The 72,089-nt window shown below is 37.6% G+C and overlaps 1 protein-coding gene and 1 long non-coding RNA gene across 3 annotated transcripts; both read left to right on the forward strand.

Annotated features, from left to right (window-relative positions):
* The first annotated feature begins 12,355 nt into the window (after positions 1–12,355).
* On the forward strand, positions 12,356–50,862 carry CRISPLD1 (cysteine rich secretory protein LCCL domain containing 1). Of its 2 annotated transcripts, none has more exons than XM_065053833.1 (15): positions 12,356–12,508; positions 13,522–13,844; positions 30,780–30,898; positions 31,026–31,158; positions 32,448–32,563; positions 33,158–33,258; positions 34,322–34,501; positions 34,594–34,654; positions 34,781–34,847; positions 35,401–35,531; positions 39,038–39,081; positions 39,174–39,246; positions 41,347–41,422; positions 47,278–47,408; positions 49,279–50,862. In XM_065053833.1, exons 2-15 carry the CDS (start codon positions 13,587–13,589, stop codon positions 49,328–49,330), a joined length of 1,542 nt encoding a protein of 513 aa, XP_064909905.1. In that variant the 5' UTR covers positions 12,356–12,508; positions 13,522–13,586; the 3' UTR covers positions 49,331–50,862. The 2 variants fall into 2 exon arrangements, with proteins under 2 accessions (XP_064909905.1, XP_064909906.1); XM_065053834.1 differs by having other exon boundaries at positions 12,455–12,508; positions 13,522–13,716.
* Positions 26,578–29,363, forward strand: LOC110363792 (uncharacterized). Its single transcript, XR_002422121.2, has 2 exons — positions 26,578–26,707; positions 27,630–29,363. It is a non-coding gene; the product is annotated as an uncharacterized LOC110363792 (long non-coding RNA).
* Positions 50,863–72,089: the final 21,227 nt, after the last annotated feature.

The raw sequence follows: 72,089 nt of genomic DNA on the forward strand, positions 1-72,089 counted from the left end.
CCCCACATTCTGTAAGCAATTAATTATGTTTTATAACATAAGCATTCAGAGAACAGGTCAGTGTTTTGATGTGTATAACCTGAACTCCTTTAAAGGTGCTATTCCCTCAAAGCAGCAACTCAAATCCTCACATACCCTCCTGTAGCTGTAGCTGTGTGGCTTTGCGATCCACTGCAGCAGCTGTGAATGCAGCATAGTCCCCAGTCCTTGGCAACAGTGCCCTATTTTAACTGTGGATCAGAGGAAAGAGAGAATTGGGATTACTGAATACAGAACAGCTGGATATGGAAGACTGATGAAATGGGAGACTCTGAGGAAAAGGGAGTTCTCTAATAAACATCCCTTTATATTTTTTAGCCACCTGTACACCCATGACCCTACTGCTGCCAAATGTAGTATTTGTTAATGCATAACCCATGTTACACAAGCAAAAGGGTGTTAAATAAATGGTTTATCTACTCAGAAATATGTGCCCAGTCATTCTGAGAGAGGTGAGGTAGTAAGTTTGGGAATGGCAAAGAGCTTGCTCCTAAGTAGGAGTAAGAGGTGCCAATATGAGGCAGGTAAATAAATGCAATAACAAGGTTGCAGAGGCAAAAAAGAAAGGGCCGAGTCTCTTGAGAGAGAGGGAGTGTGGGGACTGCTTGCTTTTTGGTGGAAGGACACAGCAGAAGTATGGAAGAATGGGGGGAAGTGTGAGACTGGGACAGAGGAAGCGGAGAGGAGGATCTGGTGCTTTACTGATCTCATTCAAACAACATTCAATACCTTAAATTTTAACAAAGAAATGAGGCAAGAATGGTTTTTCCTGCATCGCCTGCACAGCAGGCGCAAAGCTGGAAGGTGCTGCTGCTAGTGAAGGTGGCAGCCCATCATGTCACGTTATCCCTGCGATAGTCCTACTCTTATACGATCACATCCAGCTCTCCCTCATATAACCAACTGTGCCACATAGATCAATTCCCAAAACCATTATTGCATCAGAAAAAGATACTGGGTCACAGTCCTTTTCCTGATACTGGAAAATAATTTACCCAGTGTGAGGAATGAGTATTTAGAGGTGCTAACAGTCAAGGCTACACACTGAATAGTAAATGACTGGCAAATAAGCTATTAATTAAAATAGAAATTGATTCCATCTTGTGGGATTTAAGGGGAAATAAGATTCTCACAAGGTCTCTTCTGAGTGTTCTTTTAGTACAGCTAAAGGCAGTATTTTAATTTTCAAATAATCCAACCCTATAATTAAAGTTACATTTTTGCCACAAATTTTAAAATATTAATGAAACTTGAATAAGTCTGGACAAAGTGCTCTGGGCAAAATATAGAAATATGCTAATGAGCACCTTCTTCAAAGATCTATTTATAAAAGAGCCATATTCCAACTGACAAAGTTCATTGCTTTCATTGTCCTTTGTAATTCTAATTAAATCTTCCTTTATGAATCAATTTTTAAACCATTTCTTCCTCTCATGTGCTTGTGGAATCATATATTTTATTACATTTATATGGAAATTTACAGGAAATATAATAAAATAAAAACTAATAATCTTAACATCTTTGTTTTAAACATTGTGTTGATTTTTGCCATCTAGAATGAGGTGCTATTGAAAACTGAGGTGATATGTAGAATGACATAAATTAATTCTTAATAAGTGGATCATAACTGTCCATGCTGGTATAATTTGTAAAGACCCTGTTTTGCACAGCAGGGTATGAGTAATTTATATAGAGGAAAGAAGCATTACCAACAACCTATAATAGAAGAATTAGCATGCTTAGTCATGCTAACATAAAATGAGAATTAAATGTTCTTAGCGATCCTTGAACAGCCCTGTTTCAGAGTGTTCCAGCTGCACTATCGGGATGTGGATAAAAGTAATTTCACCTGACCTTTAGGCTGCAGTATCATGAGATAATAAAGGACTCCCAGCACCAACTCTGAATTGTAATATCTAAATAATATAATCTTCCTGTCTGATCTACACATGTACTAGCTGAGATTTGCTCAAGAGAAAAAAAAAAAAAGTGGGTTAATGGTGCAAGAAGTTATTCTGTGCTATCTAAAACAATCTTGTGCTCTAGATGTACTAGCTGCACTACAGGCATTATCCCCAGTACCTCCTTTGTTCCTTTGACTTCTGGTTTTCCTGGGGGCTTCTTCACCCAGAATCCCTTAAAAGCATAAATCCTTTCTCTAGGGGAATGCCACCTATCATCAGTGGAATTATGATGCCTCTGTCTGATTTTGCCCACATTAAGAAGACGTGATTCAGCTGAAGCAAGGCCTGAGACTTGTATAATAAATCGTTCTGTATTTCACTGCAGGATCTAATATTGAACATTTGTACCTAGGTTGGATGTACCAGATCTGTAGGAGAAAGGTTACTGCCAAGAAGCCACTTACTAGAGTGGACGGTGTGAGATGTTACAGATATTGATGCAGATGATTCTATATTGGCACCTGAACATGTTTCTTAGATGAAGATGCTTTACCAGTGCTACTGTCAGCCTTGTTGTTTTCTTCAAGTCATAATAAACTTGACTGTAAGTCAGTGCAAACTTGGTGTAAGTCAGTAGACCTGTTCTTCTCCTCCACCTCTCATCCTCAGCATGGCACGCAGCTTTTAAGACGCAGGATGATGTGGGAAGCAGAAGCAGAGTCCAAGACAGGGGCACAATCATGGCAGAGGCTGTCCCAGGGTGAAAATGGGTTTCTTAGAGATAGATTGCTCCAGGCCAGTCAAGGCATCTGAAGTCCTTTCATTATGCTGCAGGGTACTGTGAGTAAAGAAGAGTGATCTGTGTAGAAGCAGTTTCACAGGTCCTTTTTCATATGTGTTTGATTTAAAATAGAAATACCTACTTAACAGGGACAAAGCAGACCCAAGCATTTCTGTCAGCAAGCAAGTCAAATATTTCTGCCTTGCACCATTTCTAGCTCTGGGGTCAGGGCAGTGCTACTTCTTATACTTCTTATCCCCCTAACCAGCCCTGCATATTTCCCAGGTCACTTACAAAAGCTCTGAACCTGCAGGATTTGAAGCACTGCATTGCCATTAGTTTGAGGCATATCATAGCACTGGTCATACCAGTACTATAACTTAAAGCAGTCCTCAGAGACAGGACCTTCTAATTTTGCAGCGTGATAGTGCTGCTGAAATCTGATGATTTCACTTGAATTTACAGTTTGTCACCACCTGCCTTACTGCACCTGTGAAGGATAAAGCCGACAAACATGAATAGGACATCAAATCTGATGTATCTCTGACTTCCTTCCAGTAAGCAAAATGCATATTTCCTATACAGTCATACAATAAAGACAAGTCTGGAATTTTATGGTAATACAATACCTGGAATCAAAAGTTGGTGGCTTCTAGGCACCCACAGTATCTTCTTCACTGTCAGTGAGACTCCTAGTTTGTTCAGTGGCCAAGATGGCTCATCACAGATGCCTGTGTCATTTTTCACACCCCGAAATTCTTTCTTCCTCTTTGTAGAGTGATGTACTGTTCCCAGGCATTGCTGCTCTTAGGTGTCCCAACACTTTCAATAGGAAGTAGAGCTGAGTCCCTGCAGATTTCATCACTGGTAAAACACATGAGGCTGATACTTGCAGACTGTGTGTGTCACAAGTGTGTATACTTTAAGCTGCACAGGTCATGATGGAAACTTATAAATTCTACAAAACTCTCACCATCAACTTTGCTGTTAATATATCCCAGTGGGCCTGGTGATATAGCAGATGACCAGCATGGCCTGGGTAACTTGCAGAGGTAGGTCTGGAGGGAAAAAGATTGCCGGTCTGCCAGAGAAGTCTTCAGAAGAGGCAGAACCAGGCTCTGCTCCTCCACTGCAGCCAAGTTTGGCTGCAGGTTATGGGCATGGAAACCTTGGTACCTATGTTGCTAAAATAGCACAGGGGTTGGAGAATTAGGGGTCGCGATGGTGGGGCCCCATGCGGGAACCACACTCAGGTACTGTCATGACCTCTATGGTGTAGCAGAAGATGGGACAGTGGAAAGATAGAGGCCCACTGAAAAGAGTTGTCATTGCTCTCTATCTTTTACAAGAGCTCCAGCCTCCCCAAAGAGGCCATGTCTTTCCCGACAGATGAGAGAATGCGTAGTAGCTGGTGGGTCAGAGCCTCAGTGGCGAGTGGAGGTGCTGGTGACACCATGGTGAGGGAATCACCTCTGAGGCTGCCCCAGCCAAGAGCTCCACAACTGAAGGAAGAAGAGAGGAGTTGTTCTCTGTGCCTCTGTAGCCAGTTCTACCTCCCAGACCATCTCTGGGCCATACCCACAGGCCCACAGATATGTTATCAGATGTTTTGAGACTTTTCCCACTTTAGTGAAGAATGTTCTCAGTCCATGATTTAAACTTGCTGGTTTTGTCCCTCTCCCTGAGATAACTGGCTGGGGATCTGGACTGAGGACCACTTGGCAATGTAAAAAAAAAAAAGAGTCGGAAGGCAAGGGAAGGAAGGAAACAGTATACCCTCTGGAAATAACTGTCTTCCATGCCATGCCAGACACATTATTTCCTCCAGTTTACTGTTCAAGGGTCCTGTGTGGCTTTGTCATCTCCTGTTTGCTTTACTGGGTGCAATGGGAAGAATGTAGGTGGTTGATTCTGCACCTGGGTGAGCTCTTTGGGTAGTGCTACAAAGGGAGGGTGATGTTGACCAGAAGTGAGTTAACAGCAATGATGTAGTCAGTGCTATCCACTGTCAGGGCCACCGGAACTCCTTCTCGCTGCACCAAAGGGCTGCCCTTCCTGAGGTACTCCCACACCCAGCAGGAATAGCACCAAGTTGCTCATGCAGAACAGTTCACTGAGTAGAGGGATCTCTCCTTGATGAAGAAGGGTGACAAAGAACTTTTCTATTCCTCTCTATCACACTGTGTGCTGCCACTGGCATTTGGGCAATCTTTTGTCGGTAAAAGGAGAGCATGTGGTAGAAAGCAAGGTATTTGCAGCTCAGTGGGAGAAGGCTGGGGGTGGAAACTGGAAAGGGAAGGAGAAGGGCAACAGAAGGAAGGAAGGAAAGAAGGAATGAAGGAAGGAAGGAAGGAAGGGAGGGAGGGAGGAAGGAAGGAAGAAGAGGAAGGGCAGAAGGGGAATGAAAACTACTTAAAACCATAGAGACTCAAAGGGGGTGGTGATTCTATGCACTGAGATTTCCATCTCCACTGCTGTCAGGGTGTTATTCTCCAATACAAAGATGGTCATCTTCTTATATATCTTAGCAAATAATCATCACAGCAATGTCTGTGCGGGTGTCAGGTTGGGGCAAGACAACATGATCAGTAAGAGTAAAAATTTGCTTTATGCCCTCCCCTGCCCCCAACGAACAAAAAAGTTTACCTAGATGCTCAGAAGCAGCAAAGGAGAAAGGTGAAGCAAGAGGGGAATAGGACAAACGTCAACAAGAAGGGATTTTCTCTGTCCCCTTTCAAGGGGAGGTAAACTGAGGAGTCTAGGTGTAGCAGGAGATATCATTCCTGGCAATAGCGACAGTGTTTGCAGCAGTCCAGACGGTAAATGCTGGGTTCTTCTCCCCAGTCCCCAGGGAGGCAGTAGGGATTTCCATTTCTGTGCTGCTGTGGCCAGCAGGCCCTGCCATGAACACAGCCCATGAGACAGAACTTGTCCTTCTGCCTCGGCCTGCCTTGTCCTTCTGCCTGGACTGGCCTCTGTTGGGCTGCAGCTCAGGCTGCAAGGGGAAAATATGGCAGAAATTAGCCAGGCTCACCTATGCTTCCCAAGCAGCTTCCTCTCTGGTTGGCATTGGAGACAAGGCACTGGGCTAGATGAACCGTTGGTCTGATACAGCAGGGCACCCCTTATATCCTTCATTTATTCTTACTGTTCAAAGATTTCCTATGTTTAGATTTAGATGCTCAGAAGAAAAACAAAATCAAAACAAAACAAAGCAACAACAAAACCAACCAACCAAAAACCAAACTCAAATCCTTCTAATAGCCTGAACTTCATAGCATTTCTGTGATACTGTTTCTGTGCCAGTCAACTCAGACAAGCAGTAAGGATGCTTGGGAAAAGGGAATTTTCTCCATGGGGTGGAAAAAACAACAAACAACAAAAAACAAACAGCAACAAAGCAACAAAACAAAATAAACCCCAAACAAACAAACAAGCAAACCTTGAGCTTTTCATTGCAAGATTTTGGTGCAGAGAGAGACTTCTCCACAAATTCTCCTTTTCAAACTTTTTTCTCCCTTTTCATTTTGACTCCTTGCTGTAATTCATTTGGTGACAAAGATGCTACTTTAAACAATGATAGTGAAAATATGCTGACATTACCACCTAACTTTGGAAAGGCTGATATGTTGAAATCAAGCCATTTATTTTGCAGAGAGTAAACAAGGAATCAATGCCTCTCATGGGGTCAAACTGGACAGGACTGCACCATTAGGATTAAACTGTTAAACTGTTAAGCCACTGTGATATTAAATGTTTTAACTAGCAGGAAGAGATTCAAACTTTGGTTTGCGCCCTCATACATATATCTAAAGTGATTCATACATATACACTTAGAAATAAACTGTCAGCCACATTTAATATAAAAAGCGTAAGAAAAATATGTGCAGTTCAGTACTACTAAATCCACTTATCTTGGAGTAGAAGTTGTTTTGGGGCAAAATGCTCCCATTCTGTCTCTGCAGCAACACTGACCACAAAAGTAATTTTTAATTAAGTTAAACTACTTTATGGGGCAAATACTTGGAGACAATGAAAACCACCAACAAAATTCCCAGTCCTGTTACAAATCAATCAGCAGCAAAATGACTTGTAACAGTGTTTCTGTGCTTAAGGCCTGAATTTGTTGGAGCAGTCTGGGTCCATCTGTTCAGGCAGAAAAAACCCAGCACACTCATAAGTCCTCTATCCCCCAAAACCAAAAAAAACTGAGAGAAGTATATGGTTGTGAGCTTTAGAAAGAGCAGAATCAGGAGACTAAATCAACAAGAATATATATGGTACCATATACCTTCCCCAATTATTTATTTATTCCAAATACCTTAAATGCAAATATTGGTTTTCCATGTTATTTCATTTTGGTAGAAGTGTCCTCATCACTGGGTTACAAAAGCATTGCTACGTATCTTCCTGGCTCAAAGTATACTTGATTATTTTGTGAAGTAGAAGTGACAGAGAGAGTGTCATCCTAACTCACTGTAATGTAAAGGCTGCGGAAATTAATCAAGGACAATCAGTCTCAAATTCTTCTAGAGAGCCATGGCGATGGAAAACTACTCTTTCAGATACTGACTGAATATCTCTTGTGGTACTATGTAAAAGAAAAGGGAGTATGTACTTGTCTTTTGTCATATTTTATGAACAGTCATATTGAAACAATGAGTATATGTGCTAATATTTAAATGTCAGAGACCATTTATTTGAGAGTCTAATTGTTCTTCATTACAGGAGTTTTCTTGTTTGGTAAACAAAATGCTTTTTGATCTTTGTATGCTTAAGAGGGAAGAATAGCAATGTAACCAGTTTTATAATGGACGAAAGTCCAGAAATCAGAACTATTTCCTGTACTTTTATTTTAAAATGTATCTTCAAAGTAATTTAAATCATGACATTTTTATTTTTGGTGATAACCCACCTTCTATACATCTCTCAATTGGTTAAAATCTTTCTTGGATTTCATATTAGTTGCAGAATGTTAACTGCTGATAATTTTTGTTTGTTGTTGATCCTGGACAAAATTAAAGTGAAAAAATAAACTATTCTCAGTCTCAATTAGAAACAAAGTAGAAACTCCTCTTAGCAGAAATAATTGCTTCCAATCACTATAAATACACATGAATGACTTTTTCAAAGTAATACAATGATGATAAAACTGCAGATCTGTCCTTATGCAATCATCATATTCAAATTCTAAAATGAAAATTTTTAAACTAATTACATAAAAGCAAAATCTTTATGCTATCCATTCATACCTTAAGTATAAAAATTCGTGTTCAAATAATTGTTCTAAAAATCATTGTATGACTTTATTTCAAATATTTCTTGTATATTTATAACCCAATTTATATTTGACTATTTACTGTTAAAGACCTTTGTGATTATTTTTTCAGTCACTCGTGAGTGAGGAAAACATTTCTGCCAGTTTTGCTCTTTATCACAGTGGTGGATAATACAAAATACTAGGCTCATTTTTCCAAAGGCCAGAAACTGTGGAGTGTTGCGAGTATCTTAGTTAAGTCCCATTCTTTTAAATATTTTTTAAACTTCTGGGAAAGACAATGAGATGCCATGATTTTTGTGAATTCTGCTGATGAAATATCAAAAACAATGAATAGAAAACTTTCTCTATGATGCTCCGGTACCTAAAGCTGGCCAACCCTTGAATGAACAGCATGTTGCACAAACTCTGCTAGAGAATGCATAATTGATGCCTGCCAATAAAAGGAAGTGTTTGGAAATGTTACCTGGTACACACGAAGTGTCCAGGCACTAGAACAACTTCTGATAGATGATATAGGAAGTTTATGCATCTTTTTACCCTGATAAATCCGGCCATAGGAAAGCTATGTCCCATTGCTTTGTTTTGACTGAGTTGTGTCTCCAAATTACTGATATAGCTGTGCTCTATGAGAATAAAACAGTTCACAAGGTCCTTCACAATGGATGTGGCCAAGACATTTTCAGCTGAAGGAATCCATCTATCAAAAGATCTTGCAACACTGGAATAGTTTTGTTTTGGATAAAGGTTTCCCACCACACCCAGAATAGCACAAATACCAGCAGCCATCCTTTCTACTTGATTTGTTGGCCTTGCCAGAAGCCTTTTGTGACAGTTTTTTAAACCTGATCAGGCAGACAAACAAAACACTGTTTGGGAAAAATCTTAAAGCAAGGCTTTCAGCACAGTTCCTCCATTTTAACCACTAACTTACAGATGAATATATTTGTTTCTTCTAGCACTATGAATATTTGATTGAAAAATTGAATAGATTAAACAAGAGCCACTAAAAGCAAAATCAAATCAGACTGCTCAGCAACATGGCAGGCATATTAGGTCCCAGCAAACTGGCATTCAAGAGCCTGGTCCACATCAGGAAAAGATTAAATTTAAAAACTGGTCTCCTGGCTTACAGACCTGTATTCTCAAAAGTCTCCTGCTTAGCCATTTTTGTGGGAGCCTGGAGAAATTTGCCACATTGTTAGGACAAGTAGGCAGAGGGAAGCTTCGTTTGAGAGAGTCACTGGAGCTTACGTTTGTGGCAGCAGGTTTGTGTTATATGTAGTAAGATAAGCCTCTAGGGATTGAATTTTCGGTGCACAGTACATTTTTCTGGGAAAAAATGTTCCTATGACTACTAGTTGTCTACAAGAACAGGCTACAACAAAACACTGTTTTTATGGGTCTAATCCTTTAATGGATCAGACTTTTTAATAGTACTTTTTGTTTAATGCAGTGCTGTGATCCTGTAATGTAAAGTAGCAAACCAGAAGGTATATTAACTAAAGATGTTTAAAATCAACAGAAAGATGGACTGGACTTTTATTATTCCTTCTGTTTTCAATTAAAAACCAAGATCTTCTAATTTAACAGATTTGCTAAATGTGTGTTTGTATGTATCAGAGTCTTTCTCTCTTTCTTACTTGGTGGTGTCATTCTTTCTTAACCCAATTATACATACTTGGGGACCCTGCGTATTATTTCTAATAGGAAAATAAATTGATGATGAAGTAAAATATCTTTCATTCAGGCCCTTGTTTATTTACCGTGACTGCCAAAATTCTGTCTCCTTGAACCCAGGAAGAGTCAAACAGCAGAAGATACTCTTTCTGTTAAAGTTTAAATAATTTTTATTCATAGTTTAGGCTAAAAATCTTTCTTTGTGCCATATTCTCAGTGCTTGTCCAGCATGTACCTGGATTTCTCTTAAGTTTTTTGTTTGTTTGTTTGTTTGTTTGTTTTTTTCAGTTGCAAGTGTTGTTGTTGCTGCTACAGCTGTTCAGAAAACAGTTACTGAATCTGCCTGTCTGCACATGCCCTGTCTGCAAATGCCTTTGGGAAGGAAGGATAGTTAGTTTTAGTTTCAGGAGATGTAATGGTGCTTATTATTATATTATTATAACACTTTTAAATTATGAATGATAGTTATATCCTCAGTGTTGGAGGTTTAAAACAATCCAGAATAACAAAAAAGGAGAAAAGGGTCTCCCTCAAGCTGATCAAGACAACAGATCCAGGCAATTACATTTAATTACATACATAAAATTAGTGGATATGTCAAAATATGGTAACAACGTTTTATGTGGTCACAAGTCATACAGCCACAAACCAAATACAAGGGGCACAGTCACAGAGTGTAAAGGGTTTATTCACTTGCTGATAAATTAATTAACTAAAAATAAAATAAAATAAAATAAATCAATGGCACCTATCCCTTTTGTATTAGTATTTATTTTATTGAATCTAAAACCTACATGACAATAAAATATCATCTTAAATCTGACAAAGACCAACTATGATCAAGTGCTTTCTAAAAAGTATGACAAATACTCAAAATGAAAGATAGAAGGTGATATTTGATCTATATTCTCTTTGAAGCCCAGCAGATGTCCAGAGCTGATAGAAAGGGGTAGCTACTGGGCTTTCCAATGATTGATGAGAACCCCATAAATATATTCATTCCTTTAGAATTTTTCAGATTCTTGTATGCAGCCATTAATGTAAACCTTTTCTGATGCTTTCTAATGAAATAGTGCTTGTGACTGTACAAAGAATAAATGGCTTTTTATGACACATATTCTTTACTAGGTGACAATGGTGAAGCTGTGTCTTGATGGTATAAAGTCTACACTTTGGCCTCCAGCGGTCTAAAGAGGATGCAAGTCCATCTAGTGAGACAAACGGTGAGTATTTAAAAAAATGCAAATTTGACCTGTAGACTGTATTGAGTTATCTAATTTTTGGTTTCTTTCCCTTCTCTTCAAACTCTTTTTGTTGGCCAAACTATAAGTAAGGCTCATTCTTCCGTACCAAAAATGTCAGATGTTAAAGCATCTGGGTACATAAACCCTGAAAAAAATCGCATCTAGTCTGTGTATCCAGCTGCAAAGTGGCATTTTACCTCACACAATTTTGCTAGAAAAAAATTTTTGTGCCCAATACTTGGGTGCAGAAGTCGACTTCCCAGCACCGCAACGAAAAAATCATAAAGATCAACCAATACTGAGCATAACAATTTTCTTACATTGCAGTGCCTAACTAACACAGTACCTATTGCATCTTGTGAGACAGGTTAGTTTCAAAGTCTTCGGGGAAACTATAACTAAAGCTAAGAAAGAGGATACAATAAGAGGCGGTGTGTTACTTGCATGACATTGTTTCTCTTGGGCCCACGAAAACTGGAAGCACTTATAGAGTCAGTTTGAAGCCAGCTGGCTTCTGATGAATGTCAACCTTAGCCTCTCAGTTTCTGAAAAAATGAAAACACAGAAAACCTTTGCAAGCTAGTATAGAAGACCTGTAAACACTTGAAGCCGGTCAATCCTACTGTTAGCTCAATGTACCAAATCATACTAAATAAATGCAACTTTGTCGTAATCAGATTGCGTAAAAAAATCAGGTTAGAAGATTTTGATAGAAATACAACGAAGTATGTATTGGACTCCTAACCTTGTTGGAAAAAGAAATTAGTAGCTACTAGCTTTTGAATTCTACTTTGCAACAAGAAGTCTCATGTGGCTGGTGTGAATTCACAATGAAATTCCTGTCTTGATACCTCCAGACACATCCACTTGTTCTGGACTTTTGTGGAACTCCTGTGTGAACACCCAACGTTTTCTCTTTGCTGTGTGTCAGCAGGAGCAGGCTGGCTTAGCACCCTCTTGCCAGCAACAACGGATGAAGGTGGCTGGGAACGGCCCCTCCTGGACCTTTCAGGGTGATGGCTTTTGCAGGACGAGCCCAGCTTGTGGGAGAAGGCTGAGGTCCCGGCCAGGCCAGCGCTTGCTGCCAGCGGGACTCGAGGCAGCGCCCGGGTAGCTGGTGCGGGCTCCGCCGCCTGCGGCTGTTCCCGCTCGGGCGAGGACGGGCGGTGCGGGCGCGGGTACCGGTGCGGGCGCGGGTAGCGGTGCGGGTGCCGGGGCCGGCCGCGGTGCCTGGAGCGTGGCGCGTCCCGCCCCGCGGGTGCCGGGGAGGGGTGTTCGCCGCACGTCACCGCCGCCCGCGATAAATGCCCGGCGGGGCGGGAGCCGGGAGGAAAAGCTCGAAGTTCCTCGGGGCGGCGACGGCGACCCGGAGGCTGGCGGGGGAGGTGGCGGCGCGCTCAGCGGCAGCCCGTGGCCGCGGCTCCGCTGCTGTACACGTCCGCACCCGCCGCGCCGCTCCCACCGCGCCTGCCCGCCGCAGCGAGCGGGGCAAGGCCGTGCCGGCTCCGACGCGGGTCTGGCGAGGAGGTGGGCGGCGGAACGGAGCTGGCTGCGGAGGGAGAAGGCAGCCGCCGCCGGAGGGGTAAGGGCACTGATGAGGGGCGCCCGGCGGCTGCCCGCAGCATCCACCCTGCGGCGGGGGTTGGCTGGAGGGAGGCGGCATCCAGGCCCCTGCGGCCGCGGGGCGCTGCGGTGGGAGAGTGGCTCCTCGGGGCCCGCCGCTCGGTGCAGAGCGTGGCCGGGGCTGGGCTGCCGGCTGCTGGCAGCGGCGCTCCGGTGAAAGCCCGGTTCTGCCCCCTTCGCCTCTTTTTGTTTCCCTCCCGGGGGCTGGGTCCAGCGCGGTCGGTGTGGCGGGATTCACTCGTTTTCACCCAGGATGAGGGAGTGACCGTGGCTTTCCTAACTGAAGCACCGGGTCATGTAATAGGCAGTGTTGGAATATTGTAGTCTTGGAAGTGGTGCTACTTTTTCTGAGAGTTATCTATGCTTTCCTTTGTTTGGTGAAAAAAAAAATAACTCTATTTCCCCTCAGTTTCTTGGTCAACTTGAATACCTTTAGTTTTATTAGATTTTTAGAAATCATAAAACAAAAGCTGTAATCAAAGTCATATTTTGAAATGCATTGAGGGAATATTTACTATCAACTTTATTGTGTTTTTCAGTTGGGCAAGTCTTTTAACTTTTTTTTGTTTGTTTGTGGGTTTTTTTTTTGTTGTTTTTTTGTTCTTAAATTTCAATACTGGAAGACCTTATCTACAGCCTAATCTTTGTTGGTGTCTGGCTCCTTTTAAGTAGATATGAAAAGCATGCTTTCTGGCATGTGGGCAGTGAAATGTGCGTGCCAGTGTACTATATAACACTACTTGAACAAACTGAAGTTCATAGGGTTGAAGATAGCGATCTTCCCAAAGCAACAGTGTATACTTGTTAGAATTAAAAAAGAAAAAAAGAAAAAATAGCTTCCTGATTACTCCCCCTTAAAACAACATTGGCAAACTCCATACAAACTACAGTTTTACTTTTGTTGTTTAGTAAGTTCATACAGGCCAGTACTCCGACCACCAAATTACATTACTCTCTCTTATGCATTTACAGCCAACAGACCTGGAAGAAAGACTTTGTCTTGGAGCTAACTGTTGAGCATTTTGACATCATTCATCATGAAGTTTGTAGTACAGGAATGGCTCAGAGTAACTACCTTGTTATTCATAGCTCAAGCAGTTTCTGCAATGGTTCTTCCCAATGCCACGCTCTTAGAAGAACTTTTGGAAAAGTACATGGATGAAGATGGTGAGTGGTGGATCGCCAAGCAGAGAGGGAAAAGGGCTATCACAGACAGTGATATGCAAAGTATCTTGGATCTTCATAATAAATTACGGGGTCAGGTGTATCCACCAGCTTCCAATATGGAATATATGGTAAGGAAAAACTGAAAGCACATGCAGAGAAAGAAATGTTTGTAGAATAGTTACTGTCACTCAGTTTCTCAGTTTTAGCTTGCTTTTTTCTCATTTAATGCAGTTATTACTTGTCTTTTTTTTTTTTTTTTTTTTTTTTTTTTTTTTTTTTTTGGTACAGGGATGAACTGTGAGATAAAAATGTGTATTTGTGGATCAAATGCCATATTCTACTGATATTAATGGTTTAATGTCTCACAGCTCTCCTGAATTTAAGTGTCAATTTCTCAGTGTAAGGGACAAATTTCTAAAATTGCAGTACTCAAAATAGTTGATTGTGGCCTAAAAAATTACCATTTAAGAAGAGTACTGAATATTTCAAAATAACATCGATTCTCTCCCATGCTTCTAGGTCAGATGGAATTTCTGAGCAAAATGAAGCTCCCATAACAAGCAAGTCTTCTATTTAAGTTGGCATGTGCTACTAGACTGGAGTCCTGTATGTTGCTATGTTTAACAGATTAATAATGTAATATATAATTTCTGTTTATATTTTTCTCTTAAGAAGCCTCTATGTTTGGTTTGTTATTAGTAGTGTATTATCTTACGTTTTTGAACTTGGATTTTATGCCATACTTCAAGGTTAACTATATCTCTCCTTGCTAATTAGATCAAATCAAGTCTTTAGAGCTTTTAAGTAGCTGAGAGGTCTGACAAGAATAGGCAACGTTTTTCTTCTGTTTTCTGATTTCTGCAGAAAAGCTCAAGTCTTTCTTATGTGTCTACACTGTGAGTTATTTGTTTATCTCTCCAGATACCAGAGAAATAACATTACTATGGGTTGAGTTGTTTATACCAAGTATTACACAGGTTTCCTGACGCTTTCCATTGTAAGGTTATGGCAGAGGATCAGATTAACATGTTTCAAGATGTAAATATCTTTCCCAGCTTGGAGTGATGTCTCTCATCTTGGAGATCTGATTTAGCTGAGCATGTATATATATTTGTCCCGGAGATACCATCCTTGCTTAAACCATCAATAAAGGTAGTTTAACTTAGGTTTACCTATATGTGTTACTATATTAGACTAAGAGCCATCAGAGAATTAGGTGTTATGTTCCAACTCCAAACAAAGGCATGATAATAACTGAAATCCCTTTAACCATTTCAGCTACAATTGTCTGCATATGTCCTTGAACTTTGTTTTCTGTTGTGAATTTTTCAGACCTTGATATAATATAGGTTACCTTTTTGTTCCCACTAACTCAGGTTGATTTGCTTCTGGAAAACTTAAGAAAAAGCTGTCCAGCTTTTTTGTAAAATGAGAATAGGAAACACAGTATTGTTTTTCTATGTTAAAAGACTGCAAAACTTTTCCCTGAGATTCTACAAAAGGGTAGCTTTGATTTTTAGTTATGTCCTTTTTTTTCCATTCCTAATGTGTTTGCCTGTGTTATATATCTTGGAAAGAAGAATTTGGATGTACTCACTGGAGTTAGATTTTCGACAGCTATATTCTTCAAATTTTCCTCTTGCACTGCATACACTTTGGCCTAGACTTTGTGTTAGGTCTATATCTGGAACAAGTGATTTTGTTGTTGTTGTTTTTTCTGTGCTCCCCAAGGACCCCTGACCCAGAGTACAAGTAGCACGGAAAAGAGATTACTCATTTTTAATGTCAATGAGATATTCTTATGTGCCATTATTCAGAGGGGGACAGCAGCTTTCAAGAGAGTGAGGCTTGATTTTGGTGTAGTGCCCAAGGGAACTGAGTATTGGGATTGGCAAGAGTTTGAGATTTGTGAATGTAAGGGGTCTGTGTAAAGGATCTGGTCAAAGGGATGGGTACATTTTTCAGGGACAGGGACCCATGAGAAGGGCATGGAGAGAGGCTGAGAGTCTAGTCGAGGAGATGTTGAGGAATCAGTGGTATGGAGGCAAAGATCATTTGATGAATAGTTGTGGTTAGGGGAAGAACTGGGACTCTCTGGGTGGAGAAAAATGGGGAGCAGGAGTTTATGGAAGGAGGTTAAGAGCACATAAATTTATTAAGAGGATAAGCCTGGGAGTCAGTGGGAAGGGAGACTGTAAGTGGAGGAAGCAGGTGGGGGTCGCTACTAGGAACTGAGAGAAGATGGTTTAGGAGGCAGTGAGAGCCCTCCGCTGCTTGAACAGAAGGAGGAAATAGTGAAATTTCTGGTCATTTGCACATATGTTTTTATGATATGGTTTGTGATTGTGTAATTTGCCACCTTCTTTTCTATATGAGGTGTCATAAAGGGCTGGTTTATTGTTTAATAAGAGCAAAACTTTAGTATAAAATTGTAAATGTGGTGTAGAACCACAGACTGAAAAGCAAAGAAGGGGTAATAAATGATAATTCATTAAGGAAGCATTATTTTTTTTGTGCAAAGGCATGTCTTTGGAAAAACTAATATCTGGTCATTGTCACAGTGTATACATGCAAGAAATAATGCAGGCAAACTCCATTCTGTCATTTCATAATTTTCTGGCAGATATTAAAATTGTATAATTATTAGTGCTAGTTTTTTTTTTTCCATAATTGAAACAAACACCTGTTTTGACACTTAATAGTTACTTTATTTTTCTAGATGCATATATAGGATGGAGAAGTACAACTTTTTGAGATAAAGAAATAAGCACTCTTAGATGTGGTTTTCCAAGGCTCTGTGACCTCAAGATCAGTTTCCTGAATGACAGAAAGTTCAAAAGTCCAAGCATTGACAGAATTAAAATTATATTTGGCTATTTTTTTGTAAAATAAATGGAGATGTTTAATGAAAAACAAAAAAGTTCCATCAGACAGACTCACACCCCTAAAAACAAGTCCTTGCCATGTGATATATTAGGTCTTACCAAAGGTGAGTTCCAGTGCTCCAGAACAGGAAAACCATCCTTCTAAATGTTTGCCTGATGTTTAGCAAGCTAGACATGGCAAAAAAAATCTGTTATGGACACAGTCATGTCACAGTAGGTTCTGCTTGTGGAAATGAAGTTTTACATCTTACTGAATCTGAACAGAAGTGATCAAGGTCCGGGTTCCTCACTGATGTAGCTCTCTCTCTAGAAGTCTGCCATATAGTCGAGAAGTTTTAAAATCCCAGGAGTGCTTGGAGCTGGGGAAAAAAGGTGTGGTTTGGAGTTTTTTCTTGTGCTGGTTGTTGTTGTTGTTTTTCCTCTCTTCTCTAGTCTAAGTCATGAAACTGACTCCCCTGCACGGTGAATCAGATAAGTACCAGTGCTGATAAAAGAGGGTGGGAATGCATAGCTAAGGAATGGGAGGAATGAAGAACCACACTTTGGGTAGGAGCTATTGGCTATATGCCTTACTTTCGATGTCCAGCCTTACCTTTGAAAGAACCACAGGGCTAATGCAGCATTCTGATTTAAGTTGTGCCAATGAGAAAATTTTTGAGGATGGTCTCCAGCATGTAAGATCTTGGTTCTATTCAAAAAAACAAAACAAACAAAAAACAATGCCCTCCCAAAGAAAACAAAACAAAACAAAACACAAACCAACAACAAGCTGAATTACTGATTTTTCTGTACAGCTGACCACTCTCCCCTTATGCCTTTTTTCAATAATAGTGGGCTGTCGCAGTTCAGAGACTTAAAGTTATGAGCTGCAGTAACATTCACAGTAGATATGTCTAATGAACAGGATGTTCTCATGGTTGTCTTGCTGAACTTACTAGATGAAAAGTTCATCTTCCCAAGTACTGTGGCCCTGGTGGTGAGCGATGACGGGTTCCTAGGGTAGGAGGATAAGAATAGAGCATGTGAACGGAGAAACCTCTGCAATGAAACCTCCTAAATCTGTCACTGTACTTTTCGTCTTCAGCAGTCCCAGATGGGATTTTCTTTTATGAATCTGAAAGCTTTTGAGTCCATTGGTATTCTTTGAATCCATTGCATCAAGGTGTAGAGGTCTATAAATTTAATTATACATGAAAATATATGAATATATAAAAAAAGTACTTTAAAAAAAATAATTTACTCACTGGTCTCACTGTTTTCAGCTGAAGAGCCCTATTCCTCTTACTTGAAAACTGCTCTGTGTGAAAAGATATTCCATTTTGTTTTCCTTCTCTATCTGCTTCTCTACTGTTTTCCTTTTAATTCAGAGAGAACAAATCAAACTGTTGATAGTTATGGCTTCCTAATAGTGTTTTACATTCTTTTGCTTTGTGACTGTGGCTAATCTGGAACTGACATTTTCATAGAGCTGCTCACAATGGCTCCAAGACCTTTGCAATGTGCTAGGAGGTCATTTAGTACACTGCTGTATATGTTTATTTGGCTGTAATCTCCAGTAATGTCCTCATTATTTTGCATGTGTTGACAATGAATGACATCTACTATATTGTTTTCCAATTACTTAGAATTAGTGAGTCTTCTATTTCTATCTTTTATTTTCTTATCTTACTTTTAACTACCTTAAGTAGTTAATACCATCTTGCACTCTCTTTTCTTGGGCTGTTGTGAAGAAAGTATACAGTAGAAGACCATGGACATGTCTTTTAGGAAATTTGAAAAATTATTTATTATTCTTGAATCTGTTTCCTGTCTTTTACCACATTTTTATTTCTCTCATGCTAGGTTTCTTTTTTTTTTTTTTTAAATAACTTGGTGAGGAACATTTTAGAAAACCTAACTTTACTTAATCCTTTCCCACATCTTGTTGACACCTTCAGAGAAGTCTAATATATTTGGGAGGAATTCATATTATCTATATATTTAATATGTTTCTTAACTTGTCCTATGAAATAATCTTGATGTAAGTCAGTTTCTAGCCTGCAGTTTCTCAGCATCTACTGAAAACTTTTTAAAATATTAACATCCATGTGCTGTTTTTTCGTTACTGTGGCAATGTATCTTAAGTCCGATATGGATCATCCGGTTTCCCTTCTGTCCCTTTCTCTGTATGGAAGGATTCTGGCATGAGAACTTGCATGAGCTCCTCTGTAGGCAACAGCAATCCAACAGATTCAGTTAACTCCTCTGCACTGGCCTTATATGACCTTATGACTGCATGTTAGCTCATTCTTTCCTAGATCTCTTCCTCCAAGGCTGAGAGAGTTGTTGAATTGTCAACATTATGGCTTCTACGGAAAAAAAAAAAAAAAAGAAAAAAAAGAAAAAATATTTCTTGAGGTTATAATGAACTGTTTGTCGTGAAAACATATGGCAGATGCATACTGTATGTATGTTCATCCTGCCATGTGCTGTACACAATTGTTTCCTAGTGAAGAAAGCAGCAAGGAACATTTTCTTTTTAGTGTGCACAAGAACTTAACAGCCCTAGAAAGAGAGCAGAGAGTGATGATGTTTCCCGGCTGCACTTCCAAAGCACCATAACAATGCTTATCAGAGCATCGTATAAAATATCAGGCTTTTGACGTTTCCCATCCTAGGTCATTAACACCAGCGTGGCCTTCACACCATGTATGTGTTTGAGGGACATCTGTATGTAAGAGATATCTGAGCTAGTACTGAAAACTGAAGCCAAGTGCTGCCGGCTGTAGTCTGTCTGATCTGGGCAGGGTGCTCTCCTGACTCTGGTGTCCCTGCCTATTCCTCTGCTGTCCTGGAGCCATCTGTGCCTGCACAACCTCCCTGGGCAAATGCCCGGCCTTTGAGACAGAAGTGGGAACCATCATGCTTCGTCATACACTTGCCAATATGTGTAATCATTTTGGAATAAGGAAAGCGATACATTCTTTCTGTGGTTAAAATCGTTATTTGGTGGATTGACTTTAAACACCCTTATGCGTTCTACTGCCATCAGTCCCACCCCTAAATGAGTATCATACAAGAGGCTGTGGCCAAATCAAGAAATCAGTATATGTGTCTGCTGTTCAGACTGGATTGATGTGGAAGGTCTTATCTTATTCAGTTAGAAGGGGTTTTATTGAATTATTAATAAATTCTTACTAGAATGTAAAGTGTCAACAAAGCTCAAAATACTTGTTTTAGGTACCTTAACCTTGCAACTCCCTAACCTCTTTATATTTTAAAATACTTCTTCTTTCTAAGCACTATTTGTGGATCATGGACTGAATTTGCAATTTTTTTTTTTCCTGATAAATTCTTTGGTAACATTGCACCTTAATAACTCTGAACATATTAATGAAAACTGAGGGTTTTTTTCATGCTGATCATGGTCAACACTTTAAAAATAGTCATTATTATTTGGACAATAGAAGTTGTTAGTTCCTTTATATTTCCAAGAGCTGTACTCTGCAAACTGAGAGGACTCACCAAGAATAAAATTTACGGAAGCAATTTTGACTAATGAATTTATAATGCATTCTATTTTAAATGATTCTTTTAGTATTCATTCTTTGATTTCATTTATATTTTCCCAAACAAATGAATAAGTCACATAGCTCATGTGAGATCCTCTTTCCACGCATGTGCCTTTGCTCTACTGAAAAGTGTTTAGGTTCCCAGCTAGGTAGACAGCAATGCATTTCAGCCTGGTATTTCTTAACATTTAGCCACACACTGCACTTTATAATTACTTGAATTGCAGAACATCTGTGTCCTCTAGGGCAAGGAAGCCTTTAGTTATTAATTATTTTCAGTTGTCATTTGACCAGATCCTGCTGATACACGCTAGGGATGTCATTGAAAAACCCATGCCTTGCTTCTATGAAGATTTATTTTGCAAACCTTCTGAAGAAGGTACCATCTTCTAGAGGTCCTTTTTAAAAAGTTCAGATTAGAATAATTTATTTGGTGCAGCTGCATGGTTCTTGGGAACAATTACGGATGTGTATCTGGCAGCAGTATTGTATCCATATTATATTCACAAGGAAAAAAAAAAATTATATTGATTCTTACTCTGTGTTGGTATAACACCTCTGAAGGTCTTATCTTGAAAACCTTGATAGAGATGTGTTGAAAGTGTCGATACCATATAGTTCCTTTCAAAACTATGACTGACTTGTGACTTCTGTGGGGCCTTATATTTTGGGAGGCTTGAAGATTTGCCCCTCCATTTCAGTAACTTCATGAAGGCTTCAGAAGAAGAAAGTTAAGAATGACTGACAATATTTCTCAATCAGATTTTTCTTAATTTTTCCTCAGGCAAATTCCTGCTGTATTTAAGTACAGATGATTGGACTTTGGATCATATGAACCCACTAGCAGATAGAGCTCTTGCATGGATAATAGTAAAACATTGCTCATGTCATCATAGTGACTGAATAGGGATTGAAATAAATTTTTGGCTATTTTGTGAATACTTTTAGATCCTATGATCTGCATAAGTCTGGATGTAGCAGTTTCTCTCTCTCTCTGTATCTGCCAGCTCCAATAGAGATTTTTTTGTCTGTAGTGTACATAAGAGAATTGAAACAGCATTAGGAAACATAAAGGAAGGCCTTGTAGTGGACTTACACATTTTGGTGATTTTTTTCTTTTTTTTTTTTTTCTGTGCTGAATAGAAGTTCCCTTTTAAATTTTCTAGACCTTTCTGACAAAACATTTTCATGTCACTATGTAGTGTATCTTGTCCATTTTGCCAAAGCTCTTCAGGGACACTTGGTTAAAAACAATTCCCATTCATTTCAAGTAGAGGACTTCAGTTTGTGGAACCCCGTAAGTGGCTGGAGAGCACTTTGGGTGCCAAGAACAGAGCAGCTCTTTTCAGAGTGAACCTGCCTCCTTCCTTCTGGTTTTCCACTTTTCTGCTTCACTTCAAAGGTTGGTGGAAGTGCTTCAACTCCTTTGCGTGTGCTCAAAAGCTACTGACACTGCATCAAAGAACACAGTGACGTTGACTTATCCTCTTATTCTCTCTGGCAGTTTTAGCAAAGGATTGTGCAATGTGAAGTGGCCAAGAAAGCAAGTGGATAAGTCCACATTATGACTTTTATTGATGTAATGCCAACAACAACTAAGCAACTCCAAGTAAAGAAACTGAAAGAGGAGAGTAGCAGAAAGGCTCACTGTCTCAAAGTTTAAGGGAGCCTTCCCAAATAAAATAATTAACAACACAGGACAGACACTGTTAGTCTTTTATTTTTGCTGTCAAGAGAACTTCTTCATCCCCAATATCAAAAAGATTATTAAAAATTAATCAGTAGCAGAGAATCAGAGCTTAAATACAAAATACAAGCTGAACACAGAAAGAATCAATGAGATTTATAAGAGTAACTCCATGCAGCCTGCCATCTTCATGATATCTGCCTGGGAATCTTCTTCAAGTTAAGATTTTTTTTTAAGTGAAGAAAAAAAATTCTTAACATAATTTCATTGAATGCTAGATGTGAATTTATCCTGTTATCTATAAATAGAGTCCTCAGGCTTGATTTGGTGTAAGTAGAGTGACTACCATAGTTAGAAAAGCATGATTCATTAAGACCATCTTCTGCCCATATAGAAAAGGACAATTTTTACTTTGTTATGAAGGAAGATAACAGTTTCTTAAAATCATGCTATTTCACTCATTAAATCCAGAATTTTGGCTGCCTCTTACATGTTACAATATATTTGTCCTGAATTCCCTGTTGGACCTCCAAATGGTCAGGTACTTCTTTAATACGTTTTCCAACTCTCTTTTTTTAGATCTTTTATAAACATATTTCTAACAGTACTGCCAACACACATATGATCAATGGGTGCTCTCTGGCAGTAAGTTCACTTCAATTATGTGAAATCACAGTGGTCATCTTTTAAAAGCAAACGTTTATTGTGACATATATTTGAGATACTGCAGCTAATTCCTTTTTAAAGTCCGGCAAATTCTGTAGCATCTGAAACTCTGCTGTATGCAAGCCACCAGTTACAGCTAGTTTATCGTGGTAATCGCCACAAGGATTTGAGTTAAGGACTCGTGCTCTGGTCAATTTGTAATTAGCTATAAATATTTATTAATACTATTTGTAGTGAATGTGTGTAATTCATACTTTGACAATGGACAAAATGAAGAAATCAAGATCAGCTCTCACATCACTGTTGCTTATCTTCCGTTCATGTCAGAATATAAAAGTGAATAGATGATTTTTAGTCATGTTCTAATAGTAAGTCTTTATGCACTGCTTTTAAAAAGTAGCAAAGTAAATGTACTGTTTCAGGGCACCTTGGAAAGCTGAATATTCCAGCAAGGTTTTTTTAACATGCTCAGAGTACACACAGAATTAAATGTGATTAGTCATGTCTGCTGGTTCCTATTCCTGGTTTTACTTTTTGAACACAAAACCTCAAACACATGAAACTGTAATAGGAAGATACTTCTAAATATTGGTGAAATTTATTCAGTGTTTGGGAACAATATTTTTGGCCTCATACTGCTTCCCTGTTTCCAGGTAAAAGCCACAGTTTTCCTGCTTTTTACTCTTTTCCAAAAGAGCAGCTGAAACCTCAAGCTCTATTCAGGGATCCCTGCCCAGTTTAAAGCTCTGTAAACTCTCGTCTACCACATGGTAGCATGTGAGGTCCTTACCATTTCATTTCTAGGCGGGCAGTTGTTCTCCAATAGAAAATGGATAACTAACTTTCTTGGTAGTGGAAAGTTGAACAATTTTAGCTATCCTCTTTTTTTGTGCTTAAAGGCTACCTCAGTAGTAGTTAGTATGGTTGGCTTTGTATTTTCAAGGAGAGTTGTCTGGTGTTTCAGTACTCCTGAGGTTTTGTGGTCACTCTGCTGTATTCCGTAAGGGACCTCGGGCTGGTATGGAGGCCACAGTTTTTTCAAACTCAAATGACTGAAGGTAAGCATCTGAACCATGTCCAAGTTACTGACTTTTCAGATGTGCTAATTATCATTACTTTCCCTGGACGTCCTTCAGCAGCTTTGGTACAGATGAAAATGCCTCATCTGTGTGTAACTGAAAGCCAAGCTGATGAAAACTGCTAATGTCTGTTCATCAAGAAGACATCGTGTCAAACCAATCTATTTTAACATAGTGTATCAGAGAGAAGTAATAGGTGTCATATTTTTGACTCAGGAGAGTTTTTGATTTTCTCTGCCCTGACATTTTTGCAAGTGAAAATTGACAGAAACTCCTTGTTAAACTGTCAGGAGATTGAAGGTGTTGATGCTGTTGGAGTTCATCACTTTTTGGTTAAGCATTTAGGTTATGATTAGTGTGAGCAAAGAATACACTTGAAAACTTCAGAATACATTAACAGGGACACAAGTTAAGCTTGTTTTAGAGTACACGATAAAAATTAGAAGAACTTGACAAGTGGAAGTAGTGGCCTGGAATCAACATGATGAAATTTAACTGCAAGATATAGAATAAGGAAGAAATTAAACAGGTAAAATACAAATAACAAAATGTAGGGGTAACACTCCAATAAAATGATGCAGGAGTTGCACTGAGTTAAAAAATACTGTGAGGCAGCAATCTTTGAAAGGAGGCTTCTCAGTGTGAAACTGATGAGACCTTGTCTGACATGCAATGTCCAGTTTTGTTCATTTTTTTTAATAAATGGTCTTGCCATTCTAGAGAGAATTAATAAGATTAATGGGATTGATTATAAACACAGAATATGTGATTTATGAGGAAGGTTGAAGGAATGAAACATCTGAATTTGTTTAATCTGGGAAATAACTGTTACAGGAGAGTGATTTGTTTTTTCTTGGCAATAAAATATCAGCTAGCATTGCAGGGCGTACTAAGGAAATCCTCTTTACTCTTACAGTCATAGAAGTCCAGAAGAAAGTGACAGTAAATATTATACTGAAACTACTGTTATTAGTTTTAATTTAAAAAAGGTAGATAATACACTTATATTTAATTCTGGCTCAGTGGAAGAGGCTATATAGACTACAGTCAAGATTAGTCTCTCTCAGCCATTTTCAGCTTTAGCTTTCTGTGATTTTGTGCTGGTACCATGCAGTGCATTTCTAGTTCTTAACTGTATTTCTGACTTATTTGTTCATGGCATTTCTCATTCTATGTTTCATCTTTTCTTTCTTTTTTTTTTTTTCCTTCTCAGTGTTATTAGTGTTAAAGAATACAGTGGATTCTATTAAAAAGTAAATAAATACCCATACTGTACTGTGGTATTTACTTTACCACTCTCTCCCTATATTTAGAATGTATACAGCAATGAGGTATTTATACTATGCCATGGTAAATGTTTGCTTTCAGTGATGCCCACTGTACTTACTTTTCCATCTTTACTGAGCTTAAATTTTAGCTCATTTTTTCTTTCCATATGGTTCCATCCCATGTGATTTTTTTCTGCCTTCCTATATATATGAAAATTTCTCCAATTAAAATGTTATCATTGTATTTTTTGTATTTTACTGGAAAACAATTTTTTTTTGTGTTACTGGTCTTGCCAGTTCTGTTGCAATACCAGTTTGTATAATTGGTAGACACTCTTACATGGGTCTGCCTTGGGTGACAATGTGCTCTTTTGATTCAACATTCAGAAAACACAAATTATGGGATTCATCTCACTAAGCTTTTGATGTCTGTCGTGTAGATGTCTGCATTTGAGCCAGTCTCCTTTACAACTAGTAGTGAAAAATGAGAATTTCCAACACACAGTTTATCTCAATTAAAGGTAGGTAGCTAAAATTATCTCCCTCTATAGATACCTCTTTGTTTATGTAACTGCAAAGTTAATTTAGGTAATTAGCTCAGATGTAGGTATCTGACTGGAGGCTGTTTAAATTTGTGGGAGGTCGATCCTACCGCATGTGATTAGTTTGACTATTGATGAATTGTGATTTAAGCTGTGGTATCCTCACCAAAACATCAGCTCCTCCATAAGCAGAACATCGTTTTCAGTCTGCAAGTTACCTGAACCCTGTATTGACAGAGGTTAAATACCACAATTTGTAGTCCAGTCTGTAAAGTTAAACTGGTGTTAGTAGTGGTTTATTTTGATGTGATATGTTGCAAACCAGAAGGATTCAGAAGTTCCATATTGTATGCAACATCCCTGCTGCAAAACTTGTAACCTTCTGAGGTAGAACAAGAGTTGGCAGCTGGAGTCAGAAACTGCTACTACCGTTCAGTTTCATCTGCCACCTGGGTTTTATCCTCAGCTAGTCTATCATATGGGGAACATTTGTGAGACGTTGACAGTGCCATTCCTATGTGAATGTCTTTGGTGTACTAGGTTTTAACAACATGCTGATGAAGGTAATGCCAGCGTTAGCAAGTGTTTTGGTGCGATAGAAGCCGATTTGTAGAGCAAAAGAATTGGTGCTGAGGACCTGACATTCATGGTGTCTACATTTCAGGAGTCTTTATTTTGAACTATGTCTAATCTGTGTGAATTGAATACCCACTAACAGCTGCAAAGTGTTAGACGCACTCTTGGAGCACAACTCCTGGCATTTTATCTTGAAAGGATCCAGTTTGTCCTCTGAGAGTGCTATGTGATCCACAGTAAGTGGGAGTGATCAGGAGTTTCATTTCTAACCCACACTTCTGATCTAAATTTAACAACAAAAAAACCAACCCTAATCCACTTTGAGTTCAGTTGTGGTGGTACTGAAATAATAATAATATAATATATAATCAATATTTTCTAGTCTGTATCTGATGTTTCATCTCCTGGAAATTTTTCTTAGATTTTTGTTCACATCTGCTCTAAGGATGTACTAAATAATTAAAACAAATCCCTAATTATTTCTGTATTGGTTTGAAGTTCTTCATTATGTACATTTCTCTGAATCGACATTTTTACGTGTTTTTGGAAACTGTTGCTTATGTATTTGATTTCCTGCCTGTAATTTTTTTTTCTTCACTGCTTGAAGGAGGAAGGGAACACTAGGAGAACAAAAGCCTTTTGAATTTTATTAAATGAAACATGAAAATATATGTTTCATGTCCTTTCTTTGTGGATGGAAGTGCTTTCATTGTTTGAAGCCAAAAGTTTGCCATCATGTAAGTGAAACAAGGGAATGCTATTAAGAGCACAAGAATCAAACTCCTGTTCCAGTAAGGAGATAAGTGTTATATACTTATACAGATTATTTTACATGTTTGTTTCATTTAGCCTGCCATGTGAGCAAACACAGAACAAATATGATAAAGTGCATTCTGTTTAGAGCTAATCTGGCTGGATTAGCATGAAAATACTTTATTATTAACAGTCTTTTAATCCTTAGAATTAACATACGCAGTTTTTCTTCATATGACTTCAATCAGAGTAATTAATTTAGGAAAGAAATTTGGATCTCTCATTTTAACTACCGGAAGAGAAGGACAAAAATCAAGGTAGCATCACTAAGATAAAGCAACATCTTCCTGTTCTTGATCCAGTCTGAAGCAATGACTAGGCATGTTTCTAAAGCAATAGAAAACCTTGTTTAAATTCCAACTGTGTAACTGTAGAATCAGCCTTTAAAAATATCTTTAAGCTAATTTACCCTGTGTTATCTGTGATAGGGGATTGCAGCTTGTCAGATTTCTTTTACAATTTTTTTCATTTGTTTTCAGAAATTCTGTACCTGTTCATGACGTTATTAACACTTCTGTAAAATTCTTACATCACTGAAGTAGTCAGATATAAATTTAATCTGAGATTAGGATATCAGTTTCCCTTTTTTATTAATAATCTTTAGAGCATTCCTGGAGATTGAGAAAAAATGTTTCATTTCTACATTGATTTGGAGTTGTGTTGTAGGGGCTGGAGACCCAAGTAACTATGACTTCTGCTCTCTTTTGTGGTGTGTGGTGGGTTTTGTTTGTGGTTTTTGTTGTTGGTTTGTTTTTTTCTTTTTTTTTTTCTTTTCTTTTTCTTTTTTTTTTAATGGCTTTAGGAGATTATTTGTGTTGTATTAATTTTTTTTTTTTCTTTTTAAAGTCTCTGGGAATCAAGAAAGTGACTTGGATCTCGAGGAAATTCTTCAGAACTGGGACAATGGGTCATTTCTTCCAGAATATTTCATAAATTCGATGTAACTTAGGAGAAGTTTTATATTAATTCCAATTTCTTTTACAGACACTTTAGGAAGTGGTGGCATTGATCAGAAAATGAGACAGTTGGATGGTGAATACTGCAATTAGAGAGATTGTTTACTATGTACAGTTTAAACTTGACAGATTTTTTACATCTGAATATGTAATGATTTTGAGATTTACTCCATCATACCCCCAAACAATAATTAAATAATTAAAATGAAGAAGAAATTAAATTATATCTTGATAATCTGCTTGGTGTACCTCCATGCTGTGGACTGCAATATGGCACTGAGATACCTGAAATAGCTTTGAAACTACTGGCTCCATTAACAATAATAGTCATTATGTATTTGAGCGCATTTGAACTCAAACATAGTCTTGATGAAGAAAAAGCAATGTTGAGTTGTACTGTAGGTCAATATTTCTTCATGACCACCTTCTCATCCAAAGAAACCCCTGAATCAAACAAAACATTGTCTGGCAGGATAATAGGCAGCATTTTCTGGCAATAAACTGTGGTAGCTATATGTGCATGATGTCCATGCCAGGTGGTTTTTATATCTGGCTTTAAAAATAAGGGATTTAGGTGTTAAAGGTGCAGAAACAAATTCTTCTATGGCATATACAGAGAATTTCCTGACCAGTTGACCATTCTGGAGTGAATTAATTATATGGTGCATGCACCAAGGAGAAAAGTAAGATGTGTGACATAATTTGCTGCAAAACCAAAATATATATGCAGGTTTTATGACACCTGATTCACTCCAGACATCTCATAACATTTTTACGTTGGGATTATCTGTTGATTGATCAGCCTACTGTGTGTTTTGGTTAGGAAGTATAATTGGCTGAATACAATCCTTACACAGCAGCAACTGTTTACTGTCAGATTTCTGATTATTTTTATAACAAAACTTTTAATTCACTACTTTTTGTCAAAATTTTGGTGATTAAACTTAAATCAAAATTAATGAGTGTATGAAATGTACACTGTGGAATTTCACAGCATAAATACTACTGTTGACTACCTGGCTCTGATTTTCCAAAAAATCATTATTTCAGTTAAAACAGCTGCATAAAATATTTTGAAACTTGCATGGAGAACCCCCTTCCCCCCAACAGTACAATTCCTTTGTCTGTGACTCCTGTTTTCAGAGCTGAACATGCAGAGGGATGCTTTACAAGAGAACGTATTGTGGCATTTGTTTGAAGATGTTAGTCTCGTGATTCTGCTGTAGAATGATGAAGCAATGGTACTACAGTTTATAAGAAAAAAATATGTATAGGGGAGAAGTGTGTTAATCCTTATGTTTTTTACAATGGGTACAGCATGAAGAAGAACTATTTATGGTGGTGTGACAAGGAAATGGAAGAAGAAATGATTTATACGTATATGATTTATAGAAACCGTCACATAACTTTCTAATTTAAGATTGGAATGTTTTCTTATGAAGATTAAAGAATGTTGTGGCTTGTGATGTTGAAATATAGGTGCAATAGGGTGAATAGTAAATTCTTACTGTTTCCTAAAGTCACTGGGTTTTGTATCCATACGTGGGTTAAAAGCTTTATTCTGTCGTTATTATACCATTCGAGTAATTCTGTCAAAATAAATGTTGCATTTTGGGAGTCAGAAGGTACCATGTAAATTCTTACTTGCTGATGATAATAGCAGACACAATGGAATTCAGTACATTAGAGGCTTTTGAAGAAGAGAACCAAGAACAGATATTCAAGGATTAAACTTGGTGATATTAAAGTCCTTACATAATCATGGTCTTGCATAACCAGGGACACATTTGATTTTAATGAGTTATCTGACACAAATAAGGTGAACACTGCATGTCAAAATCAACAGAAAAAAAATCTAGCATGTGGAATTTATCTGTTATATTTCTGTATTGTTTGGCTATGTTAAGGGTTTTTTTATGTTTAATCTGTGCCAATAAAAAGCAGACATTCTCTCCAGTGACTGCATGGGAATTTGGGTTTGGAAATACTGAATCACTGTTATTTAGATAACAGTCTCACTCTAAGAAACTTAGTCTGAACTTATGATGAAATAATTGAGCTTCTATCAAGAAATCTAGTTCCTTCCTGGAAGTATTTCAGTTTCCTACCCTGAGCGTTGGTATCAGAGAGTCAGATACCTAGAAACTATTTCTGCAACTATCCGGAGATTTAAGAAGTCAAGCAGCAGTATGGATACTTTGCACAAGAGGGACCACTTTGAGCAAAACCCAGCTTAATGCAGTAAAACCTATGCATACAGAGTATGGTATAGATTCTTTCTAGAAGTTTAGGTTTCAGTATGCTTTTGAAAGAAAGAAACTTGCATTTGCCTTTCAGCTACAAACCTGTTCTTCCATGTACCTTAAAGAGTAAAAAACAAAGACATAAAATTGTGATATAAAACAATTCATAAACTTTTTCTTTAACATGTCCTAAGCATGCCTCTTAATAACATGACTGCCTCCATTTTTACCCACTTAGCTATAAAAGTAATGAATGACAGCCTTACTCCAGTTTCTTATTTTGTGTTTGCACTGTCTTATTTCAACAAAAGCTGATTATAGAAAAGGAAGAGAAAATAATTTTCATTTCAAATAAACTTATTAATTTAGAGGAAATAAAGCCTTATGTCAAAAGTGGCTTGGATAATACCCTTTTGGCTATGAAAATGCCTGTTACTAAAAAGAAATCTCCCAAGACAGAAAATGCACTTAATTTAGCTTGGAAAGTTGAACTAAGCCTTTCAGTTTCATATTTGTTTCATTCGCTGCAGCATGGCTGCACATGCTTTCTAAAGGGAATCCATTGGTGAAAACTTTTTTTTTCATGTAACACAAATATGGGGCATACATTTGTCAAGTCTCTCTTTTTTCTTCAGTCTTCTGTCTTGGTAACAGAAGCTTTAAAAATGGACAGTCTTTTTCTGTTTCTTTGGGTTTTTTGTTGGTTTTATTTGTTTGTTTGTTTGTTTGTGGGGTTTTTTGATACTATGGGCTACCCACTGAGTGTTTCTAAGATGTCCTTTTCTTTCAAATTGCAGACATGGGACACAGAACTGGAGAGATCTGCAGAGTCGTGGGCTGAAACCTGTCTATGGGAGCATGGGCCTGCAAGTCTTCTTCCATCAATTGGACAGAATTTGGGGGCACACTGGGGAAGGTAGTTAAAGATGTTTTCTCCTATGCATGATTTATTGTTTTTAATAAAATGTTATTGTTACTTAAAGAAAGAATGATAGAAGCTACAACTTTTTAATGATCTAAAAGACTACTACTGGCTTTCATAGGTACAGACCTCCCACATTTCATGTGCAAGCCTGGTATGATGAAGTGAGAGATTTCACGTATCCCCATCCTCATGAATGCAACCCATACTGTCCTTACAAATGCTCTGGTCCTGTTTGTACACATTACACACAGGTATGTAGGTGGGTTTGGTTTTTGTCAGCTATGGAAAACAGCAGTCAAAGCCTCTGGTCAGGTTGCTGTGTGGCATGTAGAACATAATAGTCTTGCAGTATATACCATAGCACTAAAGTACAAAAAGTCTTGTTATTAGACTCCATGGTAAGAAGCAGTGGGTAGTGGTGACATAGAGTAGGTTTTTCATACAAATCTTTACATTTCATCCTCACAAATATAACTTCCTTAACAAGATTAAGGAAAAAGCTCACAAACTTCAGTATTGAGTGTTACTGCTCAGTGCACTTTGCATCATCTAGTCTTTGTGCTGGTACGCTGGTCGTCCTTTCTGTAATACACTAAAGAAACAGTACATTAAAAAAAAAAAAAAGTTTTTATAGGTGAATTCCTGAGATCAAACAACAGTTTTTAACATGTTGCTTTACCTTCTGCAATATTTTGAAATTGCATAAGAACTAACTTATTTGCTACTTCTGAAATCTGTGTATCTAGGCAGAATTTTTCCAGAGGAAATTCCAGAGTGAATGATGAATATGTGATCCTCAGATTATACAAAAATTAATGTAAAATATTCAATATCATATTAGAAAACTTGAAAATGATTGATTTTTAAGCATTTCTTTTGTTTGTTTACTAGCACAATTTACAGTTTTATCAAATTTTAACACAGAATTACCTCCATATTCTTATTTGCCATTTCTGTAAAAATGCCTATATTTACACTTATCTATTGCATGTGAGATCTGCAATACATATAGATAGTTCTTTGTGGTACAAATTCTTCAAGGACCTTTCTCTTTCAACTCCTTAATTCTACTGGAACTATAGAGTTGGTTTTCCTTGAATTAATAAATAGCACCTGTCATATATGTCTAATTTGAATGTGCCAGCCTTCGTAGTTCAGATTTTGTTGAGATCTGCAATGAAAATTGTTTCAACAGATGAATAAAGGAGAACAGACACCTTAGACTGCAATGACATGGAAACGTATTTATTTAAAATCCATTACTTGAGTGTTTTTGGTGTGTGGGTTTTTTTGTGAATAGTTTTATCATTTATATTTTCTCCTTTCACTGCTGACAAATATCTGTTCTCACAGTCTAACCAATCCAAACCCCTCTGGGTCCTTAGATTGTGCTGAGAACTTAACTGTGGGCACAGGAACTTAACTGTGGAATATAACATCACTTTTGTGGTTTGAGTTTTATAAGTTGAAGTTTGGAGACAGTTTGGATCTTATGTTAATCAGCTTTGGTTTTCACATCTTTCTCTTTCCTTTTCTTTAGGTTGTTTGGGCTACAAGTAGCAGAATCGGTTGTGCAATTAATTTGTGTCATAACATGAACATCTGGGGACAGATTTGGCCAAAAGCAGTCTATCTTGTATGCAATTATTCCCCTAAGTAAGTAGACTGACACCCAAAGATATCTTGAGGGGGCAAAATATTTTATAATAATCCAGGAAAAAAAATGAAAGGAAATCAGTCTGAGTTTTCTGGTTTTTTTGTACTGTTACAAAGTAGAGCATTGTTCCCAAGGCAGCCTTTGGCTGCACAAATACTCTTGTGATTTTCTAGTGCTTCAGTTTTCTGGCCTGTGTTTTAGCATACAACATCAGAGATCTTTCTTGTGGTGTGATATTTATCTGAAAAATAAAATCTCCCTGTTGTGATTTTAAGGATTGTCTAATATGAAGCCCATGGCTAAGACCAAATTCTATGGGATATCCCATTTAGGAGTGTGGAGCATGTTCTCATGTAGTTGAGGAATTTAGTCTTGGAGTGCTGTGCCAAATTAAAAAGATCTTACAGCAGCTTACAACAACACTTCACTTTTTTCTTTACAGACTTTTCAGTTACTTCTTGTGCATTTGGTATATCAAAACCATGTTATGGTTTAAGTGTCTGATGATGTTTTTCATCATTTATTTGTCCACATATTAAATGCTGTTTAATGTTAATGTGTTCTTTTTTTTTTTTTTTTTTTGTGGTGTAAAGAGGTAACTGGTGGGGTCATGCTCCTTATAAACCTGGCCGCCCCTGTTCTGCATGTCCCCCTAGTTTTGGAGGAGGTTGCAGAGAAAATCTGTGTTACAGAGGTATGTAGTCTTTCAACAGTACAACTATAAATGGGCAGAAAATTTGAACCTTTCTTTTACTTTCCTCATTATGCTTTAACATAGTGGAATAGAATATATTCTGCGTGTGCCCAGAGACCTGGTAGGGGCCTTCTTTACTGTGATGACTGAGGTCATGTACATACATGAGGCTGAACCTCACCAGAGGGAGTGGAGAGAACTGAACTCCTGCTAATTGGGGGTTTTTAGTACACAAAGGTGTAGACTGTCAATGTGTGCCACTTGTACACCTTTATGAAAATATAGTGGGAGTCTATGCAGTGATTTGTTCATAAAGAAACATGTTATCTCACTAACACAGCAATGTGCATTGCTGTAAGAAAAAACAAGAACAAGACTGGGAGACATTAGTAATTAAAATGTGATTCTGTGAAATGTCAGCTAGGATGGTGATTAACTTCTTGCAGTTTTGATAACGCTATTTGTATTTTATAACATTGAAATGCAGCATATTATAAAGCTGCTCTTTCTTTTTGTTTTTCTCAATGTAAAAGTAATTTAGCAATTTTTGTTAGTTTAAAAGTTATTTATCTATTCACCACTGTGCCCAAATACCTTCCTTATTGTTCTTGCTTAAGTAAGAAATGTAGATCCATTCATGAGTATTTCAAAATCATGTTCATTATGTATGAATAGAAGGGCCTCATTTTCAGGCATATTTTTTATGAAATCAGCTTCTTTAACTACAGGTTATCTATGAACCTAGTAAAACTCTTCCAATGTACAAGAGAAATATCACCTTTGTTCTATTGGTATTTTGGTGGTATAAAGAAGATACTAAAACACAAGTGGTAAAAGCACTTTCTTATCTCAATTGTGTTGCCCATGCTAGAAAAATTCTACCTTTTGTCACCAAGCATCTGAAAGATACTTGAGATGTATTATTAAGATTTCTTGTTTGTATTCATCCACAATTTTACGAGAACAAAGCTATGTTGCCAAAACATGGTAAGGGATTTACATTCCAGAAACAGTGATTTTTTTTTCCTGAGAAATTATTTTTTTGCGTGTTTTTCTGAAACAGAGGATTCAGAAAGGCCTTATTCTCCCCATGAACCAGAAGAAGAAACCAATGAGATTGAACGGCAGCGATCCAAAGCCCAGGATGCAACGGTGCAAAGCCGGCCAAGAACTCATTCACCTTCAGGCTCCACAGGCAGTGATGACAGTGAGAAAAATGAAGTAATAAGTACACAGCAAATGTGTAAGTAATTTACTTGATTTGTATGTGGTCAACAAATTGGAATTATATAGTATCAAATTCATTGTAATGAAATTGCTTTTTGCTTGTTTTAGCTCAGATTGTTTCATGTGAAGTAAGGCTAAGAGATCAGTGCAAAGGAACAACTTGCAATAGGTATGGTAAATTTTACAGTTGTCATTCTGATATTGTTATAAAAGGCTATATTTGCATGTGAGCTGGAATATTTTTCCTTTTTTGTAATCCTAGGATTTAAGACCAAGTTGTATTTTATTTTCTTAGATATGAATGTCCTGCTGGATGTTTGGATAGCAAAGCCAAAGTTATTGGAAGTGTACATTATGAAATGGTAAACATTTTAAACTTAGATTTTGTTCCAGTAGATTGTTTAATTAAATGTCTTTTCTGCTGAAATACTAGTTAAATTCATATTAAAAATGGATTTTTATGAAATCAGTATTTACTAAAAGTAAAAGCCAACACCAAATGTTTAAGATAACATCAGATGATATCAGTTTGCATCTGCCATTTTGCATGTACTGTCCAAATGTACTTCATTCTTATACATGCACAGTAGAATTTTTTGTTTTCACATTTGGGTGTAAATACGTGAAAGTGCAACTTAAGGAGAAATACAGCAAATTGTGGGTACACTGATGTAAATCGTTTCAGTAAGGCAGACCTGCTTGTGTAAGCCTGTGAGTATAGTGTGTTCTGATTAAGGCACAGTGGTGTTTTCTTAATTTGAAATAATACCTGCATAGACCACATCAAATGTAATAGACCATCTACCAAGTTTCTAATGAGACATTGTAATTAAAACCTGATTTTTTTACAAATAAATTACAATGCAAGATAGTGGCTTTTTCTGATGTGGAACTGCTTTTCTTGCTGTTTTTCAGCAATCCAGTATTTGTAAAGCTGCCATACATTATGGCATCCTAGACAATGAAGGTGGTTGGGTTGATGTCACTAGGCAAGGAAGGAAAAATTACTTTATCAAGTCTTACAGAAATGGCATTCAGTCAATTGGGTAAGTTTTCTTAAAATGTGTGGAAAGTTTTTCATCCGTTTCTTTTTAATTCGTACAAAATATGTCACAGCAATAACACCGTGTGCTTTTCCATAAAGAAAATGAAAATGCTATAAAAAGGCATGCAGATATACAGGTATTGCATCCATTCTGAAACTTCATCCAGTGTCTAATGGTGCACAGAAGTGATGCAATAATGATGTGAAAGAAAGTGAAATAATTTACAAAATAACTTGGGCTGTAAGTTAGTATTTGTAGTTAAATAATCTCAATATTTGGAGTATTCAGTTAATTCATTTCCTTGTGTATGTTTTTATTGTAGAAAACTAGTACATACTAACACTGAACTAGATTGTTCTACATTTTTTGGACAAAGTTGGTAATATTTCCAGGGCTGGCCCATAGTCACAGTAATCAGTGACATCTAACAAGGCAATAAACATTCATGTTTGTCTTTGGAAGTGACCTTCTTGTACTGTGCATATGAACAACATGAACCAAGTAGAAAATTCACCTCTTCCTGTATGTTTGATAGTTTCATCACAATTCCAGAATTTATAGATGATATTTTGCCCCAGTATTATGCACAATTTCTGTATTGGCAAGTAGTGGAATAATATTGCATACAGTGGAAGCGTTACTTGGAGGTGTACTACACAGTTCAGCTACTTGCCCTAAGACTGGTATGTGAAAACAGGTCCAAGAACTTGTTGACATGCTAAAGTTCAAACAGAAAAACAGTGCATAAAAGTGGAGAATACTTGCCTGTTTCCATACATAATTATCCCATGATAGTACATGGATATCAGTATGTTTGAAACTAAGATATTATTAGTATTTGCAAATTGCACTTCACTATATTTTAATGTATCCTTCAGAGATGTGCATTGCTGTCCTTAGCTCTGTATATAGTTAGTATATGTGTAATAGTAGTCAGTGTGTAACAGTTAGTGTATGAATAATGTTGAATTGAAAGAAAACATAATTGTGCTGAGTGATTTACTTGGCTCAGGTGTGAACACTCTGTGTTGTTCAAAAAAATGACACATCCTATGACAATTTTTGTAATTTCTCCTTTTAACTGATTTGCTTAATCCAGGATAGAGAGAAACACTGACCAGGTAGACTGAATTCAGTGGCTGATAATTTGGGCTACCTGGCTGGCAGTTAGAACATTGATATCAATCACTTTGAGTCATCCAATGATCAGACTGTGGTTTAAGTTACTCCCCAAAAAATGAAGATGCAGACAAATATCTGGTTTTGAATGCTTTGATATGAAGAGAGAAGTAAATCTAACATATTAGAAGCCAGATTTCTTGTAAATGTAGGAGTAGTTAAAATGTAGAAAATCTTCCAGCTAGAAGGAATTTATTACCCATCACTTGAAATCTCTGTGTTTCTATTCCATCTGAGACAAAACTGTATAGGGGTCCAGTTTACAGAGTGTGTTTGTCACCTATCTTCTGAGAACTGGAACTCATAGTGAGGTATTAACACTTGGTTTTGTTTGCTGTGGGCATGGATAATCGTATCACTGCTGAACAGTAGCGACCATTTTGGTTTTGTGATTCAGATGTTGTAAAAAAATTTAGATGCCTCAGAGATAAAAGACTGTTAAAGGACCAAATCTATACCTTCCTATCTGCAAGTATATTTCAGGAAACTCCTGCCGCTATGCTCACTGATGACATAGTTCTTCACTAATGTCCTGTAGTATTTAGGACATTACTTAGAGAGAATTTACAAAATACTATGATCAGGCATCAACTTCATAAATCAGTTTATAAATCAAAGTATTTGGGATAAATAAAGATGATTTACAAAGGTTTCAACCTTAAAAAGACCCATCAATAAGGCCAGGGATACCTTGCAGCTACCTGACTCTCAGCGGTGTCTCTGGATGGAGCCTTGCATAAACCACATATCTGTTCAATGAATAGATAAAATGACATGGATTTCACCTCTAGTGGATATTGCAAAACAGAAAGGCAGAAAAGGTCATGTCAGTGCAACAGCAAATTTCCTAATCTTAGAAACATATACTCCTGGAATGCTTTTGCCTGGAAGGGACCTTAATGATTGTTTTATTCCAACTCCCCTGCCATGGGCAGGGACACCTTCCACTAGACCAGGCTGCTCAAAGCCCCATCCAGCCTGGGCTTGAACACTTCCAGGGATGGGGCATCCACAGCCTCTCTGGGCAACCTGTTCCAGTGCCTCACCACCCTCATGGAGAAGATTCTCTTCCTTATATCTAATCTAATTCTACCCTCTTTCAGTTTAAAGCCATTACCCCTTGTTCTGTCACTACGCACCCTTGTAAAAAGTCCCTCTCCAGTTTCTTGTAAGTCTATTTGATTCAAGGATATTCAGCTCCTTTGATTTATAATCAGAATTGCTAATACAGATATTTTTTCAACTGCTGCATATTCTTAGTATAGAAAACAATATCTCAGCAAGCAAATCAGCAACAGAATACAGTGAACTATTCCCACATCAGTGCTTGGCAGTGCTAGGGCCACAAAAGTATGAGTTAACTCTGTGAAAGCAAACTGGAATAAAAAAAGTGAGCAAATGTGGAGTTGGTGGGCCATACAACTAAATAAACCAATGCAAGCAAACTGTCTGAATACAACTTGCAATATTATGGAGAACATAGCAGTAATTTGCTCCAAAGGTGAATAGGGAATAATTTCCTTGTTGTTGGTGGTATGTGGTTGGTTGGTTGGTTGGTTTTGTTTTTATTTTTTTAATGATAAACAACTTTAAAGATAAACAACCATAATCAGCTTCTTTGTTACAGGTGAAAAATACTAGAATCAGAGGCATACCCAACATGTTGAATGAGGATTGAAATAGGAGATAAAAGAAGTACAATAGAAGTGTTTATCAGTTGTAATGTAACAACAGGATGTATATACTTGACTTTGTATAATGTCAGGAAACAGATCTGAGTACCATATAATTATTGAGCGAAACAGACTGTTACAGGTTTTACTGGGTTTATAGTAATACTGGTGATAATTTAATACATACACCTGACCCAAAAGTAAAAGTTAATGAAATTTTTCAAAAAGGCTACCAGGAGAAACTCTTCATTGTTGGAGCTGTTTGTAGGAATGAACCTTTAGGGGGAAAAAATCATCTCTTCTGGTAGCTGAGTGCTTCTGAGCAATTCTCAACCACAGATTTTAGTTGCAACATTTTGAGGGACAAATGGATTGCATAATCTCTTCCTAGCACACTTAGTCTCTCAGCAAATTGAATTACTGAAAGAGCTTAACATGCATTCCTGATTTTCAAACAGATTCACTGGGAGTACAAAGTAAATGTGTCATTGCGATAAATAGATTCACAACTGGGGACAGGGAATGCAGTGAGTAAAAATTGATTAGGGACAATGTCTTGAGTTTTCTTGGAGATGCATTAATAACAATTCTTCTAGCTAGAAGAAATCACTGAGCGATGTTATTTACTGGTTATTTCTATTATTTCTTTTTCAGAAAATACCAGTCTGCTAACTCCTTCACTGTCTCTAAAGTAACAGGTTAGCATTTATTTCTTATAAACTCCATGCTACTTTGAGTTATGTTTTTTCAAAATAGCACACATTTATTTGTTTCTCTTTTCTTTCTTCAGTTCAAGCTATCACCTGTGAAACAACAGTGGAACAATTGTGCCCATTTCAAAAACCAGCCTCACATTGCCCAAGGTAAAATTATTTGAGTTTTATTAATTCAAAGTGCTTCCATATTATCTGTCAGTTACTGATTATCTATATTTGTCATTGATAAAATTAAGCACAGTAGCCGTAGAAGTGAAAGCAGAAATGTTTTACCAGCATCTTAGTTTTTGGTCTAAGGTAGCTAAAGATGATCTACAGGTTTTTTCATTACAAGAATCTCGCTTTCTTTTGCCCATAAAGATCCTTCTTTGGTCCCTTGGCAAGTCTTAGTGAAATCATTGTTGCTTAGACCAAAGAGTGCAAACTAAAATGCATTTTTCTTTTCAGTTGTCTGCTATTAAATCTATGCACCTTGGGCAAAATACACTTTATTTCTTTTTTTTTTTTTTTTTTTTTCCTGTAAAACAAATGCAATAAAAGAATATGATAAAGATACTTATTGCAGAAGTTATCAACTTGTTTTGGAGTTTTGGAGGATAGAGTGAGCAAATATGTTTGCAAAAAAAAAGAAATATACATTGTTAAGGTGAGGTGTGGTCTGCACATCACTTAACGGCTTTAAATACATATGTTGTTTCTTTGAAGCTTACATTTTAACTCTTTGAAAGGAGCCTGTGCTGCAGTATTTTGAGGAAGAAAAACAGTAACAGTTCTTAAAACCATAGAAGCGTCAAAGGTAAATACACTGTAGCATGATTTACCGCAAGCTAAGCTGGAGATATCCACAGGATTACTTTCATAGCAACCCTACAGCCAATACAGGAAGCAAGTACAAAGCCAGAACTGCTAGGAAAACATCTCTTCATGTAGCACTTGGGTCCATGAACTTGTTTGGTGTTTGGCTATGACTCCTGGCTTTCTACCTGGAAGATGTGGAGAAGTAAGTGAAGGAGTGGAATGCAGGAATGGATAGGTGCAATTTCATGTTTCTATCTTATTTTTTCTTCATTATTAAAAAATAAAACTAGCTCAATTAAGAGAAAAATAGGATCTGTCTTTAAGAAAATTTAAAAATTAATTTAAAATTACTGAGTAATTCTGATGCATCAAGTTAAGGAACTTCACAACAGCAGTGATTTATTCAAGATCCTGTACATGCTCTTAATTCTGAAAATGTAGTCTCAGGAGTTACAAGCAATAAACAGCCATGGCATTGATTGCACTACCATATTTTACCCTCTCATTCCCTAATCATAAATCTGTAGGTCTCCAAAAGGACTCTTTGACATCTTGCTTCCTTCAGACAAGCATCTCTCTCCTAGGTGCATCTGCCTATTTAAATTACCCACCTGGGAAGACTGTATCTTGCCCAAGTGCTGTGACGTACTGAATGTTGAGTCAATTGGAGCATAGACAACATGCTGGAGAAGAAGACTTTCCCAGGGCTCCCCCATATAGGGTGACACTTCTTCCCTGTAGCAAATTGCAATTACCAAACAAGATGCTTGACACCTTCTGTCCTGCTGTTAGCTTCCCACATGGTGTTCCTGGGCACTTTGGAGCTCTAGCAAGTGTAAATCACAGAGAGAGTTTTCTCAAAGGGTAACAAAATGCAGTTGAATAAAGATAGTCTTTGTTTCTGTGGCTGTCTGATCTCCTAGAATCAGCTAGGAATCTCATTACTTTCCAACATTTTTCATTTTAGCTGCAGATGCCAAGTGCTCACTCTCATTATAACTTGCTAAATTGCCTTGCATCACCAGGTCCTCAGCATCATAGCAGGTTCTCATTCAGATCTGCCTTTCCTGATCACGTATTCAACTGTACAGTTTATATGGGGTGCTGTAGAAACAGATAAAAATGTGAGTGAACAGTCTCTCTTCTCACTGGCTTTTATACTGGCTTCACATATGTTGAACAAGAACACCATCTGCTTATCCAAAGGGGAGAAGACCAGACCTGTTGAAGTATGTTTTTGAGCACTTTATTTTGAACCACAACTTATATTAGCAATGCTTTCACCCATAATATCAAAGCTTCAAGAACTGACTGCCTTTTAGTATCAGTATGGACCCAGATGTATGCATCATCAAATTAATCTATACTCAATGCTGATGTAGTAGATAACATAGTAATACTCTGATATCATTCTTCCTAACTGTGTGTGATTTATTTTTGATATTTCAGGGTGTATTGTCCTCACAACTGTATGCAGGCAAATCCACACTACGCTCGCGTAATTGGAACACGAATTTATTCTGATGTAAGTATAGTTATTTACATTGCATTATATAAGGAAATATAAAATCCTATGAAAAGTTATAATGTAAAGATAAGGTATTATACAGATATCTACTTTTCCTTCACATAGTCTTTTCAAAAGTTTTTTTCAGAGGTTCCCTTTTAAATTAATAGGACTCAGCTGCTGAGGGTGCAGAAAGTTATTGGTAAACTCAGTGTAGACTTCGGTAGTCTCTGGACCCATATAAAAAAAAAAGAAAAGTAATGTCCACAGTCTCTTTATGTTGGATATTTCTTATCTGTGCAGATAGCTAAATATTCACAGCAGGTTTTTTGTATATTTGTATAAAGTATCTGACCTTCTATTATTTTAACTGACTAATATTCTGTTTTTTTTAGTCATTTTGTTTCCTAGTCAACTTTTTTTTTTTTTTTTCCCCGTCTTTTCTACATCACATTTAGTTCTGTAGTGGTTAGAAAGAATTAAAAGAAAGCTTTTATTTATGCCCTTCTTTGTTATCTCTCTGTGGAGAAGCCAGGATGTAGTGGCAGAGAGAGCAGTTCACATTTTGCCAGTACACTGTATGTTTTAACTGTCTTTGAGATGTCATAAGGAATAGTATGGCAACCAGCTGGGTCAGGTGATGATTTTCAGTACTTTCCAGCACTTTGAAAGGTGTGAAAATAATATGCAAATATGTATTCATCATTATTTTGAATCTAACTAGGTCTGTTAGATTACCTGAGTAACTTGTGAAGAAAACACTCTTGTCCATAAGTAGTGTTACTCATGTGAGCGGTACTTCCAGTTTAGGAGGTGAATTGATTTGTGCCTGTGGAACTGGATACTTAATGTATATAACAGGGGCAGTGAAAATAGATTCAATGAAAGTCCATTTTGTGGAATACAATTTTCTTTCAGTTCTGTGGTTGTAATCAAAGGCTACAGTCAAAGTTTCCCAGTGTGTTAGAAAATACTTTGTTGTATGAGAAAGAAGACCCATTTCTGTTTAACTTATACAGGAGAACTTCTCAGAATATGTATTTGCTTTGGTTGGAGAAGTCCCAAATTACTTTAATTAGTATTAGAGAGTTATGCTGTAAGATTATTTTAGATGTGCTGTCTCATTATTCATCTCCGTTATATAGGAATGTGTGCAGCCATTCCTGCTCCAGCAGAGGGATTAGACTAGATGATCTTTCGAGGTCCTTTCCAGTCCCTAACATTCTGTGATTCTGTGATGGTTCATACAGCCATGATCTATAAACTTCTGTGTGCGGAGTTTTCGTGTCACACCCATCCATCTGTGCTCTATACCTTGTATTTTTTTAGTTGATCTCCTTGTTTCACTTGTCTTGAGGTAGACTGCAGGTCCTTAAAAAAAAAAAAAAAAAAAAAAAAAGTCTTTCTTACTCCAAGTTTATGGTACGATTAGTTTTCTTTTCTAAACAGAGCCATAACGGTATGAGCATGAACTGTAGTATGTGCCATTCTCAGCAAACAGAAGTACGCCCTCTACTCTGCTCTCATGAGAGCCCACCTGGAGTACTGCATCCAGCTCTGGAGCCCCCAACATGAGAGGCATGGACCTGTTGTAGCAGGTCCAGAGGAGGGTCATCAAGACGATTAGAGGGCTGGGACACCTCTCCTTTGAGGAGAGGCTGAGAGAGTTGGGATTGTTCAGCCTGGAGAAGGCTCTGAGTAGACCTTATTGCAGCCTTTCAGTACTTAAAAGGAGCCTATGGAAGGGTGTGTTATGACAGGACAAGTTGCCCAGAGATGCTCCATCCCTGGAGACATTCAAGGCCAGCTGGACAAGGCGCTGAGCAACCTGATGGAGTTGAAGATGTCCCTGCTCATTGCAGGTGGGTTGGACTAGAAGACCTTTGAAGGTCCCTTCCAACCCAAACTATTGGGTGATTCTATGAAATTACTCATTCTTCATATGGCACAAACACACTGCTACCTTTGTGCTTTGTGTTCCTTGCTGGCCCCACTGCTAAGAGTTTCCTCATGGCCACGATTCATCTTGTTGGGAGACCGGGAAAAAAAGAAAGTTTCCTCCTATGTTGTACTGAAGAGTTGATTCCACCTTTCAACTTTGGTTTATCCATTTTGCTTAAAATTTTTCAGAATTGTGTCATGCCAACAAGCATTTGAACAACATCTAAATTTTTAAAGCACTTTGTGAAATTACCTTATTTGTGAAATAAAATGAAAACTTTCCCAAGAACTGGAATATGTCAGACTTGATGTGATTATCTGAACTCTGTTGGAGATGATCTTGCAGTACCTGCCTGTACAGAGGTTGTCTTTTGTTGTTGCTGTTAGTCCCTGGTTTATCAAGTACCAAAGTAACAAATATTTTCACAGATAGAGAGAGGCTACAATAGTTCAGTTGACATCTCTTTCACTTGCAGGTTTTTTTGGTAACATTTTATTTTAATGGACAAAGCTTAGATGTGTGTGTGGTAGAAGTTCTTAACGACATTCTAGTTGCCTTATAAGAACTTCTGAAGAGATGAAGGTTTTTTACACAGTAGGCAACATTTTCCCAAATAAAATCTCTTACCAGTAGTGACTCTATGTTATGGATGTTGACTGAGCATTTCTACCAAAAAATTGAGCCTCCTTTAAGGAGCTAGAGATCAACAAAGGTCTGTTATCTAAAGAATTTGATAGTTTTGTATAATTTCATACCCTCTGAGGACTTTGGCCATATGAATTTTTGTTTCAGTAACCATATATGGAAATATTTCCTTAATACTTGTGCAGAAGTATTCATCATTCTCTGCTGTGGTAAAATATAAACAATATAAGCTATTAAATAGTTCTATATTCCCATGATGGTGAGGAAGAGATGCATGTGGTTAAAATGCGTTTGCAGAGTCCTGCTATGCTGTGGTAGATATTTGGTATTTTGCTGAGTAGCTGAAGAAGGAAAATAATTAAGCATCTTGGTATTCAGATTCTATGACTTGTTAAATACTAATGAATTTCAGTGGGTTCACAGCACAGCCATAAAGCAGGGTCATATAATGCTGTATGAAATGTTTATGTTAACTGAAAAATACTGTCTTATATATATTTTGGAGTGAGTTCATCAAAATTAGAGAAACAAACCCAAATCTATGATAAAAACTTCCAGAAAGTGGCATAAGGCTGCTAAAGCAAAATTAGCTTACCAATAATATGCTGAAATTTGTGATAGACCTATGTGTGAAATCCTGTTCTGCTTAAATTAACAGAAGGTTCACCTTAACAGTTCAAGGAAGTGCGATCAGGATGACATAATATTATTAAGTATAAGAAATATTATGTCATTAGTACTGGAATCTGATTCCATTTAGGTGAAGATTACCAAGTCAATCAGGAGTTCTTGGAAGCTCGAAGCAGATAATATTTTCTTAAAAAAATATATTATGTGTATATTGATAAAACTACATGCATTTATTAATCTGTATTCTTATCAGCTAGTTCATAATTATGAATTTATACTAATTTAATTCTTCATGTATTCAAAAAATATGCACATTTGTTCTCCGATCTTATCTGGAAAGCAGCATCAGAATATCAATTTATTTTTCATCTGAAAATAGCCTCTGAGTTGGCCTCATCAACCCAATTCTTCTGACCTCTCCTTTTTCACATATTCCAGATAAGTATGTTGCCTTTAGCTTTAAAATGTTGTGCATTAGCCTAGCTGTACATCATTGATCCAGTAACCAACTGTGGTACCAACCCCAACAATGACCCCATACTTTACTGGAAATACCTTCCAACATATAGTCAGCCAGTCTTCTGTCAAAATCTCCATCCTTTGGTTTTTAATTTCTTCTTTACTTGACCAGAAACTTCTAAGTAACATTGGAACAGCCAGTATCTTAGGTGCTCTCAAATACAATTATGAAAGTAACTGCCTATCTAATGATGTATACAAAGTTGGTTACTGCTACAGAGGTGACAATCTTTGATTTTTCTTTTCCCCAATTGTACCTCTAGGTTTTCTCTTTGTGTGTTTTTGTTTTTTAATACCTCCAATGAGAACTGAAAATAAAGTTGCTACTATGTCATAGTACTGGTAATTAATACTGTTCTTCTCATTCTTTACTGTAGTTAATTGCTTGTGAATCTCATCTTTTGTTTCTTTAGACTGTAATCGTGTATTGAAGAGGCCATTTTTTCCCCTGTGTCTTTGAAATTGCATATGATCAATCTGATCTGAAGTTACTCCCATAGTATGAGTACATAAAGGATGCTGTAATCCTAAAAATAAGTTGACCACTGGTGTTCAGGGTGTAACAAAAGTTTTGTAACCCTGGGAGAAGGAGAAAAAGTCCAGAGGACCATAAATGGCATCCCTTCTGGCACGTGCGAAAACTGCAACAAGCGGTGTGAAGAGTAAAAACTCTGAAGCATCTTTGTAGAAGATTCTTTGCATAAACGATTTGAAATCTTTGCTCCTAGAAATATTGTAACATTAAAAGATAAGCTATGTAACAGTGAAACTGACAAGTTCTGTGCTTGGAATGAGACTAGGAAAATCATTGCTATTTTAAATTCCTGGGTTTATATAGCATTGAGATTACAAAATAGCTATGGTAACAGATCTAAATTATTCCATTTATAACTGGAAGAAATGCAATTCTTGTTTAAATAGTGCTCTCTGTGATGAGCTATTGATCTTTATATTGGCTAAGTTTTTAAGGCTGGTTGAGGAAAGACCTATTGCAGTGAAGACTTTCGCTACAAAACTACTCAGCTCCAAGTGCAGAACCACTGTAGCTGGAGCTACACTTTGCTGTGCTATGTATTGAAGATTGATATTTACATTCTGGAGTATTTAATAAGCTTAATTGCTCTGACAATTAATTTATGTTTTTTTTTAATGCTGAAAGTGTGGTAGAGAACTGCAAGTTTAAATTGATGATTTAAATGAACGTTATTCAGATTGTCACTAAGCAATACTTCTGTGGATATTATTTATGCTACATAGGTTCATGAGAGGAGTTAGTGGCCAGACAATGTAGGTTTTGCTCAGATGAAATGGCTGTAAACTTCACAGAGAATTTTGCCTGCATAAAGGTTTTGGAATTAGACCCTAATTTAAAAATTCTTCTTTTGAAGCAATTTCAAAGTCTTTACCTCCAGATTCTTTTTTCTCACTCAGAGTTAAGGAGCTAAAGCCATTAGTCTGCCATCAATCAACTTTCATAGCTAAGGGATGATTTTAGACCTATAACTTCTGTTTGATGCTCAGATTGTACCTTTAATCTAGTTAGCTTTTAATGTTTGCCCATGCCTGGATAGGAAATTGTGGCGTTCCCTTTGAATATGGATCATATCACCATTGTTTGAGGTGTTGCACCTAGAAATGGAATTATTGCAGTCTAACCCTTACCTTTGGGGTAGGACATCCTGCTGGAAACATCTGACTCCACGGGGTCTTTGTTCTGTGGTTCTCCTGTTTGGCTCTGGCTGGAGATTAAACTGAATCTCCTGATGTATAATAATTAATGGGACTAATATTAGAGTTTTACTACTTCTCTGCTGTTGAAATCAAGGCTGATAGAGCCATTGATTTTGAAAGGCTCAAAAATTCTAACTTATTCCTGATCCTTGAACTGAAATAGCCTGAAATAAATTATTTTGGGGTCATGCTGCAGGAGATCTTTGAAGAGGCAGTGTCTGTACTCCTATAAATTGGCCTAATTCCTATGAAACTGATTTGAATACTGTAAGAGTAATAGAATAAGTAATGTAATAAATATCATTATTTTCTAGAATTTGGTTTAAATGTCTTTATTAGTTTTCTTCTAAAGAATTTTGAAATAAAAGGATGAATGAAAACTAATCTTCTCCTCATTCTTTCTTAGATATCCAGTATCTGCCGGGCAGCAGTACATGCTGGTGTGGTCCGCAACCAGGGTGGTTACGTTGATGTTATGCCAGTAGACAAAAGAAAGGTGTACGTTGCTTCCTTTCAAAATGGGATATATTCAGAAAGGTACAGAACCCAGTTTCAAAGATTACATTTTACCCTTCACCTCAATAAGATTTACAAAGTCTTGCATTATTTCTGTTTGTACTTGAGGCAGTGCTAGAAACCAAACAAATAAGCCAACATGGGTGATTTACAGAGCTTGTGTAACAGCTGTGGTGACTCTGGAGAAGCTGTGGTACCAGAGCTGCCTGCCTCCTCTAAGCTTGTAAATCATTACTCTAAAAAGCTGCTTATGAAATAAAATAACCCTCTTGTTTACTTTGCTAGTTCTTTTGCAACTAACACGTTATTTGATAAGAAAATTGCCTTTGCTTTCTTTGAGATTTTTTTTAAATTAAGACCAGCGATTTTTTTCTGTCCAAGTTAGAGGATCTGCAATAGATGGCTACAAATAGCTGATGCAAGTTCATGAGTTCATGATCAAATGTTTACTACTGATTACATGGTGTGGAGCCAGTGAGCCTTGATCATAAATAATATTCACAAGCATTAAAATTATTTTTTTTAATGATTTGACTGTTTATCCCAGTGTTTTTCCAAAAGACATGAAGATACTTTGAAAGTTCATTTGGTTGTATTCACTGTATTCATGCATTTTATGATGATAACATATGTCTGCATGTTGCAGATTAAACTTAATCCCTGAAGGAGTTCTCCAGGTTCTAAAGGAAGAAAGAGAAATTACCTAAAAAAAAATCTTGTCTCACTCTTTAGTCCTGTAAAGCTAGGAATTATTTTTACTTCTAAAACTGTAGGCTTTCCAAGAAATTTGTGGGGGAAAAAAACACCAACAGTTTCTGTAGAGAAATTGGAAGTAGTGTTTTTAATAGGAGGTTTGGTTATGTCTTGCCTCTTTCCCTCAAACCTTTCAACAAACCTGGAAACTTGTAAAATACAGATTTCCTTTGCTTAGTGGATGACTTAATTTGCATATACTTTGATCTTTACACATAACCATCCAGTTCCTTCAGAAGTGGTGCTTCCTCACTGACACTTTTGTTCTCCATCTAAATCTCCTTATGGAGTAGAGATGTAGCTGGGAAAAGTGTAGCAAATGTAATAATGGTTTGTACTTTACCATCTTGGCAAAGTTTGAAAGGTCAGCAGTTTGGAAAACAGTCTCATGCAATTTTCCTGTGAAGCAGAAGAAGATGGATTGTAATGCCATTGCAGGCAACCTGTTTCATTGTGCGCTTCCTTACTTTCACCTCCATTTTCCTTCTCTTCCCAGATATGCCTCAGATGGGGTCTGCGAAAGTGAAAACAATGAGACATTGTTTTCAATATGACGTGCTAGTTCAGTTTATAAGACAAAAATATTTATTCTAATGAAATTTCATTGCAGTTAGGCATTTTTGTTTCATTTCTTTTTGAGGCTGGATATTTATCCATTCAGAAGGCATTTGCTATGTTTTTCTGAAGTATTTTCTTTAGAAATCTCTTCTTCAACATATAAGCAACTAACAAACAAGTGATCTCCTAGTACTGCAAGTTTTGTCCAAATATAGTTTTTAGAATAGAGAGCATAAGATGCCTGCTTTCTCTTTCTCCTGAAAACTTTTTTTTAGTATTTTGCTTCAATGGAGCTGTATTCTTTGAACCAGAATCCCTCATCCCAAAGGATTACTTGGTTTTATTTTATTTTTTTTTAATGTTATGATTTGTTCCTAATTAGCTGCTTGGAAGAAAACTTAATCTGAAATTTATGTATTTTTTATTTCTAACAGCTTTAAAAGGAGTTCTTAGACAGTTAAAGTTAAGGGTAGTCACAGGAAGAGTCACAGGATCCTAGAATTATATTTCACAATAAAAAATTTGTCATGGGAGTGTTCCAGTCTTGAAAAATAATATCAGGAATGTTTTTATGTTTCAGTTTACAGAATCCTCCAGGAAGCAAGGCATTCAGAGTATTTGCTGTTGTTTGAGTCCAGCAAGTAAAATGTAAAAGAGGCAAGTGAAAACAGAGCATATGGAAGAGAATAATAAAGGCTGTTTCTTATAATTCATAAAATTTGTATAAAGCTGTAACATTATTGTACAGAATATGTATACTGCTTTCCACCAAAAAGTTTAAATTACATATATATCTTAATGAAAAAAAATCTGTAAAAGTAAACATGGGAGGAAAATTAATTTGAAAATCTATGATGATATATAACAATATTTTGAATCCTGTGTTAAATATTGCTATATTTTCTTAGCAGTTATTCCTATACAGTTGATTCAAAGCTCATAAATGTTCTTTGTTTCCTTCATCTGAATATATTATTGTATGGTGCTTTATATATGCCACTAACAGTAACCTTAAAACTATACCATAGGGAGGCCTGAGTTTTTATTTCCAATGTACATAAAAGAAGCCATCCCAATAATTCAATATAATAAATCATGCCTTAAAGTAAAATAAAATATATACAACTTTCTGATGATTTACAGTAGCATTAGCCATGCAAGCATAAATGAAGAACTAGACTGTTTTCAGTTTCATACTAATTATAAATACAAATACCTATTTTGAAGTAAAATGGAAAATACTAAATATAGGGAAGGCCTGGGTCATATTAGCATGTTTTCCTCTAAAGAAATATTTTTAAGAGACTAGGCTATTCACATTTATTATTTCTTAAAAATGTTAATAAATAAAACGTTTATTGGGTGCTGTTAAGCTCTTTAGTTCGAATAACCAATTCATTATGGCCCAGTCCTTTCACAAATATTCAGCTGTCTTGGGATGTGTGAGTGACAGATCGACATATATAACCTTGAAGGTTTCATATTGGGAAGTAGAGTAACCTGAAATTAAGGAATAAACCATCAGTTCTGCAATGCAGTTCTGCACACATACATGCTTTATTCTTGCCATGTGACTCCTTCAATTTACCTAAATTGGATTTCAGCAAAAACACAGAATTGTACAGATTCATAAAAATTTGCAGGCTTGAGGCCTTAAGCTGTGCATGGTATCCATATACTATACATTAATATGAGGGTAAATGTTCAAGAAATGCTTAAAGAAAATGGTAACAAAGGTTAACCTTGCTCCTCATGATCTGGCAAATACTCCTGCAGGCCAGGAAGTATAGTGGTACAGAGCCCAGTGACGATTATGTCATTTGGTGCTTCACCATGTTTAAAAATTCATTTATGGTGAACAGCCTTGTGCATTAATTTTACCATATTATGGTATATGAAGAACATGTAGTGGTGATACTATGTTTCTTTCTATGAAAAGTGTATTGGTGCTTTAAGACTGAAAAGCTGTTAAACTTTATTTTTGGTATTTTTTGTTTCTGTGTTAAATTTATTTCCTTCCAACTTGTAAACTTATTCATATTCTTCATATTTCAGAATAGTATATTCTGCCTTCTGTTTTGCTACATATACTACCTCATGTAGTTAGGCAAGCTTTGTTAGTTTTTTCAATCTGTTTTGAATAAAATTAATTTACATAGTAAAAGTACCTTTGAAAGTCTTTATTTTTGGATTGTTTGTCCTGCCTTTAGAAGAAAAAAGTAACAGCCACCGACAAAATTTATGTGTTTTTTCTTTTTTTCTGACACACACATTGCAAGCATAGGACCAAAGTGTAGACAAATTCTGAGGCTCTAAAAGCTGTAAAGGCAATTTCAGCATACGACTTGCATTCATTGCATTGGGAGTTTTATGGATAAATCTTCTGGTTGTGTTCTCAAGTTTTGACCGGGGTGTTTGGGAACAGATTGCTTTCCCATTTTAATGGAGAACTCTGTGTCAGGAAGTGATTAAAAAAAAAAAAAAGTAAAAGCCACCACCTTTTATTCAGTGCAGCTCTTTGCTCTTGTGGTAAATGTTTATAGTGCAAATGTTCTTAGCTACATTTGTTGGGAACAAGCAGGCTTTTATATTACACATTCTTTTTTTTTTGCTTCATAAGACTAATGGTCAACTTGGGAGTTCCCGTTAGGAAATCTATTTAATTGATGAGGGAGACAAAGAGTCTTTGATCTATAGCCCCTTTTTTTACAGGTGGTGGCAGGGGGCCATTGAAAGAAGCTTTATATAGATTTTGTAAAACTGGCATTAACCATTGAAACCATAGTGCGAGTAGACTTTGACCTTGATGGGTCACTCAAAGGCTTGAGGTAGACTTGCACTGCCTTTCCTTAAAAGCACCAAAGCTGTAACACAGGAGAGGTCTGGGGGTTATCAGAACGTAAAGTGGAGTAAGGCCACTTGTGAAATTAAGGACAGAGAGAGCTGCTGAGGGAGACATTTGAAACAAAATGGTGGGAATACAACTGTAGTACTTCTTTGCACACGGGTGAGACACGTTCTTGCAGCCTGGCCTTGCCATCCAGCAGCTGTCCATGTCCCTTGCCTGGGCCATGATCCCCAGCAATTCCCTCAGGAACTCCTGAGAATCCTGTTGGATGCTACAGAGCCTGGGTGGTGAGCAAGCTCCCTCTTCTTCTGATCAGGCAGTTGGGTGCACCCCATTCTTTGGGCAGTACAGAGCCCCAGGTGAGGTAAAAAGACAGTCACACCTTCAGTCACAGCCCCAACTTTCTCACTTTGGGTAGCTGGGTGATTGGAGTCCCATGGGGAAAGATGGTTGCCACATGAAATTTCTGCCCTTTTCCTCCATTAGTTCCAGATGTCATATTTGTTCTGCATACCTTTGCTCGCTGTCTTCTCTCTCATCTGTACAGTTCAACCTATATTTGCTGGGCGTTCCTGTGCCAGGGGGCAGGGGTGGACCCTTGGTGTTGTAACAAAGTTAGTGCTTGGTGGGAGGAGAGGTGGGGGCTACCTCCAACCTGTGTGAATGGTTGCTATGAGCAACTCTACTAACCAACACAGTGACAAGAAAGGGAGGTGAGTCACTTTTTCTCCTCACTTCTTCTGTTGCACAATTTTGGAGTCCTGTTGCGTTTCCACATACAATGATTCTACCCTGTTATAATATAAATATTCCAACTAACATCAGCTTTTTGAGGAATTCTCTTCTGTATTTACTGTAAGTAATGAGTCGATGAGAAGACATTTCCGAGCAGTCGTAGAGTGGGAGCTACACATTGGAACTTTTGTCTGCACCAGAAGCAACTGTATGCCAGATGGTCAAAACTAATTCATAGAAAGCCAAAATGAGTAACTAGCAGTATCAGAAAAGCCTAATGAAAAAATATAGAAGAAAGTCAGCTTTTAAATGCTGAAGTATTGCTTGGCTAACCAAGCAGGTACAAAATTATGTTCTCAACTTGAAACTGGGAAAAAAAAAAGCAAGAGTTATTATGAAAGAAAGTGGTCAGACCCAAACGGATAATTGTTTAACAATCTCTCTGTATGAAGACACTATAGCCTTAGGCAGCTTGGGAATCATGTCAGCAGACAGCTTATAGTACTAGCTGGACATGTACTAAGGAACCTAGGAAACATTTCCTAAACTTTGCAGATGTTGAGGAATTTCAGAGAGTTTACAGGCTTCCTTGTGTCTGATAGGGGACAATGTGATCTAGAAATTATACATGAAGTATTTTTGGAACCAAGCATGAAACACAGGTTGGGATTACATCTGTAAGTTTCTGAAGTACTCAGTTTCAAGTTTTATGTGAATGTTTGACTGTCATCTGCCTATGGATTCTCAGTGGATTTCAAAGAAGAGAAGTAACATCAGCATTTTTGTGTGTATTGATACATACTTCTTCACAGTGAGGGTAACAGAACATTGGAACAGGCTGCCCAGGGAGGTTGTGGAGTCTCCTTCTCTGGAGACATTCAAAACCGGCCTGGACGGCTTCCTGTGTAACCTCACCTAGGTGTTCCTGCTCCAGTGGGGGGATTGGGCTAGATGATCTTGCAAGGTCCCTTCCAATCCCTAACATTCTGTGATTCTGTGATATGCTAAGGAAAATGCATGGCACTTCATATGGCGGAGATGTAACCGAGTTACTCACATAAACAGTATCTTCTGTGTAGCAATTGCTTTTGAAGTATGTTTTGAATTTGGCTTAAAACTCAGATAACCCAGCATCCTGTGAATACACAAGGGAGGGTTTATTTCCTGCAATTTCTGTAGTCATACAAAGGGTCAGATTTAGAAGTGTAAATATTTGGTAATTGAAAAGATTTTTCATAGAGTGCAATATTCTGTTTGGAAATTTATATAAATACTATTTGAAATACTGTACTGTCACAGTTCTATGTCTTAAGGCTTTTTGTAGCATCTGTGGAACTCTAGGGAATTATACAAGGAATTAAAAGCCTGAAGAGTTTTGTTTCATTCAATGTATAATATGCATCTTATAGAGCCTTAGATATACAAATGATAGCGTACTTCAGTATTCAGAAAATTGCATAATTGCATATCATTTTATAAAGACATACATTGTGCATATGGGAAAAGAAACTGTGCTGTCGGCCTTAGCTCTAGCCTGTCTTTGCTGTCAGAAATAAATGATGGAAATAGTATTTTATATATGGTCACTATTAATATTATTGATATTATTGTTATTAAATCAGAAGCCTTTATAATGTACTAGGGGGCTGTGAAAATACAATAAAATGTGATTCCTGCTCCATGTTAACAGAGGATGATAATGTGACACCTGAAATTTGCCATTAGCCGTTCAATGATCTGTGTTAAATGTCTTGTTCATCTTAGCCTGTTTGCTAGCAGATGCCTACATCATAAAAACCATCATAGCACTTTTCAAAAAGTACTATTAATAATGAGTCTTAAATTTTCAGATGCCAGCAAAAACCCCCCAGTCAGACCAGTTCAATATAACAAGGCACAGGAAAACATGAGAGACTGAGAGAGGAAAGTAAAGAACATGCAACAAAAACATCCAGTCAGGATGCTCCATGTCTTACTATTGACATTGTTTTCTGCAATAATTACCCTAGTTATTCAATTCAGTATCTGCCCCCCCGTGCTGTATCCAATATTAGTTTTGTGTTTACTAACAATGGGGTGAGTGTCTAAAGGCACGCAGTGAAGTTTTTGGTTAAGAATTGAGGTACACTGGCCAAACAACATGAGTAAATCTGCAATACTATATCTTTCAATAGGCACACAAAAGACTTCAGTTGCCAATGGCAATAACTCTAGGGCTTTTAAATTCACTAATTTAATATAAAGCAAAAGCATTATAATAAAATAAAAATGTCATCACATGTTAACTAGTAAGAAATTTTGTTTTTCAAAGAATTCCCATTTATTTCAGCTGAACAGAAATTGCTGCAGCTAACACTAGCAATATTAGCAATAATCTCATTGAAATTGTATTTAATATAAAGATTGCTCGTGCAGTTTAACAAACTTTATTTGGTGTGTTTGCAGTTATTTCTGAATGAATGCTGTTTATGAAGACAATATCCTGAATAAGAATATGATAGAATAAATATGAGAGTTTGCATTAGATTTACTTGCATATATTTTTGGAATTACTTCCAAAGGCTGAGAAGCTCTTACAAATTTGTAGTAATGCTAATTATTTTTAGGATGCTCAAGAAACAAGAAGTGCTAGGAAGTAGTAAAACTTCCAAACTTAATCTTCAGTTTGATAAACAAGTATTTCAGTTGCATAATTATTCACTTAGAGTTGTTTATATGCAACGTAAATAGCAAGCTGGCTTTGACTTCTCATGAATTGCTGCTGCTGTACGTCCCAAAGATAAATTGGAAACAGTTGCTAAATAAATTTCCCTGTAGTCAGTTCAATCTTCATTCCTTATTTATCTGTTGAAATCCATCTGTTTCTTATTGATGGTGGGTGGTGGTTTTTTTTTTTTTTTTTTTTTTTTTTTTTTTTTCCTACTGAAAGATCATGTCTTCTGAATAAGCATTTCATTTATTGTGTCAGAATGACTCTAAGACCTTTGGGTCTGCAGGCTGCACTGAGCACAGAAACAGAGCAATCATTTTATGCAAAAGGACTTAGTCTCAGATTTTGGATTTAGCCCAGTTCAGTACACAAAGAAGTACATTGTATGAATTGATTTAGTGCTTTCTGTACTGGAGGTGATAGTCATACTCCAGCACAGCTATAACTGAGCCAACGAATAGTTTTGTGAAATGCTCTGAGCCCCTCTCTCTTATCCAGTAAGAATTATGAGGTAAATTAGATCAGTTTGCATTTTTAAATGAAAGGAATAACAAAACAGATGGGTTTGGTGGCTTTCTGATAAAGACTTACCCTTCTGCCACTGATCAAAGGTTTAAGTATGTTGTATCAAACGTGTTCAGTGATGTGAAGATTGTGCAGATGCAGTGACTTTTTGCTTGGCACTAATATAAAAACAATTTCTATTTGGAAGCTTCTGTTCCAGCTGCTTCAAACCCCACACAATTTTAAAGCAGTTTTCTAAAAGTTACAAGGCAATTATTTTGGAAATTTTATTATTTTAATATGTAAAGATTTGTCAGAGAAGTGAGGAAGTCACACCTTGAATGAGATGTGCTGTTGCATCTATTACACAATACAAATATTGTTTTTGATTTAGCACTTCTTTTCTGCTATTACTTCAGTTCAATTTGTAATTTTCAGCACAATTCCTAGAGAAGTACAGTTCAATCAAAACAGTCAAAATATATTTAAGAAAAAACACCATCTCTACCAGGTCTCTCCAAAGACATTCATCTCTTATTTATCTCACATCAGTACAGCATATAAACAACTCAGAACCACTCCTATAAAAACTGCAGTCTGTGACTCCCCAGAAGGCTGACTTTCCAACCCAGCTTCTTACTCGGCACTAGTCAAAAGTGTAGGCAAAGGACTTAATATCTCTTGTAATATACTGAATAACTTAACATCCATAGTTTGTCAAAGAATTGAGATTTAAGAAGAAAGGTGGGCAGCTAAAGGCTAGAATAGTTGAGGTCTCAGCAAACATGAGAAATGCCTCTTTCAGGAAAGCAGGACGCTTTGATATATTAGGGTACAAACTTAGAGGCCTGAATCACGTGATCCATGAGTAGAACTGGTAGATGCTGCTACAATACAAAGAATAAATCTTAATAAAGATTGATCTCTGTACTTTAAAACTGTCTGGTTAGTATCCCAAACCAAATTACCTTCAAATAACATTTCAAAGCTCATTGTTTTTCTTAGATGTGTAAAATAGGCAAACACTAAGGTCAGGGGGGCTGACAAGGAGAATTTGTGTGTAGTTTGGCTGGTAGATGGATAAGAGCTTGCTGAGATATACTGACAAACAAATGCTAAATCTGATGCAAACTTTAAGATTCATTCACAAGCACCCAAACTCTCTGTGAACAGTTTTCCAGTAAGCTTTGTTCTTTATGCAAACAAATCACTTAAATGAGTGTCCATTTCAGTTACCTGTGTCTGTTTTGTAGGACTGGCAGAGGAAAACAACAGAATACGTTTTCTGCAAATATGGCTTTAAAGTTAGTAATAGCTGTAAGGTAAAATAAGAAATATTCCTTATTGTGTTTCAGAAATACATCTTTAAGCATTGACACTGCTTATAGTACGGAGCTGCACCTCTCAGTGTCTTCTAATGAAATAAAAACTATTGGGGAATGAGTATATGTTTGAACTGCTATAAGAGTCTCGAGGTGATGGATCATGAAGGTCAAATCATTGAACAAATAGGACAAAGTTTCCAGTAAGCAGAAGACAGGATGGAAGGTGGGTTGTTGTCCTGGTATAACCCCAGATGGCAACCAGGACCAAGCAGCTGCTTGCTCACTCTCTCCCTCCAAGTAGGATCAGGGAGAGAATCGAAAGGGAAGGAAGAAACTCATTGGTTGAGATAAAAACAGTTTAATAAGACAGAAAAAGAAGATAAAATAATAGTAGTAATAATAATAACAATATATCTAAAAAATAAGTGATGCACAATGCAGTTTCTCTCAGCCCCATATAGCTGATTCTGAAAGAGTGGAGACCCAGACAGCAGTTTGTGCTTGAGCCTGATCATGCTGAACAGCCAGTCCCAGAAAAAAGAGCACCCAAGTCTCAAACAACTGATCCAGGAGAGAGAGAGAAAACTCTAGCAAGCTGGAAATGCTGGGTCCATCTATATACAAAGCATGATGTTGGCCAGCCTGGCTGTCAATCTAGGTGCTGTCGTGTTATGTTCTGTCTCATCTTCTATGTGCACATGCAGCTAGAAAGCTGAAAAAGTCCTTGGTCTCCATGGAAGCAACCAAAATATCAGTGAGTTCTCACCTTCTTTTCATAAAAACTCCAAAACTTTTCCTCAATACTGAAAAGAAAAAAATTAACTCTGTCCTAGGGAAAAGTATAGGAAGTTCAGTATGTTACCACATTATTCTCATACTAAATCCAAAACAAAAGACTGTGCTAGCTAGTGAAAATAAAAGGTTCTAACCACTATGAGGAAAATTAACTTAATCCCGGCAGTTTTATAATTGTGCCATAAAAAGTTTCCCAAATTGCTTAGATTGGTTAGCAGATACATCTCATGAGGTCTTCTAAATTGAACAACCGTCATGCTTCTCTTAATTTCTTGAGTTAAATAATTCATTATTTAAGTTTTCAGGTATAAAGGTGACAACCAATCATTTTATTTTGAATGAATTATCAAGGACTTTAAAACAAACTTAAATTCCTGTAGTCTGTTCATCTCAAAACTCATCCCCTTGCTTTTCCCTTCCAGTCTGTAGTTTACCATATATCTCTACTAGTTTGTTGATCAGCAATGCTCTCCAGACATACAAATTCATAAACAGAGATATGTTAGGAGTGAAAATGCAGAGAATATGCATTGGGGAAAAATTATAAAAAGTGAAATTTTATGTGGGTTATCCTCACAGTGCAAGGAAAATAATATTCTTGTGACGAATGCAGTTTGTGTCCCCAAAAAGCCAATGTGAAGGAAATAGTTTCTTCCAACCTACTGACTAAACTTTATGTGTTAGCTGAATGCCTTAGACTTATTATTCAGTACAACTTCCAGGTTTGACCTTGGAGTCACTAAAAGTATCTGCACAGCTGAAGTTGCTATCCAGCTCTTACTCTCGTAACTCATGCCTAGTGACAGAAGTGACTGTGAAATAGAGGCAGTGTCTCTCCTCCCACCTAACCCAGCTGCTTTGAGACTCAGCAAGAGCATAAATGCCTCTTTTCCTCCCTAGTCAAAGGTGGGAGTTACAAAGAAAGAGAGAATCTTGAGAGGATGTCTGTGGTGATACTGCACTGCACAGCAGGGCTAGAGGGATGGCAGACTCCTTGCAGGGCTCTGTCACTGGAAGTGTTCATGTGAAATCACAAAGCGAAGAGGGAGGGAGGGAGGGAGTCCTACCATATCATGAGCATGTACAAGGAAGTCTGGTAACAAAGGCATCTTCAGCACAGTAACAATACTGACAACAGACAGTTTTTGGGCACTAGGAAATTTAGCAAACTTTATTATGAAGCAGTCAAGCTGTTTATTGTTAGATATAATACTGCATATTTGATAAATGAAAGGTTGGGTTCTCTTCTCAGTTAAAGTGGTATAAATCATTAATAGAATAACCCCACCAATATCTGTGATGCTCCTCAAAAACCAGGGTAAAGATAGTTGTGCATTTCCTGATTCTAAGAATACTTCTGAAAGAAGCAAGTTGTTCACCAACTTATGACATCATCATAAAATTTTACCTATGTCAGTGTTACAAATGTTTTATTGAAAGAAGGATCAGCATTGCCTGTTCTGGATAATGTCTTATCTTGGTACTAGGTGCTTTAATAAGAAGAGACCTTTATAAAAAGGTAGCTAATCTATGTCTGAGACATTCAAGTCTAAGATGATCACAGGGTCACAATGAGTTTGGAAGGGACCTCTGGAGGTCTTCTGGTCCAATTCCCCTGCTCAAGCAGGGCTGCCTACAGCAAGCTGTTCATGACCATGTGTAGACAGTTTTTGAATATCTCCAAAGATGGAGATTCCACTGCCTCTCTGGGCAAACTGTGCCAATAAAAAAGTTCTTCCTGATGTTCAGATGGAGCCTCCTGTGTTTCACTTTTGCCCATTGCCTCTGGCCCTGTCACTGAGCTTCACTGAAAAAAACCTGGCCTCATCCTCTTTGCACTCTCATTTCAGGTAATTATAGATATTGGTAAGATCCCCCTGAGCATTCGCTTCTCCACACTGAACAGTCCCAGCTCTCTCAGCCTTTCATCATAGGAGAGATGCTCCAGTGCTTTAAAAATTTTTGTGGCCCTTTGTTGGACTCTCTTCACTATGTCCATGTCTCTCCTTTACCAAGGACCCCAGAACTGCACATAGCATTCCAGGTATGGTCTCACCAGTGCTGAGTAGAGGGGAAAGATGATGTCCCTCAACATGCTAGCAATACTATGTTTAGTGCAGCCCAGGATACCATTAGCCTTTTTTGCCACAAGAGCACATTGCTGGCTCATGTTCAACTTGATGTCCATCAGGATGCCCAGGTCCATTTCTTCAAAGCAGCTTTCCAGCTGGGCGGCTCCCAGCATATATTGGTCCCAAGGGTTGTTCCTCTTCAGTTGCAGGACTTTGCACATCTTGTTGTTGAACTTCATGGAGTTCCTGTTAGCCTATTTCTTCAGCCTGTCAAGGTCCCTCTGGATGGCAGCACAGCCCTCTAGCATCACACCCACTCCCAGTTCTGTGTGATTAGCAAACTTGCTGAGAGTACACTCTCCCCTTCATCCAGAACATTAATGAAGATGTTAAGCAGGCTTGGACCCAGCATAGACTCCTGAGGTACACTGCTAGTTACTGGCCTCCAACTAGACTTTGTGCCACTGATTGTCATCCTCTGGGTTGCAGCCATTCAGCCAGTTTTTAATCTACATCACTGTCTGCTTATCAAAGCCGTAATCAATTAGCTTCTCTATGAGAATCTTATGGGAGACAGTGTTGATCTATTGACAGAAAGAATCATCTTTACGCCTTGTGTCTAATTCTTCCTAGTAGTCTACAGATAATCTTCCCAAACAGTGGCTGCAGGATCAGGAAATTTATATGCAGGGATTAGTAGGGATTAGTTGATGTTTCTCATTCTTTAAGTGGGGACAGTGTACAGACACTGGTAAACACTATTCTTGATGTTACACTACAGTCATATTTTCATATTATTCTCTATGAAAATTTTTCAGTCTCATCATATGACTCTTCAAGCTAGGTTTATGCCTGTGACCTTCCTTTATTATAGCTCTAAGTAATGTCCCATATTTCCACTGCCAGGAGCCTCATAAACCCACCTGAGAACATGTCCTTTACAAAATGAGACAGTGTGCTGAAAGTGACCACCAGTTTTGCTATTTCAGAGAGATGTTATTCAAGCTTGTAATTACCAGCAGACATCTTAAGACCTAAAGTATTGTGTCAGTCTGTCTATGGCTATTTACATCAGCTGAAGGCTCAATTCAGATGATTTAATGTAAAAGTGGGAAGCCTTGCAATACCACGAGATAATACTCTGCAAAAAGCAAATCTTTTCTATATTAGCTATATAAACAAGACAGAGAGATTACAGTGTGATGAAAGAAACTGTGCTTTTGTTTGATTTCACTGGAACAGCTCTGGTGGAACAGAGGAAGCAAAGCATTCAGGGTTAGAAATGTTTGAGGAAGTGAAATGAACTACTGAACATTCAAAACAATGGGAGATTATTTCAGTGGAAAAAAAGGCTAACAAAGCGGTATACAGATTATTCAAAATACTTCTCTTAGATGCAGATGATTTGCTTCTCTATCACATAAGAATGACTGGCCCTTATTTTCATAGAATTATACAATGGTTTGGGTTGGAAGGGAACTTAAAATCATCTAGTTCCAGCCACCTTGCCCTGTTTCTGCCCTGGGAAGGAATATCTTCCACTAGATCAGGTTGCTCAAAGCCCTATCCAACCTGGCCTTGAACACTTCCACGGATGGAGCATCCACAGTTTCTCTGTGCAACCTATCCTAGCCCATGTCTTTCTTATGTTGGAGACCCCAGAGCAGAACACAATACCCCAGGTGGAGTCTCACAAGCGTGGCGCACAGGGGGAGAATCACCTCCCTTAGCCTGCTGGTCATGCTTCTTTTGATGCAGCTGAGGATACTGTTGACTTTCTGGGCTGCAAGAACACATTGTTGGATCATATTGAGTTTTTCATCAACAAACACTCCCAAGTCCTTCTCAATCCATCCTCTATCCATCCTGTCCTCGTGCTTGGGTTTGCCCTGGCGGACCATGTGCAGGACCTTGCACTTGGCATTGTTGAACTTCATGAGGTTTACATGGGCCCACTCCTCAAATCTGTTTGGGTACCTCTGGACAGCATCCCTTCCTTTCAGCATGTTGACTGCACCACACAGCGTGGTGTCCTTGACAAACTTGTTGAGGGTGTAAACTTGTTGAGGGTGTACTTGATCCCACTGTCTGTGTCACCAACAAATATGATAAACTTTTCCTTCAAATGGCCTGAGCAGGACTGCTTATAATCTCATAAGTAGACTTAGTCTTCCCAGATCTTGCTCCATTCCCTCCACTACACACTTTTTCTCAGCAGTTTCATTCCCATAAATCTAAGGTGCTGAGCTGTGATCCAACTTGGAATATCCCTCTGGATGCCAGCTTTTTTACACAGCAGGCTGACTAGTCTTGTTACCTCCTACTTTTCTGAATAGAATTAGTACACCAAGACACATGAAGATCTTCTTCCAATCAAGGTAGAATTTACTTTACCTAAAGGAAAAGAGTAGAGATGGGAAGTCTCATTGCAAGAGGCCTCTTGAGCCCAGGATATGCCTTGAGCTTGGCATTCCCTGCCCTCTCTTATGTGGGCTGGTCTCAAACTTGACATGTTTTGGGGATGAAGTTACAATTTCTTTGGCTTTCAGATAATCTCTATATTTGACACAACTGACAGCTCCCTTGACCTCTTTCTGTCAGGGAATTTATGCCTTGGCACAATGGACAGGGTTTATTGGTTTAAGGGACACAGCTTTAGTCAAACAAAATCTGCTAAATTTACTGTCATGTGGAAAAAGCAACTCCTTGTAATGGCCTATTGTCCCAGCTGCCTTTGAGATGCATGGCTGAAATGTTTCTACCCCTTTTGAAGCTTTTGCTTCACTTTCCACTTTGGCAAACAATATTACTTAATAAAAATAACACCAACATTTAATCACAGTGATTTTTAAAAACTCGAGCCAGATTTTCAGCTGGTGTCAATCACGCCATCTCTCTTGATATTGAGAGAAATTTGCTAAATTACACAAGCTGGTAGTATAGTCTACATTCTTCAAAAACAGAAAATAAACATTGGCAAAGCTTCTTAAAAGGACATCTAATTTGGATTCATAGTCTGTCACCTCCATAAACTTTTACAAGAGAGCATGCATGAGTTCCCGTTCCCAGGCTCATTTCCTGGTCAACAACAAAAAATGGTAACGCAGGAAGCAAACAAGACTGTCTTTAAATTGATGGTATTTATTTAAAAATTTACTACTATTGAAATTAATGTTTCATAAATACCTGGTTATACAATAGAGCATATCTCTTCCAGCGTGAAGATTTCAGGAAACAAAGCAAGAGAGAATTGGATTTGCTGCATGGATGGGATGGAAACTTGAGCCTGCACCGCAGAGCAATTTTACTGTTATTAATTTTCTTTGACTGTGAGAGAGGAGCTGCTTTGGCAACCCCTGCAGAGCCCCCAGCACACAGCCTATTTATGCAGACTGAATGCAGAGCCAGAATTTAACCTAAGCACAGTAAAAATAATGGATAATGCAAAAAGCCAGCTGTTTAGAGCAGTATCACACAAACTAATAAGTATTTGTTATTAAAGACATAGGGAAGTCATGGTGAGTCATTTCTATATGATATTTTGCCTGGCCCCAAAAGCATCCCAAATTCCATGGGAGTGCTCTGATTTTTCCTTTGTATGTGAATATTTAAGAGCCCTGAGCAAGGACTTCTTTAAACTAGTTGTGTGGATCTACTCTCTGCTATTACTAGGTGGAATATAGATTGCATCCTATCATTATGTGTGGCATTGCAAAACCTAACCTCTCATTGTTAATATTGCTTCAGGAACACTGAGGGGGAAAAATATAAACACCTCTCATTTTCAGTTAATCAGGACAAAAATCTAATGACACAAAAGTTTTAAAGTGAGTCTTAATGAAGCAACAATGATGGTAAGGTTTTTTATTTGTTTGTTTGTTTAGTTTGTCTTTTTTTATTATTAAATAGGTATTCATACGTGTTTGTTGGTATATCACAACCTGTACTTATGGGACAAATTTTCTAAAAAGTCTGATTTCTGGACTACAGAGTTAGAAACTACATAGGAAGACATAACCTCAGCCTAAAACAACACCTAACACACGTAGTTCTTTGGAAAATTTGTCTCTTGTAGAAGACACTAAATGAGATACATCCTTCTGTGAAAAAAAAATTGATACCCCAAACCATGAACACATTTAAATTGCAATAATGAAGCCAACAATGTGATAGTAACATTTTTCTGTTAATTTCCATCAGCCTTTCTTGATTGTAAAATTTTAATCGGTAATAGCAAATCAGTGTATGTATATCTATGCAGAGAACATTTAGTGGTGGGGATAGAGGAATGATAAGAGAAAAAGAGAAAAATAGCACTATGTCTTTTATATACTGGCAGTATTATTTCTTTATTAAAAGATGTGTGACACTTTTTGCACTTTATGTTTTTGTGAAGTATACAGAAACAAATAATGATTTTCTGTAACTGTGCTGTTACTCTCAAGAATTCTACCAGTATTTTGTGAACAAGTTTTGTCTTTCCATTTTTTTCTAACCCTTCACTGCATGTTTACTCAGCAACTACCTTTCAAAGAGACAAGAGAAAAGGAGAATAGTAAGTAGTCCTGAATACTGGCATACATTATATGCATAACCTTCACAAATGCTTGTCCTGACTCTCAAGGAGAATTTTTATTTTTCAGAGTTAGAGAGATGAGGAAAATGCAGGGCACCAGTACAACTTAGGTTAACACTTGTCATCAGGAGTTATCTCACACTGCATTATAACACCTGGCACACATGACTTAGAAGAAAAGAGCACTCCATGTCTCCCTAAGAACTGGTGTATGGGACAGAGCCAGGTGGCCAGTAGGTCAAGTTCATAGGACCCTTCTCAGCAAGGAACAGCATCATTATGGTTATGCCAATCACCCTTAACACGAGGCAGGAATGATGGTAAAAGGAAATATGAACGCTACAATCCAAAGCTAAACAAAGTAGTTAATAGACTGAGAGACAGATACGCAAAAATGGAAAAAAAAAAAAAATCTATTTATGGTTCTCTGTACTTTTGATCAGTTCCAGTAGGCTGTCCATTAATTTCACAGACTGTCAGCCTTTTCTTGTGGCTCTCATGGACGAGTTTTATGCAAAATTTAACCTCTGGGCATTGCTTTTCCTGAGTGCAGCCTGCAGTTGGGAACCTACCTCCACTTACTTTTTGGCTTTTGATTTTTTCTTATTCTTTTCCTTCTGTCACAGAGATTCATGCAACCTAATACTTGAGGTAACTTAGCACTTCTCTTACACACTATTGGTTTTCTGACTTTAGAGATGCTGCTGATCCTTGGGAGTGGATGAGCAGAACCATTTTCTAATAAGACAGTAAAAAAATATGCTAATACTTGTCCTGGCATTTATTTATTTGAAATTTGACCACTGTGAAAAAAAAAAATACTGTCATCTGCTGAGGTGGTTTTCAAATCTCAGTAATAACTTTCTACATGGAATATTATGATTCAACTAAGCACTATTAATCATCACATTTCACAAAATCACAAAATGGTTGTGGTGGGAAGGAACCCCTAGAGGTCATATGGCCCAGCCCCCCGATCAAGCAGGATCATCTAGAGCTAGTTGCCCAGGGCCGTATCCACAAGGCTTTTGAATATCTCTAAGGATGGAGACTCCACAGTCTCCCTGGACAACCTGTGCCAGTGCCATCATTTAGTGCAAACAGACAATGGTAATCAGTGTACACAGGACACCATCACTTTCAAGAGAAAGAAATATTACAAAATATTTTGAGGTGATGGTTGGTTTTCGGTTAACTGCCCTTAATTACAAGATTTTTCTTTTCATCCCTACCTCTACCAAAGTTGGCTACATCAATCCAAGGATGCCATACAGTTGACACAAAACAGGGTGAAAACAAGACTATTGAATCTGAAGGCAAAGCAAAAATGACATTTATAATACTTTTATCCAACTTCTGACTCAGTTTATTTGTATTTGAGGTGTGGCCAATAATTTGACTAATATATTTTTTATAATGAAAAATAATCCTGTATTCTTTCATAATGTCCTTTGTTATTAATATAATTTCCTTCCTCTCCATTGTCTAATATCACACAGTATCACAGTATGTTTGGGATTGGAAGGGACCTCAAAAGATCATCTAGTCCAATCCCCCTGCTGGAGCAGGAACGCCTAGGTGAGGTCGCACAGGAACATGTCCAGGTGGGTTTTGAATGTCTCCAGAGAAGGAGACTCCACAACCTCCCTGGGCAGCCTGTTCCAGTGCTCTGTTACCCTCACTGAGAAGAAGTTTTTTCTCAAATTTAAGTGGAACCTCTTGTGTTCCAGCTTGATCCCATTACCCCTTGTCCTATCATTGTTGGCCACCGAGAAGAGCCTGGCTCCATCCTCATGGCACTCACCCTTTATATATTTATAAACATTAATGAGGTCCCCCCTTAGTCTCCTCTTCTCCAAACTAAAGAGCCCCAGCTCCCTCAGCCTTTCTTCATAAGGGAGGTGCTCCACTCCCTTAATCATCTTGGTTGCCCTACGCTGGACCCTCTCCAGCAGTTCCCTGTCCTTCTTGAACTGAGGGGCCCAGAACTGGACACAATATTCCAGATGTGGTCTCACCAGGGCGGAGTAGAGGGGAAGGAGAACCTCTCTCGATCTACTAGCCACTCCCCTTCTAATACACCCCAGGATGCCATTGGCCTTCCTGGCCACAAGGGCACAGTGCTGGCTCATGGTCATCCTGTTGTCCACCAGGACCTCCAGGTCCCTTTCCCCTACACTGCTCTCTAATATGTAATTTCCCAACCTATACTGGAACCTGGGGTTGTTCCTGCCCAGATGCAGGACTCTACACTTTCCCTTGTTAAATTTCATCAGGTTATTCCCCGCCCAACTCTCCAGCCTGTCCAGGTCCCGCTGGATGGCAGCACAGCCTTCTGGTGTGTCAGCCACACCTCCCAGCTTAGTGTCATCAGCAAACTTGCTGATAGTACACTCTATTCCCTTGTCTAAATCGTTAATGAATATTTTATTTCTTGTTTCATTTATTGTTCAAACTTTCCAAATGCTGCCATAATGAGATTAAAGACCTTCTTCAATACCAAAAATATACATACATATTAACCCACTGAACTTTTCTGACTCTGCTGGTGGTAACCTCTTCAGGAAATTGTCTCATGCTCCCTAGCTATGGCTTCCACACTCTTAAAAAAATGTAATTAAACTGATTTGGATTTCTTCTATTGTTTCTTTTGCTGTTTTTGTTGTGTTTGTGTTTTTTGTCTTGGCTTTCCCTCAGATGCTTTCCAGTGCACCCTTTTAAATAATTCCCAGGATTCTTCCTTCCAAAATTTATAAAACTATATAGTTTCAATTTCCTGTGAATTGCTTTGCTGCTGCTGAAGTCTCTCAGTGGACATATGGAGCAGGATATAATATTTTCTTTTTTCTGACTGCCTTTCCCTCACTGTATTTGAAAAGTGCTTTAATAGTTACATTTTTTTTTTCTGACTACTAGAAGAAAAATAGAAATCATAGAGATCAGTAGAAAGACTACAAAATATCCAAAATATCTCTCTATCCCTCTTTTTATGCCTTTTTCTTGGAGAGGTGGGGATAGCAGGAGGAACTTGGGGGAATTAATTAATTAAAGCAGTTTTCAGTGAGTTTTAAGGCTCCTCCAGCGTGATAGGTATTTATAGCAGAAAATCTTATGATACATTTACACTGAATTTCTTTTGGCTGGGTCAGAGAAGGTTGATGATGAAATTTGCCAGTCGTCCATACTGTTTACCTGTGCAGGAACCCTTTCAAAACAGCTCTGACTTGTGTCTCCTGGAGCAAAACTCAGCAGGAATCTGGAGGACATAATTCACTTCAGGTCACCTCCACATAGTCTGATAATCCTCCCTCCTGTATCCCATCCATTTGTGTGCTATTATCACAGGACTGATATCAGCCAGACAAAATAGTCTGAGTAAAGGGAGTTGTTCTTGTATTTCTACCTTCTGTGACATGCCCTGCTCTACAGCATGCCCTGGAAAGACGAATGTGATTTATAGGAAGCCTGAGTTTAGACTTTTAGACTTCCAAAAAGATAATGTAGTTACAAACAGTCTGCTGGGTACAGTGCAAATGTAGGCTACTGAAATGTGTCAGGGTGTGAATATAGAGCGCTTCAGGCCTCATGTCATTTTGGGCAGGCTGAGGCTTATTGAATCATAATAATTTACATAATTGCAACATTATTTCAGGTTGAAAGTTTACTTTGTTTCATGATGCCAGTCTTCTTCTTAGAAGCAATACTTGAAACTGGTAGTTTTGAATTGTTGATTCTTACAAATTCCATCCTTTGATTTCTGATATCTGGCCATTGCCTTAAAATTTTTCTTCCTGGAGTCATGAGAATTTGAAAAATTCAGAGTTTGTTTACTGAAAAGAAAAAGTTGTTACAAGAAGATATTGCAATAAAGATTTTCCCTTTTAGATATGTATAATTGATAAAAATCTAGCAGATGCTGAAGATCAGTCTGTCCTTTGAGGGTCTAATTTTTGTTTTCTTACACCAATGTGTTTTGGCGGAGAGCTGATTTTCACGGGAGTGAGCAGGGTAAAATGGGTCCTGGAAATTCAACTAGAGATTCCTTTTTTGTCACATGTTTGTATTCTTTAATCAATATATGTCTATTATGATTTATTTGGTTGCCTTGTCTTTTTAGTATTGGTGATGAAAATAAATTTAGGAAAACTCCCTACCTTTCTTGTTAGTAAGAGAAGCCATATGGAATCCTAGGTGGAGAAAGGCTGTAGTGCACTCTACACATTTTGAGCAGTAAGATAACCTACAGAAATCTCACAATTTAGCATTTAAAAATAAAGTAACCATATGAAAAGAAATAGATATGGAGCTTTCTAATAGCTTTTAGGATCCTTTTTAAGAACCCCTTTCAATTTGCTGTTAACCTGGAGCTGTGTGGACATTTTCAATATTTTCACGCAAGTATATATTTGAATAACTGTTCATCTCTTAGAGACTAAAACTGTCATGCTTGAGAAAGAAGTAGGATATCATGGTCAGTCTTGAAATAGAATCTACTTCTTTTGCTTTCCGTTACTGACTATACTCCCATGTCAACATTTGCTTTTTGTAAAATATCATCACCCACAGAGACTTTTGTTCACATCTTTTTCTTTAACACCCTCAATATTTGGAGGCTCCTGAAGGGGTAGTTTAAATTGCATATGATTATTTCTATCCCCATGGACAGAATTCCCTTTTTATTCCAATGTATAAGCAATCCAATATAATTTTGATTTGTTGCTGCCAGGCTCAGTGAAAATAGAATCAAAGCTATAAAGCTTGTATGCACAGCAAATCCAACCTTGTTAACATGGGAGGTAAAAGCAAGTAAGAACATTTGAATGTAGGCAAAATAATTTGTCAATGCAGAAAGATGAATCTCCAATAAGGTTTGAGGGAAAAAAAAGACTGTATGGTTGCCTTCATAAAAACTCTAAAAATCTTAAATTTCATACAGAACAAAAAGAAATCTGTAGTTGCTATATAAAGTACTGGCTGCTGTGAAAAAAAAAGTTATTGAAATAAAAATAGCATTTTGATTGGAATTTGTCTGAGCAAAGATTTATGGGTTGCAAAACCACATATTGATGTATTTGAACTACTAATATCTCAATATAATTCTCCCACCCCTATCCAAGAAGTAGATTAATGTTTTGGGCATAATTCAAGCTAACTTCAATAACTTTAAAAGTCCATACGTCTAAACATGTTTGGACAGGAATAAGTGCACTCATCAGGTGCGTCCTTCGAAGACATTCCTTCTCATGTATTAGCATAACTCCCCAAATTAGAAAAGACATCCTACACTGGTGGTGGATAAAAAGCTGTTACTGGTATTCAGCAGTCCCTTCTGTCAAATCAGTTGGATTTTGCCAACATCTGGACTTCTAGACTGTTGGGCACCCTGAAGGTAAGAAAGTACCTTGGCCCAAGGTCCATTGAGGCAGGGGGGGGTCTCCCTCAGATGACATGTTAGAGTCTAGAAACCCAGCCAGGAGCAGAGAAGCTGGGGACACAGGAACATGGCCCCAACACCGGGCATCAGGTGTGTCCATGAGGACAGGCTGGGACACGGGCCTGGTGAACAGGGCTCATAGTCAGGCAGGTCAGGTTTGCAGGCAGCTGGAGACCAACCCTGATGCATGACTTGTCTTCGTGCATTATCAGGTTGGGCATGGCAGTGGTGCGGTTACAAAGCTTCTTGCTCCTTGTGAGCTTTTATCCTGTCTGATTGGAGCACAGGTGCAGTGATCTCAAAGCTCTCTACAAAAAGATCACAGCTGTGTGATAGTGCTATAAAGGGGGTAACATGGAGGACCAGGAAAAGATGACAAGCTGATGAGTAGCTGCAACAGTTTCAAAATGTGTCAGTCTTAAAGCTGAACTAATTTTATTTTCTGCCACAAGAAAGTTTTTAATAAAAGTTGCTCAGTAAGAATGAGTGCAGTGCCTCTGAAGATTGACTTTTCCCTATTTGTCTGCTATGGCTTCTACAGAATTTAATTTTACAACAAAGTCCCTTGAAAAGTCTTTTTGTTTTGAAACCAAACCAAGTATGTTATTAAAATTTACATGTACTTTGTGTACACTAGGAAAATAATTCCATATATAAAGATATCTTCAGATATAAAGATATCTTCATTCTATCTACTCTCTAGCCTCATATGACTTATGACAGTAAACACAAGGAGGATGTGTATCATGACGAAAATTCAGTAGTCCTATTTTGCAGAGTGCGTCGTGCCATTTTCAACTAGCAGAAGATGTTTTATTTTTTAGATGCTCGTTGACTATTTCCTCAATGTAAATGTTTTCTTCTTAGTAAAATTACTCAAAAAATTATTTTATCCTCTATATTCTAGTCTTTAAAACAAACCCCTCTAATTGTGATGAAACTTCCATAAAAGGAGCTATCAAACGACACTGAAGTAAATGGGAGACAAATTAGACACTTAACAAACAGTTTTTCTTTTCCCCTCTTTGGCACTTTATCTATAACGTACTCTATACAGATCTAAGGTTAGGGAATGTCCATTAATCAGACATCCAGTTGTGTTCAGCTCTACTGCTCTGCATTTTCTAACAAGCGAGATACTGAAAAATCATTGAAATTCCTGGGAAATCCACAGCATTCTACAAACACAGGGCTGTATGGTAAGCATTTAACATGATCTTCTGGAAAGAAAAGTCAATAATATTGTCACATACATTCATTTTGTTATAGTGGGGTTGGCTATCACCAATGAAAAACATAATTAACAACCATTTTTCATGAGTAAATCTCCTTGCAGGCTAGCAAATAAGAAGCACACTTACTGATAACTGTGTTCAGTGCCTGTTTCAGAGAACTTTCAGAGACAAATGCCTACCATGCAATACCTGCTTGTAAGACCTGTTTGTGATACAAGTTCGTTTAGAAATCATCAACAGGCTTCTTCTTTAATGGCAAGATATTTGGGAGTTAGTTAATAGTACAGCAGTTACTGCCTTTAGTTCAAATGTTTTTTAGTACTCCAGGGTGGCAGTCACGTTACTACATTGCCCCTTTAAACACTGACATGCACACTTCAGGTAGGGACAACTGCGGGGAACTGATTTCCGTGAGAGGTTTTAGTGATGAGTTAGCACTAGTTAACGGAAATGCACTGGTTGGGAAGCTGATCTTTGCTTTCGATCAAGACATTGACACCAATTTAAACTCCTAAGAAAAGATACAGAATCTTACAATTTCTAAAGGAAACGCCAAAAATTAGGTATTTGAATCCATACTTGGGCAACTGAGTGATTAACACAATGTTCACAGCTGCGGAGCACTGAGAGCTCTTATTGCTGAGTCTGATGTCATACGAAGTGGGATATCCCTTTGGTCAGCTGGGGTCAGCTGTACCAGCTCTGTCAACTCTCAATTTCTTTTGCACCCCAATCCTATTCACTGATGGGGTAGTGGGAGAAGCAGAAAGGGCCTTGATGCTGTGCAAACACTGGTCAGCAATAACTAAAATATGCCTGTATTATTAACACCATTTTCATCACAAATTCAAAATATAAGCCAATAGAAGCTACTATGAAGAAGTTTAACTCTATCTCAGCCAAAACAAGTACATTCTCCACCCCTTATTCCATACCATTTACATCATGCTCAGGTCCCATGCTAACCAGTACATCCTCATTAACTACCATTCCCTTTCCTATCCTTTGACATATACCCAGATATCATTCCCTTATGGTCCCTATAGATCATCACTGTGAAATGTCTGTAAAATGTCCATAAATATCTGTAAAATGTCCATTGAATGTTTTTTTGTCCATGACTTTGAATTCCATCTGTTATGGTGGTCACACAGGGT

This window comes from Columba livia, chromosome 2 (genome assembly GCF_036013475.1).
Source record: "Columba livia isolate bColLiv1 breed racing homer chromosome 2, bColLiv1.pat.W.v2, whole genome shotgun sequence".
In the NCBI taxonomy this organism is placed as follows: domain Eukaryota; kingdom Metazoa; phylum Chordata; class Aves; order Columbiformes; family Columbidae; genus Columba; species Columba livia.

Coding starts and splice junctions, on each gene's coding strand:
- CRISPLD1 (XM_065053833.1), top strand. CDS start 13,587: ATGAAGTTTGTAGTACAGGAATGGCTCAGAGTAACTACCTTGTTATTC. Junction 13,845..30,779: donor CTTCCAATATGGAATATATG/GTAAGGAAAAAC, acceptor TTCAAATTGCAG/ACATGGGACACAGAACTGGA. Junction 34,502..34,593: donor AATAAGTACACAGCAAATGT/GTAAGTAATTTA, acceptor TGCTTGTTTTAG/CTCAGATTGTTTCATGTGAA.